This window comes from Diabrotica virgifera, chromosome 7 (assembly GCF_917563875.1).
Source record: "Diabrotica virgifera virgifera chromosome 7, PGI_DIABVI_V3a".
NCBI classification, from domain to species: domain Eukaryota; kingdom Metazoa; phylum Arthropoda; class Insecta; order Coleoptera; family Chrysomelidae; genus Diabrotica; species Diabrotica virgifera.
In genome coordinates, this window is record NC_065449.1 from 234,827,275 (window position 1) to 234,899,363 (window position 72,089).

The 72,089-nt window shown below is 33.1% G+C and overlaps 1 protein-coding gene across 1 annotated transcript; it reads right to left on the reverse strand.

Moving 5' to 3' along the window:
* Positions 1–5,611: 5,611 nt before the first annotated feature.
* Positions 5,612–37,845, reverse strand: LOC114325699 (endocuticle structural glycoprotein ABD-5-like). The gene is made up of 3 exons (XM_028273830.2): positions 37,698–37,845; positions 32,007–32,169; positions 5,612–6,030 (listed from the first exon to the last, which is right to left on the reverse strand). The coding sequence occupies exons 2-3, from the start codon at positions 32,129–32,131 to the stop codon at positions 5,721–5,723; spliced, it is 435 nt and encodes a 144-aa protein (XP_028129631.2). The 5' UTR covers positions 32,132–32,169; positions 37,698–37,845; the 3' UTR covers positions 5,612–5,720.
* Positions 37,846–72,089: the final 34,244 nt, after the last annotated feature.

Consider the following 72,089-nt stretch of genomic DNA (forward strand, 5'->3'; position numbering starts at 1 on the left):
GTATGTCTTTTTATAAATATACCGGGTGTCCTAATAAGAATGGCCCTCTGCCATATCTCAGTAACCGTTTATAGTACAGCTTTGAGAAAATATTTATAATAAAATTTGCTAGAGAGCGCAATTGAATATCAAAAATTAAAAAATGAAAATTTTACAAAATTTTCCTAATGAAAGGGCATTGGATATCCCATCATCATATTCTTCATAAAATTCTGCGTATAATTGACTTTACAAGTTTAAGTCTACCTTTGTAAATAAGAGGTGGGGGTCCGGTTCTGCTAAATCGCATTTTACATTCTTGGTCTTGTTGAAAACCGCCTTTTTTTTTGTCAATGTAAGTGGCTTATTTTCGAAATAGCCTAATAAGTAATATGCCAGCTAGTAGGTGTCATTTAATTATTTTCAGAAATCTAGTTTTATTTGGAGGATATTAAATACAAGTATGCTTTTTTGATCTCGTATTACAAAATTAGACCAAATTAGGAACAGAATACCGAAAACTGCATGTCGATACCTTTTTTCTATCTCGAGATATCTTAAGAAATGTGTTAATTCTAAACATAACTGTTGTTACTCTCATCGGTAAACGAAGTTAAGGAAAAGTAGTGTGCTATGAAAAAAACAAATAAACATTTTCCAGATGTAGTCGTATATAATAATTAATTAAAACAACAATAAGATAAACAACACTATAAATATAAAGGAATAAAAGCAACTACTTACTTAGTGACGGCCTAAATGTTCAAATTGTTGCCCATTATTTTCGATGCAGGTATTTACTGTTTCAAGAGTATATTGAACAGCAACAGATTACTCTGTTTTAGACTTTTATTTATGGAGTCGGATTAAAGACCTTATTTTTGCCGCTAGGCCCGCTGTTCAAAAAACGTGATCTAGAGAATACGAAACGCCATTCAAAGCATTGTGTGTGCAGAAATTGAGACTGCTGTTCAAGTTTTCAATCTACTCTTGAAAGAGTAAATGCTTGCATCGAAAATGATGGGCAACAATTTGAACATTAAGGTCGTCACTAAGTAAGTAGTTGCTTTTATTTCTTTGTTATATTTTATAGTGTTGTTTGTCTTATTGTTGCTTTAATTAATTATATACGTTTACATCTGGCAAATGTTTCTTTGTTTTTTCCATAGCACACTACTTTTTCTTAACTTCGTTTAACGGTGACATTACCAGTTGTTTAAAATTTACACGTTTCTTAAGATATCTCGAGATAGAAAAAAGGCATCGACATGCGTTTTTCGGTATTATGTTGTTAATTTGGTCTAATTTTGTAATACAGGATTAAAAATGCATACTTGTATTTAATACTCTCCAGTGAAAACTAGATTTCCAGAAATAATTAAATAACGCCTAGTAGCTGGCTTATTACTTATTAGGCTATTTCGAAAATAAGACTCTTACATTGACGCAAAAGAGCTGTTTTATACAAGACCAAGTATGCAAAAATCAATTTAGCAGAACCGGACTTACAGCCATTTTTTCATAAGAAGGTTTTCACTCACCCGCACCTCTTATTTGCAAAGGTAGACTTAAACTTGCGAAATCAAATATGCGCAGAATTTTATGAAGAATACGATGATCGGATTTCCAGTGTTATTTCATTAGGTAAATTTTGTAATATTTTGATTTTTTAATTTTTGATATTTAATTACGCCCTCTAGCGGTGGACCTACAATTATGAAAATAATTTCCAGGGTTTTCCCGAGGCAACCTTTGTTATAAATATTTTTTTCTTAAAGCTGTACTATAAACGGTTCCTGAGAAATGGCCGAGAGCCGTTCTTATTGGGACACCCGGTACATACTTTTGATCTGGATCTTCCAAGCCACAGCATATGTGTGGTTAAAAAAAATTGAGGGTGGTGTTATTACCCTACAAATACAACATTCTGAGCAAACGAGCCATGGAACGCACGATGTTAGCCATTTCTCGTAGGGATCTGATTACAAAGAAGGAAATAAGACGGAGGACAGTAGTTAGTCTAGGCGCCAGAGGGATCACCGTGTCCTTTTCAATTCTGATGGACAAACTCAACGGTTTCTCATGGATTTTTGGCTGCTGATTACGAATTTCGAGGGTGGATTTCGATCCGAGCGGTCAAAAAATTGTTATAAACAATTTAATTGTTTATGAGGCTCTGGCTTATAAACTAAAAGAGATAAAAAAATGTTTCAAATAAAATTTGTTCGTTTATAAAAAATGAAGAAAAAAACGTTTACTAAATTTAAATCCAACAATTTGAACTCAAGATATTGTAAAATTAGTGCACAATGCAAAGTAAGTATTTTTCGAAGCTTTATCGATCGTAACTCGGCTTCGACGCGAGCAAATGAGCCTTAGAAGATTTTATTTTAAAAACTAACTAATGGGCTTCCAAACAAAGTTTATTAAAGTTCTTTATTTTTATTTGTTATAAAGTTGTACCCATTTGAAGTTATAATTTTCTTAAAAAAATTGTACATTAATTTGTTATAAGGCTTTTAAGCAAATTTGAGCTATAAACATTTATACTTTAGTTAGAAATAATGATAGAACAACTCAAAAGGAACAATTTGAGCTTATGAAAATGTTCTTAAGTTTATTTTTGGCCAACATATCAATATTTTAATGGCGCGCTATGAGGCGCAAGATCGGCTTACACTCAAGTAAGTGAGGAAATTTGTAGCTAAAATATCGATATCTTGGCAAAAAATAAACTTACGAACATTTTCGTAAGCTTAAAATGTTTCTTTTGAGTTCTTTTATCATTATTGTTAATTAAAGTATAAATTTGCTCGAAATTCTTAAAAACAAATTATTGTACATTTTTTTGAAGAAAATTATAACTTAAACAGGTATAACTTAAAAAAAATAAACACAGTTAAAGTAATTTAACAAACTTTGTTTGGAAGACTATTAATTGAGCTTTAAAATGAGACCTTCTAAGGCACATTTGCATGCGTGGAAGTCGAGTTACTCTGAAAAATACTTATGTTGCAAGTCGCAATTTGCGTTGTGCACTAATTTCAAAATATCTTGCGTTTTAATTGTTAAATTTAAGTTTAGTAAACGTTTTTTTCTGCAAATTGCAACTTGCTAAATAAGTATTTTTCGAAGCTTTATAGAATTTTTGTTAAATTACTTTATCTTCATTTGTTTTAAAGTTAAACCAGTTTGATGTTATAATTTTCTTTAAAAAATTGTACATTATATTGTTTATAAGGGTTTCGAGCTAATTTGAGCTATAAACATTTAATTATCAATAATGATAGAAGAACTCAAAAGGAACATTTTAAACTTTTAAAATTACGAAATGTTTTAACAAAATTTATTAAATTTCAAATGGGTATAACTTTAAACCAAATGAAAATAAATTACTATAACAAAATGTGTTTCGAATCCTCTTAGATACTCTAAGTCTCATTTGCATGCGTCAAAGCCGAGTTAGGATCGATAAAGCTTCGAAAATTTCTTATTTTGCCAGTTGAAATTTGCATTGTCCACTATTTTTACAAGATCTTGAGTTCTAATTGCTGGATTTAAGTTTAGTAAACGTTTTTTCCTTTATTTTTTATAAAGGAACATATTTTATTGGAAACATTTTTTTATCTCTTTTAGTTTATGAGCCAGAGCCTTATAAACAATTAAATTTTTTGTAACAATTTTTTGACCACTCCGATCGAAATCCACCCTAGATATTCGTATTCAGCAGCCAAAAATCCATAAGAAACAGAATTGAAAATAACACGGTGACCTCTATTTGGCGCCTAGACTAAGTACAATAGAAATAATTATGACCCGAAAGTGGAACTGGAGGGGGCACATAGCTAGAATGTCGAATAAGCGGAATGTGATTGCATATTTTAGAATCCTTCTGGCTTATAAATTGTAAAAGGCAGAGATTTAGGATGTTAACAGAAAGGGGTTATAATAAGGAAAGTTTCAGATTTAAATCAATATCTATTATTATTTCTAAAACCTAATGGATTTGTATCTGGGAGTTTTCTATTTTCTTTAAGAGATGTCGCGGCAGCGTTCTGATGATGGATTTTAATACATATTTTTGAAATTCCCCTTAAAAGACAAATCCGTTTCGTTTTGATTCATAGCCGGGCACGCAGCTAAACTGATGACGTTGTAAACAGAAACAGCTGTCTGTAGATTGTTCATCGCCTCTGAATCGAAATGAAACATAAATTGTCTTTGACTTTAATAAAAATATAAAATTACGACGCTTATGTTTCATCGTGCTAAGAGTTGAAATCTTCCATTACATCAGCACATTTTATTTTAATAAATTTCTGGTAATCACTGTCTGTAATTGGTTATAAGGACTATTAAGCCGTGACGTTGATTTTTGATGTTAACCGCCATTCTTATCATCTAATATGCACACAATTATGAATCTCAATACTTTAAGGGGGTAGGCACAAAATCTTGGTCTAATGTATTTTAAATACATTCATATTTTTCGAATCCTAAGAAAACTAATAAGTATTTTTGAATGAAAGGTTACATTATTATCGAGGGCCGAAAGTCCCTTAGAAAAAAACATAGAAAGTCCCTTAGAATGAAATATTTGAAATTAAATATACTAAATTTTACGTAATCTTTCATTCTGCGTTTAAATACTTATTAGTTTTCTCAGGATTCGAACAAAAAATTAATGCATTTAAATAGCATTAGATCAAGATTTAGCGCCTACCTCCTTAAGTCGTGATCTTCGTTTTTATGTTAATCCACCATTCTTGTCATCTAATTTCATCTAATTAATATGTATAAAATTATAAATCTCAATGCCTTAAGGTTTAATTTACAATTTGATTAAATTAACGTAAATATTTATTAAGCTATTATTTAAATAAATAAAGTAAAAGTCTTTTTATTATAAAACATCCTTTTAGTTACTATCGAGATGATAAATAGACCTGGAGCCCGCGTACCAAAAAAAAGTTTATAATATCAAGCTGAAAATTTGGTGTCTATTAGGACAAACTAAGATATATGGCAACACTGGAACAGGGGAAGTTTTAATAATTGTGGAACGTGCTTTTAATTCTGGAAGGTGTCAACTGACATGTTTATGATTGTGAAAACTAGCAGGTTGTTTTTAAGTTTATTTAATAGGAAACTTTATATAATATATGAAAAAATGTTTGTCCGAAAAATATGTTAGGTATTTTAATAAGTCTGACACGTAGAACATGTCAAATGATAGGAATTATGTTGGTGGTAAACAGCAGTCTGATTTTTGGCATAAGAGTTTCATGAAAAGGTAACAAATCAATTGGATGTTCTGTCCGACAAAATACATGGGACGTTTTCGTTAACCTGTCCCACAATTAAAACTTCCCCTATTCCAGTATTCCCCTACATCAAAGTTTGTCCGACTAGAAACCGTTAAGCTATTAACAAATTTTCAGCTTGCTACTAATAAACTTTTTTCGGTACGCGGGATCCAGGCCTTATATTTTATTTTAATAAATTGCTGGTAATTGCTATCTAATAATAATTTGTTTTGAAAAGTACTAAGTCGTGATCTTGGTTTTTATGCTAATCCGCAATTTTTTACTTGTAATAAATATGCATAAAATTATTAATCTCAAAAGAACAATTTAATTAAATTAAGGTAAATTTTTATTAAGCTATTATTTACTTAATAAAGTAAAAGTCATTTTATTATAAAACATACTTCTAGATATTATCGACATGATAAATTAAAATTATTTCCCCAACCCTCCACCGGCCAAAGACGCGATAGCTGAAGAGGATATTGACTTTTCTCCAGGGTTGATTCTGTTGTCGAATACTATGAAAGCACCTTCAGGTATTCCACCTAGCAAAGGAGGGCCGCTGGAAAATGAAACTTTGGGACGATAACCTTTTTCATCTGAGACGAAAACTACAGACACCTTGTATCCGTCTGGTGATGGGTATTCAAACTGTCCATTTACTTTTAGTATGCCGTCTTCTTTGTTGATAGGTTGGTATGATCCAGTTTCTTGGCGCTTAATTCCATCACTAGTTTCATACCTAAAATAAAAAAGTCTATTACTTTCTACATTAAGAAAAATACGAATATAAGTCGTTCTGAAGCTATTTTGTTGTGAAAACTTATTTCCTCTTAAAATAGTTAATTACAAATATTATAATTTAAAACGACAAAATTACAATTTGGAATAGTCACAAAAGATATTCTGATTTGTTTTTGTAACCATACTAAAATCTAGTAACCAGCTGTAGAAACGCAGATTTGTTACACCTGAGAGAGACATTTAGGGCCTGATGATCTGTTTTGGCTGGTCAAAAAAAACAATCGCGGAAACTGCCAAATGACGCTCCTACACGCAATCCGTGAAAATATGGAAAGAGGGGCTAGGATGTAAACTTGCCAAGGTAACACTAAGGGACGTTGGAAAATCAGCATCAGAAAAGTACTTGGAAATAACCAGGAAAAATCTACGCTTAACAGTTGATTTTTTAACTGGACATTCAACTATTTACGCAGATGATTGCAATAGTTTTGTGAGCAGCACGACTGTCATACAGATATATAGTGCATTCACTGAAGGTTATCATCTCCGATTTCTTTGAACCTCCATCGATTTTCATGAAAATTGGTGAGTAGTTAGAGGATACCTCAAGGAACAAAGGTGACATGATGCCAACTTGCGCTTTTACTCTGGGGGTGGATGCCACCCCTTTTCTGGGGTGAAAATTATTGCATTAAAAATAATACCATAAATCGATAGAGGGACAAATTATAAGCAAAATTTGTTATATTAAAATAAAAAGGAAAAGATTCCTCTCATTGGCTGTATACCATAATAAAAAACTTACTAATGAAGTAAAAACCTCACGTGTAGGTAGATGGTATATAATTTATTAAAAATTTTTTTCTAAAATGATCCAAAATGGATAAAATCACACAAACGTTTTCGGACCAATCAGTCCATCATCAGGTGGTAGAAACTTTAGATCCAAAGTAGTTGGAACTAGCTACATATTTAGGTCAAAAGACCTTAATATTATAATAATTATGCCATTTCAAATTTCAAATAATTATGCAGAGTGGAAGATGAAGACCACTCTTCATGGTTATGGGTAATTGAATGTATATTTTTTTTCGATGAGTACTCAAATCTAAGTATTCAAGCTTAAATAACGGGAAAACGATACATTTTATAAAATATACCTGCTAAACACTTATCAAAGTACTTTAGAATACCTAACAAAATTAGCTCCAGAAGTAGTTAATAGCATCAAAATTAAGCAAGTTACGATGAAATTAAGAGAACCCTTTCGAACTTTTTAGGAAAAAGTGAAAAATGAAACATACGCCATTTCAACACAAATTAAAATTTATATTAATCCTTACAAATATTTCTTTGTATTAGCATAGTTAATGATTTTAACAATTTTCACAGGTTTTGAATGCGTATTTTTGAAAAAAAGATATTTTTAAAAAAATCAGAAGTTTTAAAATTATCGTCATTTTCATTTTCTTTTGATAATAACTATAAAAATACTCAATATACGTAAAAAATGGTAAATAACCAAATTTTAGTTATTTCTATATCCAATATTATACCTTTTTACCATTTCTGTAGGGTGAAAAATAACCGAGATAGAAACGTGTAAAGCTAAAATTTGGCTGCGAGAACCACTTAACCGTGGCCATTTAATTTTTGATTTTTTAAAAAGTAAGGGGTTTAAAAGATTATATTTACCGGGCTTCATACCCTTTCTAATTACCTTTCAAACCGATTTAAGGTGAACCTGATATCTTAAAAATTAACGGAGGTATTAAAAAAAAACGATAACATTTTTTGGAAAAAATTTTAAAAGATAAAGTTTGAAACATTTTTGGGGCATAAATTTTAATGCTATTAACTTTTTCGGTATCTCATTTGATAGATATTCCAAGTACTTTCACAAATATTTAATAAGTTTATGTTATAAAATGCATCATTTTCCCGTAATTTAAGCTTGAATACTTCAATTTGGGAACTCGCCCAGAAAAATATGCATTCAATTATCTATAACTCACTTTTAGTCAATACTAAAACGTCTTTTTAGTAAGAAGTTTATTTAGTTTTTTATTACCTTTAATGTTGGTAATAATAACTTTTTTGTAACAACTTATAGTTTTATGTATGAAAAATCGGTTAAAAACGTGCATTTTTCTTACGAAAAATTAAAATTTTTGATCTTTAATAACTCAAAAAGTTTTGATTTATTTTAATAACTTTATATAAAAAATTTTTCTTAGAATTTGTCCCACTATATAATTATGGGGTTATTTTTTATATAATAATTTTCACTCCGAGAAGGGGTGGCATCTACCTTCAGTGTAAAAGCGCAAGTTTTCACCATGTCACCTTTGTTTCTTGAGATATCCTCTAACCACTCACCAATTTTCATGCAAATCGATGGAGGTTGAACGAAATCGGAGTTAATAGCTAATATCCACCTTCAGTGACTCCACTAATATGCGAAGCAATAAAGCACTAAAATCGGTCTTACCTCCGAAAAAAGAAAGACGGATCTGAATAATTCTTGTTGCATTCCATTCATGAATGCACCAGGAAACTTTGTGATCCCGAGCCATGATAATATTGAAAAACTGCATACAAAAAATGCATTCGTAAAGTGCATCTCAAACAGACAATAAAAAAAAATCAGAACTCGCCAACTATCGGCGGAAATGAGTTCAATTTTGTTATTCGGGAGTCTCTGTGGTCGCTGAAAACGAATATGATGTCGTAAGAGATCTCCGGAGTACCTGGTGCCCAGGGTACTTACTGTTTACCTCGTCTTGTGGAGTTTTCGGCAAATTCATTCAAAAATTAGTCAAAAATTATTATTCGGTGATTTTTGGGGTCGATAGCGACAAATATGATATCGGAAGTGATCTCCGGAGTACCTAGTACCCAGGGTACCTACTGTTTACTTCGTCTTGTAGAGTTTTCGGCAAAAAATTTAATAAAGCATTAGTCAAAAATTATTACTCGGGGGGTTTTGTGTCGCTGACGACAAATATGACATCGGAAGTGATCTACGGAGTACCTGGTACTCAGGGTACCTACTGTTTACCTCGTTTTCTAGAGTTTTCGGCAAATTCATTAAAACATTAGTTAACATTCATTACTTGGGGGTTTTTGGTGTCTCTGACGACGAACATGACATCGGAGTTTTTGGCAAATTCATTAAAAAATTAGTCAAAAATCATTAGTCACGAGATAAACAGTAGGTACCCTGGGCACCAGGTACTCCGGAGATCACTTCGGATGTCATGTTCGTCGTCAGCGACACAAAAACCCCCGAGTAATGATTTTTGGCTAATTTTTTAATGAATTTGCCGAAAACTCCAGAACAGGTAGGTACCCTGGGCACTAGGTATTCCGGAGATCACTTCCGATGTCATATTTATCGTTAGCGACCCCAAAAACACCCGAGTAATTATTTGTATCTAATTTTTTAATAATTTTTTTTCGAAAACTCGACATGGCGGGGTAAATAGTAGGTACCCTGGGCACTAGGTACTCCTAAAATCACTTCCAATGTCATATTCGTCGTTTGCGGTCAAAAAAGCCCCGAGTAATGATTTCTGACTAATTTTTTAATGAATTTGCCGAAAACTCCACAAGACAATTCAAGCAATAGGTACCTTGGGCCAGTGGCGGATCCAGGGGAGGGCGATGGGGACGACCGGCCCCCTTTCAAACCAACTTTTATATAAACATTATAAAAACATTCATTTATTCATTTGTTTTTCATAGAAATTTAGCAAATCGGCCCCCCTCCTTGACGATGCTGGAGCCTGCTGGATCCCCCACTGCCTTGGGCACCAGGTACTCCGGAGATCACTTTTGACGTCATATTCGTTTTTAGCGACCCCAAAAACCACAGTGTAACAAAATTGAACTCATTTCTGCCGATAATTGACGAGTTCTGAATTTTCCTTTATTGTCTGTTTGAGATGAATTTTAACCCGGGAGTAGTCGCGCTCACTTCTGTAACGTGAAAAGTCGCGTGTTAATTTCATCTCACAATACTAGTTTAAGTACAAATTTACAACAAATTTTTATTTTATAGTATTTTTGTTTACTTGCTATATTAGAAATATTATTTCTAACAATTATTAAAGCTAATTGGCTCTCCCCAAAGCCATAAATTCCACAAAAAGAAGAAGAAGAAAAAAATACCTACGCATTACTACACTCTTTCTCGAGGCACTTACGAAATTTTTTCAAAATTGCAAAAGTTTTCATCAAGTTATCGCGAAAAAGGATAAAATGTGAGATTCTATCTAAGAGCGCGACTACTCGCGGGTTAAGAATACATTTTTTGTATGCAGTTTTTCAATATTATATCATGACTCGAGGTAGCAAAGTTTCCTGGCGTATTTACGAATCGAATGCAAAAAAGAATTATTAAAATCCGTCTTGTGGTTTTTTTTTCGGAGGTTCGGTGCTTTATTGCTGCGACTAATACCATCATTTTTATAAAATAAATCCACATGCGAGCGCTTTTATATTTTTGTTAATAAATTGTTTCTTACTTTGTCTTTTAGAACTTTTCCAATAGAGAAATTTACTCTGGAGCACCTTCTACAGATCAAGATGCTGGGCAGAAGGACCATAGGAAGGCGAAGTATAACCTGGTTAAATAATAATATAAGAAATTATATACCTAACTGTTATTTCTTAAAGAGCCGACACGCAAAGAAAAAGAAGAAACTTAGTTTTGGCATTATAATGTTTTTAAAATAATCTTCTTCTTCTTCTTCTTCTTCTTTTCTTGTCTTCTTCTTCCTGCTTCCTTAATAGGCTCGCGCCTGTTCTATCTTCGGATACCTCATTAGATATCCAGGTTGTCACTCCACCTCTTCTTTGGCCTTCCTATACTCCATCGGCCTTTTGGTGATCTGTCTTGTGCTATATTTACCAGTCTTCTTTCTCCCATTCTGCTTATATATATGGCTATACCATTCTTTTTTCTTTTCAGTGTCCAGTCGTTTATGTTCTCTATAGTACATCCTTGCATGAGGTCTGTGCTACGGTGTCTGTCCCATAATGATTTTCCTGTGATACCTCGGATTATTTTCATTTCACAGGTTTCCATCAGTCTTCTTGTCCTTGTGGTGTCAGGTCCGTTTTCATTATAAGGCAGTTGATGGAAAAATAGAGGAGTAAAGAAACAAACGCTCATATGGTATCCATTGATCTTGAGAAAGCATATGATAGAGTCCCTCGAGAGATTCTGTGGTGGGCACTCAATAAGAAAGAAGTCCCTGGTGAATATGTAAAGATTGTAAGGGATATGTATGAGGGAGTAACGACTAGTGTTAGGACAGGTGTGGGAGAGATTGATAAATTTAATGTGAAAGTAGGATTGCACCAAGGCTTCTTCTTCTTTTGCCCTTTAATTCGTCCAATTTTGAACATAGGCTTCCCCCAGTTTCCTCCATTCGCTTCTGTTTAGTGCTTTCTGTTTCCAGTGCGTTCCCCCTATCTTTTTAATGTCGTCTCCCCATCTCATCTGGGGTCGTCCTCTTGCTCTCTTTCCTGTCCATGGTCTCCATTGTTGTATCGCACTTTTCCAGCTATTGTCCGTTTGTCTAGCGTTGTGACCTGCGAAGCTCCATTTTAGCCTGGCTATATGTTGGCCTGCGTCTTTGACTTTTGTTCTATTTCTGACCCAGTTGTTTTGCTTTTTGTCTGTCAATTTTACTCCTAACATTGCTCTCTCCATGGCTCTTTGTGTCTTCATTATTTTATCCATGTTTGCCTTTGTCAAGGTCCATAGCTCTGTGCTTAGTCCGTATTTATTCTCATTAGTTTTGGACCAGATAACAGCGAAACTACAGGGTAACATTCCATGGTGCTTAATGTATGCTGATGATGTCGTGTTAGTAGGAAATAGTGAAAGAGACTTAGTACAAAAACTGGAACAGTGGAGACAAGCTCTGGAGGAAAGAGGTTTAAAACTTAGTAGTACAAAAACAGAGTATTTGGAATGTTCATTTAAAGATGGAGCTACTACAAATAAAATGGCATTTTTGGATGGTGAAATTATTGTGAAAAGCAATATTTTAAGTACCTAGGATCGGTATTACCGACTAATGGAAAAATATATGGAGATGAATGCAGTAGAATTATTGCTGGATGGATGAAGTGGAAAGAAGCGAGTGGTGTGTTGTGTGACAGAAAAATCCTAATGAAGCCGAAGGGAAAATTCTATAAAACAGCCATAAGACCGGCTATGATGTACGGAACTTAATGTTGGACAGTGAAAAAGAAAGAGGAAGAACGAATGCATGTGGCGGAAATGAGAATGCTTAGATGGATGAGTGGAATGACAAAGGAGGATAAAATTTGGAAATGAGAATATTAGGGGAAGTTTAGGTGTGGCACCAATTGATGCCAAAATGAGAGAGCATAGGTTAAGATGGTTTGGTCATGTTCAACGTCGAGACGTTAATCACCCAATACGAAGAATAGCTGAAGTGCAGATTCCTAGGAGTAGGAGAGGAAGACCAAAAAAGACCTGGGGGGAGGCGATAAGGCAGAACATGTTGGTAAATTGGATTAACATTGATATGACCCAAGAGAGAATTGTGTGGAGAAATGCAATTAGGGAAGCCGACCCCGCATAGGGATAAGGCAAAGAGAATGATGATGGTGTCAGGTCTTGTTTCCGCAGTGTAAGTCATAATTGGACTAACTACTGTCCTATAAATCTTGGCCTTTGTTTCTGTCCGTAGATGTGTGTGGCGCCATATAGTGTGTATTTTCATTATGGGCCAAAATGTTTTTGGGCGAATGGGTTCAAATAGTTATGTACTAGAATAACATTTTTTATATGAATTTCTAGTTACATAGAATTTATATTTTCATGTCTAAGGCCAAACCCAGTTATACCAGGAAATTGGCTCAGGCCATAACATTATCCTCTACATATAAAAACTTAAGAAAATGTGTACATTTAGCAGACACAACATATCCAATACAACGAGCCATGTGTATCTTTTTTGGTACACAGCGTTGAGGACAGTGTGTATCTAAAAGGATACACTGGCGCTGAGGGAGTTAAGACATCCTGCTATTCTGTTGGCTTTTTTTATTTGTTGGGCAACTTCCGTTTCTGTATCTCTATAACCGTGCATTAGTACTCCCAGGTAGCTAATACAATTCTTTCTTACTGAATTATTTTGATGTCCACTTTCAGCTTGCACCTTATTGGATCATTAGAGATTACCACACTTTTTGTTTTATTTGGTGATATTTTCATGTTTAAAATATTCGGTTCATTTAATTCATTTTTTGCAAAAAGCACTTTGTATTAACGTGTCTTAATCATATACCCAGTAATCCAAATTATAGAGGGTGGTTTTTTCAAATTGACACACTGTATATTACAAAATACCAAATGGTTGACGTTTACTGCGTATCTTCATTTAATTTTTGCATCTCACACGGATTTAACGCTAATCTTTATTTTTACAACAACTATGAATGCAATTATGAAAATGTCTTGCCTTTTTGAAAAGGTCACAAATACACGACTTCACCAGGAACTATCATTATTACCTAGAATAAAATGCTTTTAATTTTAAAAGATTCCTGCAAATACCGCTAGAGACTTCAAATTAACCAAATCCAATTATTTGTTTATTTAGAAGACAGCTGAAGATTAAGATAATAGATTATTGCATCAGCATTTTGGCGAAGTGATGTTAATAATAATTGGTTTAATTTGTATTTTATGAAATCGAATTAGATCCATGCATCATAGCAAAAACATACACAAAAATTATTTTAATATCAATAAATCGATATTTGCGGTTTTGCAATTTGGCCATCTAATTTAGATAATGAGTTTTTAATTTACGATTTTAGGTCGAAAAATCTATCAAAACATTCAAGGTTTTTTTATGAAGATAAATAATAGCTACTAACCTTTTTAACATATTTCTTAATTTTCTCTTCTTCGGATTTTTCTATTTTGAGTTCACCGTCTTCGTTCTCCAAAGCACTCTATTATCTCAACCACCTTCTAAGAGCTCTCTATCTATCATAGCATTTCCTTTGTACGATTTCCATCTCATGGCAAGTCTTCATCTCTGTTTTCTTCCCGGTGGGTCCCAGTCAATATTCTTTTCGGCCACATGTGCTCTTAAATTGTTTGTACGTGCCCGTACTACAGCAGGGCTCTGTGTTTCAATTTTTTTGTTATTGAGCATTCTACTTTCATTCTATTCCATATTTCCTCTGTTCTTATTCTATCTTTTCACAAAATCCAATTCAACTGTTTGTGTTTTATTTCTATTGTTGTTGTCATTGCCAATTGACCATACTTCCCCTCCATATAGGGTAATATTCAGCACTATGCTCTAAAAGATCCTTATTTGAAGTTATACTTCTTTACGCGCGATATGAGGGTGAATTTTAATAGGATTAAAACCTTTGATCCCGGCGCAGTCGCATTACAACTTTGTTCTGATTGGATGTTCAAATGACATGACAAAAATTATTCAATATGGCAGCTGTGGGACTGTGGTTTTGATATGTATGGTTGTTGCGTTTTAAAATTTGTAGGAAGAGAAACAACAAACAAAAAGTTAGTTAATGGTTATACTGCCTTTTTAAATAGTCTTCATATTATATTTTTGGACTTATTAACATAGAAGAGATGATTGTTGCATGCCAATGTGAAAGCCCATCAAACTGTGACTAGTATGAGTGCCGCAAAATTACTGATAAAAAACCTATTAGCTCGTAGGCGTAGAGAACTGTGGATAACAACAATCAACCGGGACGACCTACGATCTCGCTTATTCAAAGCTAAATAATCTTACACTGGTAAGGGTAAGTGTTTTAAAAATAGTTGCTCAAATTTTGTTATGATATTTGAACATAGCCACTTTGCACGATGCAAGTGATTGCGAAATTTATTAGTCGTTATACGGGCTCTGATTGGATGTTGAAATGATCTGTCAATAATAAATAATTGTTCAATATGAAGGTAAACAAATGTATGTATAATATATTAGTTTTATTGTTGTGAGGACAGAAACAAAAAAGTTTATAATTGTAGTGATTTTTAAATAGTTTTTAAAGCAACAGGTACGTAATAATTGTAAATGTATTATCATAGGTACCTACATAATTTCATTACCATCAAAATTTCTATCAATATTCACCTAATATATTGTTTTCTTACTCTATGTTTTGTTGTATTTTTTCAATTCTAAATCATTTCAATTCAAAATCAAAATTATTTGATTTACATAATTCAAAAATGTCAAACGTTTAATCCGTTTATTTGGTCAATCTTCGCACATAATGACACACTGTCTCCGTGGCGAAGCGTTTAATGCGAGTGAACCCCAATACAACGCCAATACCAGCCGCGCTGGTAAGTTGGTTCAAATCCCAATAGAAACTTTTATTTTTTTATTTTTTTTTATACATTTTATGATTGTAAGTATATTTATTATATAATTTTGTTTTCAGAAAATACGTATTTAGTTAAAACATTTTCCGACAATTAATGTTCAGAAATCATTTGTGGCATTTTTAATGTGTTTGTGTGTGTTTTATTCTTTTATTATTTTAATTTTTGGCACTGTTTTAATAAAAAGGTTTGAGAAGTAGCAAGTATAAATTAGTTTTTTATTTAAATAAAATATAAATAAAAAGTATATTAATTTCGTTTATAATCATATAATCATATATTAGAAGTATAACTTCTTACGTGCGTACAAAGTACACACACATTCTTTTTTTTCTTTTTTTTTTTTTGTTAGAGTGTTGTTACATATCACTCCAGAAGTGATTTGCGGCTTTTTTTTCCGATGCCATTTTCATTTATTTATTGTATTTCATACAAGTACCCCCTCGGCTTATCATTATACTTAAATACTTACAACTTTTATTAGTATCTTCTAAATTTAAGTTAAAATCAGCAACGTCAGATCCAATAAGTGTTCGCTCTTAAAATATGTATCTTAAGTCCTCATAGCTTATACTGTTTCTTTAATTATTTTCATATCATACATTACATGTCTTCTCTGTCTTATGAAGAAATTATATAATATATTCTAATAACAAGTATTCCGTCTTACACATATTTATCTTGAGTGTTCATAGCTCATACTCTTTTTTTAACTTCCTTATCACAAATTCCATATTTTCTCTGTCTTATGCAAAAATGACTTGAACTGGTCATCAGACGAAAGTAAGGCATATAATATACAAAATCCAGGAGGAAAATAAACTTCCTGTAGCTGGCTGTATACCATAAATCACAAAAATACCAAGTTTCTTGTAAAAGGTATATATTAAAATACCCTAAATAAGGGTCACAATACAAAACGTTTTCGGATTAAGGAATCCATCATCAGTGTTTAAAAGCCCTAAAATTAAGTATAACCTAATTAAATGAGATAAAAGTTAAAATTGACAGAGGTTTTCAAGAACAAGAGGTCATACTTACAAAATTTGCATGCCTGAGCCACCAAAATGTATCGGGTAAAAACCCTTTAAATGTAAATAATAAGGATGTTTTACATATTTATATAAAATTCATTGGATGGTATAGATAAACCTGGATGTTACCCAGGGCAACACAGGACTCTCTCCACGTGGTTGGAACTTTTTTTGGAGAAAACCTCACATATTGGATTTCAATGGCCAACTGACAAATGAATTCAAGAGAAACCCAAAATGACATCAAGAACTGTCAATGTAACCTAGTTGTAATGTTACTTCAGCCACAACATTAAAGATTAATTTAAATGTTTTAAGATAAAAAAACAGTATCAAATTTACAAATAGTAAAAATAAAAGATGTTCACAAAATATGAAAGATTTTATTCTAAAAATAATGCATTAATTAAGTATTCAAAATAGGGAAATGAAATGTTTACGTTACAGGAAGTTATGCAGTCAACAATACCAATAGGTGTTGTATTGGTGGTATAAAATTGTCAATACGATTAGACAAATAATGGTAAAGGTCTTATACTAGGAACACAAAATAGTATGTAATGTGTACATATGTGTACGATTTTAAAAGTATTGATGAAATGATAATTGTTTAATGACTGATAACTTTCTTGGTAGTCGACCCCACATAAATTGTATAATGATAGAAAAAGTGATATGATAATTGTAAAAATACTGTTTTGTTTTTATCTGATTTTTATCTGAAAATGAGACTAAAGTAACTTGATGAAACTGAGTCCTCCAGAGACCTGACATCAAATTGGTTAAAAATGAAATGGTTGTAAAGTACGGGGGGGAGTAGGACGGTATGAGAAGTCTGACAGAGTATGTTGTGATATTGGACCATGGAAGATGTGTAGTGTATTGTTATGAAATAATAGTTATCTAATCTATAAGCTATGAGATGAGGCTAAGAAGACAGGTGGCTGGAATGAGACTCAATTCTGATGGATGTGGTTGTATATGTGATGTAGGAGCTAAATTTTGGAAAATTAAGCTGGTGTGAAATAATGAGGATGTAAGAGGATGAGGTACAAATGAATATTAAAGAGTTAAAGTAAGATGTTGTTTATCGACAATTGGGAGTGAAATAGATGTATGTGGTCGTCATGAATGGTGTAGCGGAGAAGAGGAAATTGTATCTGATGTGGTTTATGAAAAAAGTTGACGGTGTAGGGGTTGAAAATCTCGGTTAAATGACACATGGCGATTGACACAGTTAGGACTTCTCTGCTTCTCTTTAACTATTTCTAAGTCTTCATACAGGTCCAATTTTAGGAAGTTTTTTTGTGAAATATTATGTAATAACGAGACATCTTCTGGGATATTAAGGGTATGTTTGTTTTTTACAAGATGTTGAGAGAAAGTAGAAGTGTTTTCCCTTTTGGTGTGCTCTAAGGAGCGTGAAGATAAGGATCTACAGGTCCTACCTATATATGTAGCGTCACAATCAGAACATTGTAATCTATACACACCACTACGATCCATGTAGTTGATATGGTCTTTGGAATTGATAAGACACTGTCCCAGATTGTTGGGCACTTTGAAAGAAAAATGAGTATTATCAACTGCTCTTTTAAGAATATATCTAATGTCTCCAGAAAGACGTTCATGAAGATATGGTAAGGAAGCATATGAGGGTTTGAAGGTCAAGTCTCTAGGGAAAGCAGTCTCTCTCAAGACTCTAAGGTGTCTCTTTTGAATAAGTTTGTAGACAATATTAGGATCGTAACCGTTGTTGAACGCTATTTGACGAAGAATATTAAGTTCTTTATCATAGTTTGATGGTGATAAAGGAATAGTTTCAAGTCTATGGATGTAACTATGGAAAGCTGCATATTTATGTGACCTAGGGTGGTTAGAAGATAAAGGTATGACATGATCAGCCTGTGTTGGTTTCCTATAGATACTGAAATCGAAATGGTCATCTAATCTGGTAATAGTGAGATCAAGAAAGTTAATTGATTGGAAAGATTCTAGTTCCATAGTGAACTTGATGTTAGGGTGGATTTGATTGACTTTAGAAAGCAACAGGTCAGCTGAATTAGAATTACCGGAAATGAAAAGCAACATATCATCTACATATCTAAACCAATGGAGTATTTCCGGATTTTTTCATGATATGAGTGGATTCTAAATGATCCATGAAAATATCAGCTAGGAGAGGGGATAAACAACTACCCATGGCTAGGCCATCAGGTTGTCTATAAAATTTATTATTAAATACAAAGAAGTCTTGAGCTAGACAAAATTGTAGTAATTGGATGATGGAATTAGTGGTAGACGTAGTAATAGAGTTGGCTCTTAGAAGAGAATGTACCAGATTAATAGTTTCAAGTTTAGGGACAGAAGTGAAAAGGTTGCTAACATCAAGTGAAAGCATAGTAATGTTGGGACGAAGGTTTATTTGTTGGAGATTGTTGACTAGTTGAATGGTGTTTTTGACTGAGAAGCGAGGGGTGAAATTCGTCAAGTTGTTAATGATGCTTTTCATTTCCGGTAATTCTAATTCAGCTGACCTGTTGCTTTCTAAAGTCAATCAAATCCACCCTAACATCAAGTTCACTATGGAACTAGAATCTTCCCAATCAATTAACTTTCTTGATCTCACTATTACCAGATTAGATGACCATTTCGATTTCAGTATCTATAGGAAACCAACACAGACTGATCATGTCATACCTTTATCTTCTAACCACCCTATGTCACATAAATATGCAGCTTTCCATAGTTACATCCATAGACTTGAAACTATTCCTTTATCACCATCAAACTATGATAAAGAACTTAATATTCTTCGTCAAATAGCGTTCAACAACGGTTACGATCCTAATATTGTCTACAAACTTATTCAAAAGAGATACCTTAGAGTCTTGAGAGAGACTGCTTTCCCTAGAGACTTGACCTTCAAACCCTCATATGCTTCCTTACCATATCTTCATGAACGTCTTTCTGGAGACATTAGATATATTCTTAAAAGAGCAGTTGATAATACTCATTTTTCTTTCAAAGTGCCCAACAATCTGGGACAGTGTCTTACCAATTCCAAAGACCATATCAACTACATGGATCGTAGTGGTGTGTATAGATTACAATGTTCTGATTGTGACGCTACATATATAGGTAGGACCTGTAGATCCTTATCTTCACGCTCCTTAGAGCACACCAAAAGAGAAAACACTTCTACTTTCTCTCAACATCTTTTAAAAAACAAACATACCCTTAATATCCCAGAAGATGTCTCGTTATTACATAATATTTCACAAAAAAACTTCCTAAAATTGGACCTGTATGAAGACTTAGAAATAGTTAAAGAGAAGCAGAGAAGTCCTAACTGTGTCAATCGCCATGTGTCATTTAACCGAGATTTTCAACCCCTACACCGTCAACTTTTTTCATAAACCACATCAGATACAATTTCCTCTTCTCTGCTACACCATTCATGACGACCACATACATCTATTTCACTCCCAATTGTCGATAAGCAACATCTTACTTTAACTCTTTAATATTCATTTGTACCTCATCCTCTTACATCCTCATTATTTCACACCAGCTTAATTTTCCAAAATTTAGCTCCTACATCACATATACAACCACATCCATCAGAATTGAGTCTCATTCCAGCCACCTGTCTTCTTAGCCTCATCTCATAGCTTATAGATTAGATAACTATTATTTCATAACAACACACTACACATCTTACATGGTCCAATATCACAACATACTCTGTCAGACTTCTCATACCGTCCTACTCCCCCCGTACTTTACAACCATTTCATTTTTAACCAATTTGATGTCAGGTCTCTGGAGGACTCAGTTTCATCAAGTTACTTTAGTCTCATTTTCAGATAAAAATCAGATAAAAACAAAACAGTATTTTTACAATTATCATATCACTTTTTCTATCATTATACAATTTATGTGGGGTCGACTACCAAGAAAGTTATCAGTCATTAAACAATTATCATTTCATCAATACTTTTAAAATCGTACACATATGTACACATTACATACTATTTTGTGTTCCTAGTATAAGACCTTTACCATTATTTGTGTAATCGTATTGACAATTTTATACCACCAATACAACACCTATTGGTATTGTTGACTGCATAACTTCCTGTAACGTAAACATTTCATTTCCCTATTTTGAATACTTAATTAATGCATTATTTTTAGAATAAAATCTTTCATATTTTGTGAACATCTTTTATTTTTACTATTTGTAAATTTGATACTGTTTTTTTATCTTAAAACATTTAAATTAATCTTTAATGTTGTGGCTGAAGTAACATTACAACTAGGTTACATTGACAGTTCTTGATGTCATTTTGGGTTGCTCTTGAATTCATTTGTCAGTTGGCCATTGAAATCCAATATGTGAGGTTTTCTCCAAAAAAAGTTCCAACCACGTGGAGAGAGTCCTGTGTTGCCCTGGGTAACATCCAGGCTTATCTATACCATCCAATGAATTTTATATAAATATGTAAAACATCCTTATTATTTACATTTAAAGGGTTTTTACCCGATACATTTTGGTGGCTCAGGCATGCAAATTTTGTAAGTATGACCTCTTGTTCTTGAAAACCTCTGTCAATTTTAACTTTTATCTCATTTAATTAGGTTATACTTAATTTTAGGGCTTTTAAACACTGATGATGGATTCCTTAATCCGAAAACGTTTTGTATTGTGACCCTTATTTAGGGTATTTTAATATATACCTTTTACAAGAAACTTGGTATTTTTGCATATAATATATTATTATCTTGTACTGACATACCCATTGTTCCACATTTTCTATAGCATCTTTTGAAACCTGATGTATTATGTATATTAAAAAGTGTAGATATACCTCATTCTTGTTTGATGCCTTTTGTTGCGATAATTGTTTTTATTATGTCATTACCTAGCTTTATTTGCACTTTTGTTTATTTGTACAGTCTCGGTATTATATTAGCCAATGTCTCTATAATTTATTTAACAAGAGTTATATTCTGTCATATTCTAATGATGAATTTATTTAAGACGAGTTATTGCAAAATATTCGATAGATTCGACATCCATACCACTGCCCAAAAAAGCAGATTTATCTACATTTTAGTTAGGAGTCTCTATAGTTATTAAGATTTAATTAGTATTTAGAAGGAGTATGGGTACAAGAGAGGCATTGTTTGCTATTTTTCTATTGGCGCAAAAGCGTTGGGATATGAATCAGGACCTGTTGTAGGTACACTTTGAAAAGACATTCGATAAAATTTAACAGAAAATCTCATAGAGATACTCGGAGAAATTAATATTGACCGCCGGGATAGAAGAACCATCTATCTGTCTATCTAATCAGCCTTAAATGCCCATTCCTAGGCATAGGCTTCCCCTGTTAATCCTCATTGGTCTCTATTCTGGGCGATCTGCATTCAATCCGTTACTGCAGTTCTCTTAAGGTCGTCCGTCCATCTCATCTTTGGCCTTCCTCTTTTTCTTTTCTGTTTCCCTGGATGCCATGTAGAATTAGTTTATTCCATCTTTCATCTTTTTGCCGCAGGATGTGGCCGGCGAAGTTCCATTTAAGTTTTGCAACCTGTCTTAATACATCGTTCACCTTTGGTTTTTCCCTGATCCGTAAGTTTATTTTCCTGTCTTTTAGACCGATACCCAGCATTTGTCTTTCCATTGTTCTTTGTGTTTTGGATATCCTGTCGATGTTCTACTTTGTGAACGTCCATGTTTGTGAGCCATATGTGATAACTGGTAATATGCACTGGTTGGATAATTTCTTGCGCATATTGAGGGTACTTTTTATTTTTTACAATATATGATAGTTTACCAAATGATGCCCATGCTAATCTAATTCTTCATTTTATCCCTTTTGTTGGATTGTCCTTATTCAGCTTTATTATATCTGTCCTAAAAGAGTCATAGCGAATGTTTATTGCAATCAGACCACACAATGGGATCAACAGCCTTGATGTAAAATGATACCAAACCACAATTGCGGTATATTGTACTATCAAACCACAGGAATTAAAAAATAGTACATTGTTTACCGGGTAGGAAAAGCTTAACATTCCTGGACGACTGTGAAGATTGCTAAGTCGAGGCGCAAGCCGAGACTTAGCAACACAGAGTCCAGGAATGTGGCTTTTCCTACGAGGTAAACATACTATTTTACCGCAAATCGTTTAAAATTCGACAGATATTGATTGATTTAAAAAAAACGCGATAATTTTATTCCCAAATAAATGGTGCTTTGAAATTCCTAATAAAATTACTTGAGTTACTATGGAAACGTATTGAGGTTGAATTGTCAAACTTGACGCTTATAAATTTAACACTAACAACTGTACGGAAATATCATTTCCTTACAGTAAGGAAATGACATTTCCTTACAGTAAGGAAGTCCTGACTTTTTCTTCAAGAAATTTTGACAGGAATGTCAAAATTTCCTGGCGATTTGCGGAAAAATGTTATAAATGTTCGTTTTTAGCAAATAATAGATTGATTTTGCTATCATGTTCGAGGTCATAAAAGAAATTAGTTTTCGTCTGACCCATCTCACCCACACTTTTTACAAGACAAATATCCAAACTAAGCAAGACTATACATATTTAAGTGCTTTTAAATTTAATTTGCCTACGCAATTACCTACAAAGATATAAGCAGATTGTTTATTTCATAAGATTTTCTTCGAAAAAATCGCTACATCTTCCCAAATTACTGAGATATTCATCTTTGTCTTTCGGATAAATTAATGTGTGTTAAAAGCACATAAACAACCTACATCTTGATTGTTATTTACCTTATCTAGCCGATCATTTATGATCGATTAAGAAGTAAACAACTATTATAAATAATAATAATGATGATAAAAATAACTAATATATAGGTACTCAAGGACTACGGGTATTTGTTTACCATATGTGTACTCTACAATTCTAAATAAGAATTATTGATAGTATTTTACTTATTAGAGAGTTATTGCCAACGTCTTTTTAGTCGGCCTGTAATAAAAGATCCTGTATTTTGACATATAAGCATGCGCAGTATTGCGTCTTTTATTTTTGTCCTTTAATAAAATACAGGCCGCCTGTATTTAAGGAAAATTCGAGGACACCCTTCTTTTAATAAAAGTTCCTTTATTTTGACATAACGTGTCAAAAATGTGAAGAAAAGTCTAACTTCACTTGTATTTTGAATTTATCTTGTCCTTTCTTTTGATTGATAATTTTATTGTGGGATTGATATTTGATTAACTTTCATCCTTAAAGTTGTATGTTGGGTTTTATTTATTAAAAAGAACTCTAAGTAATATTCTCAGATATAGATTATTGATGTTTTGACCCAAAGGAATATAAAAAAGAACATTTTATTGAAGCTTGAGTGATTACAAAAAGTTGTAAAAAGGAATATTATGTAAATAAAAAGTGTTATTAATTACAATGCTCAGACATAGATTATCATTAACTCATTTAAACTCAATATAATTTACATTTTTGTATAGAAATAAATATTTATTATAGATGTAAGAGGTAATTTCAATAAATTTTAAAGAAGGTTAGGATTTGTTAAAATTCTAGATTCAAAATAGAGTTCAATTCAACATATATATAACAGGTTAGGTTAACAAAATAAAACAAAGGTTTAAGTACTTATTTATTTTTGAAAATTTGGTATTTTACAGATTAGAATCTATAAAGTTTTTAATCAAAAGTATTAATACACTTTCATTTTCATGCCATCTTCTTCGTTTGGTTCCTATCCGTTTCAAATGTTGGAAATCATATTAGCAATCATAACCTTGCTAGCTGCAATTCGAAACAGTTCCATTGATATTCTCCGTCTACTGGGTCTTCTCTTACCTTTGACTGTACCTTGCAATATGTACTGCAGCAGGGAGTAACGGTGCTGATTTCTCATATGTGTCCCAGATACTGCAGTTTTATGCGTTTAATGGTAAACACAATCTCCAATTCTTTCTTCATTCCTCCTAGAACCTAATTATTCGTGATTCGTGATCCATTTCATGCCATCAGTGTTTGTTTATTTAAACACTGCCAAAAAAATTAAGAAAAAACCACCATAAAGCTTAATTCTTCTATTATATTTTTGTCTATGGGAAGTTTATTTGACAGATTAGATATTAGAGGTCTTTTCATTTCCAGATAACTAATTATTGGGAAGTTTATATAACAGTATCCTTAGTATCTGTCTTTTCGGCTCCGGATAACTAGTTAACGGGAAGTTTTTCTCTGCCAGATATCTATTAGTATCTTGTCAGATAAACTTCCTGATAACTAGTTATCCAGAGGTGAAAAGAGAGGGCCATAATGGATCTTAATGAACAATGAATATATTTTAAACGATAAAAGATCAAACGCCAATAGCATGTATATATTTATAAATTTATTATTTAAAACCTGCTAATGATCATAAAATACTTAAAATCAGTCACCAATATAATATTTATATTTATTTATAAGTTTATTAACAAACTGCAGTCCAATAAAAATAAAATTACATAGTTTAAGACTTTAAATGTCGAACAATATTTTTAAACAAACACACACACACAATTAAGTTGCATTAGATTAGCTCCTGGTTGAAAATGTACTGCCACAGCTTCTATATCAATATCAATAGCACACTCATTTGCCAGTATTTCAACGTTTTCTCTATTATCTACTGCAATATTATGTAAAACTGAACAAGCTGATATTATTCTTTGAAAAAAAGGTAACTTGCATCTCATTACATATGTTAAAATGGGAAATCTCTTCAAAATACCAAATGTTCTTTCAATAACAATTCTTGAAGGGGTTTGTGATTGATTATAAAACACAACTTCTGTCTGAATGTTCTGCAATGGTGTCATAGGTAGTTGTAGTTGAGGACTGGATATCCACTATTCCCTAATAATATATTCTGCAGAAATTCCCCATTTTATATACCCATAATCCAAAAGTATTTAAAAACTCCTAAAATAGTAGGTATTTCCAATTGCACTTCCATATTATTGAACGATGAGTATTATGGGATATAAGTTGCTGTCTAAACATCTTTAAATGACAAAATAATTAAATTTAACGTTTTACTCTTTTCAATTATCTTATTTTAACTTTTATCAACAAATGGAATTTTATAGGTTATTTTTATATTTACAAAAATATTTCATGTCATTTGTCAAAATAAAAGATTCTTTAACTGCGTTTGCAATACCACTCTTTTAGACCCGTCCTGTATTTGTCCTTTATTAAAGTATCCTGTAATAAAGGATCCTTTATTTGCCGGTGGCAATAACTCTCTATTATTTATAACTTTATTTACCGTACAACAGGTGGACTAGAAGATTATTGGAATGATGACCCTCGGGCGGACAAACGAAGCAGAGATCGACCACCAACAACGATGTAAAGAGAACTACCGGGAACTGGATGATGGCAGCTCAAGATAAGGAGACAGTTAGAAACTTCGAGGAGGCCTTGTTTAGCAGTGAAAGATAAGATCTAGATGATGATACAGCAGACGACAATATAAACAGTAGAGAAATTGGATATTGTATTTTAGTTAGACCAATCGTCATCTTTAAAAACGAGACGAACAAACTGAATTTTGCTAACAATGTTAATTTTGGGAGCCCAAAAAATATACAAAAAAGTTCCCCTCCCCCACAATATACTCGTAGAGGCAGAAATAATATTACCCAATTTTACCAAAATTGTACTGACCGCCCACAAATTATAAAATGAGGAGTAGAACACGCTATAAATAATGACAAAATTAGAAATCTTGTGGTTCAGATGATACACCGAATGAGTATCTGAAACTAATTGATAAAAATAACATAAATCTAGTAGTAAAACTTTTTAATGCAATATATAACACTAGAGAGTCATTCCCGCATACTGGCTCAAGTCCATCTGTATCCCAATACCTAAATATCACAATGCTAGAAAATTCTCAGAATATCGATTAATTAACCTAATAAGCCACACTTTTAAGATTTTCATCCCCCATAGAACGGCAGTTCTCGCCAGTGGCGCACAACCTCCCTAAATGCGACAATATATACACACGAAATTTTCGATTTTCTAAATCTGACTGAATTAAAAATTGGGCCTAATCCCACCTTAAAGTTCAGGAAGAGACTCACCCATCAATATGTCTACCATCCATTTTGGTCCAAGGGTGTGGATTTAACGGCCCTTCCTATTTAGGGTCCGTTTTTCGCTCTCGTCCACAAAACTCCCAAAATTTTCAAAAATTTAAGTCTAACCTTTGCGGCTTGTGATAGTACTGATCATTACGTTTCCAACGCATGCCTAATTTTGAAAATCGGTTATACCATTCAAAAGTTACCGAGCTCAGAAATATGACTCAATTTCTATTTAAAAAAGGGTAAATTTTAATGTTTGTGGATATTATGTATGTATGTATGCGGAAAAGTTAAACCGATCTGAATTGTTTTTCTGTGTTTGAAGAGGGGCCAGGGTCGATTCAGAACCAGTGTAGTTTGTGACTTTTGACCACCCAAGATACACCAAATCAATAGTATTGAGTTATGCTTTTAACCTTTAACTACACGCGCTGGCGTATTTTGTACGCCAGATATACGAATTCTACTGCAAATATATTTAAAAGTTTAATTTTTGACCTTGTTTATCTCTCTAACCTATCACTGGAATGTGCTTTACAATTTAGTTTTAGTTTCGTTATAATCGGCGTTCTGGGAAGATCGTAATTTACAGTTTATTATTTGTTGTTTCCGGTGGTGGACAATATACTCCACGATTATATTAATATAAGTAGTAATATAAGTTCATATTTCAATTGTTTTTTAGTCATTATGGCACAAAATATATTTTTCTTTATAAACAATACTTTTTCTCCTGTAAAATCACATTTCAAAAAAGTTTTTATTAGTAATTTTATTTATCATGGAATCCAGTTATTCCATGATTCCAGTTATAAATCCCAATTGGCTTACTGAGAAGGAACTCCAAGTATTCACTGATGCCGAATAAGGTTTATAAAAAACAATTAAGTGTATTTAAAATAAATAAACAAATCCGCTGTTTTTAAGTGTATTTTCTTGTGGCATATAAAGTACGCCACGCGTGTAGTTATGTAATAACTTGATTCGCGGGTAGTTAAAGGTTAAATGGTGTTTAAGCCGTCAGGATCAGACATATACTCCGCTCAGTATAGCCGAAAAACTGAAAAACTAAATTTTAAAAATTTTGTTTTTTCGACAATTACTCAAAATTTCAACATACGAATTTCGCCAATAACTGAGCGTTTGTAGAATGGGTCTAGGCGCATCTAACGGTGTATACCTCATATCCGGGAAAATTCGCCTTTTTAAGTTATAGGCTTCATAAGTATGATCAAATCTATTTCCTATGGGAAAAACAGTTTTTTAAGCTCAATAATTCCTGTAATATCTTCAGTAATCACATTTGACCTTAGGTACATCAGATACTACTTGTCAATACGTTTCAAACTCATGTTTAGTGATCAAAATCGGTTAAGCCGTTTAGAAGGTATTAAGCTACAAAAGTATAATAATCCAATTAACTATTATCCTCGAAATGGTTTATGTAGTTGTAGTGGTTAGGACGCTAAGTTTGGTCGGGCAACGGGCAATCCGAGTTCATTTACCGGTCATCCCATTTTTCAATCTGTTTTGAAAAGAAAAAAATCTAGTGTACATTCGATGTACAGTAGATAATTTTGGGAGATAATGCGACAAAGGCGACCATTTATAAAGCTTAACGTGCAATTGAGAAACATTACATTCAACTTCATATATTTAATTTACAAATATCTTTGAAAAACTCCTGATACAAAAATAAAAAACCGCTGAACGCCGTAAAAATTAGTGGCGCATACAATATTCCAGCTACAAAAGATCTGATATGAATATTACCTGGCGCGAAAATGTATTTTCATTTTAATGCAAAATAAAATTCTACTTTTATTTTAAAAGATTTTTTTATAATATTTGCTAAATTTGAAGTAAACGCGCCACAAAAGAGCTTCAAAATTTAAACTGTATCAAAGTTTCTTTTTCGTGGCGCATTTTACTTCAAATTTAGCAAACACCATGAAAAAATATTTTAAAATAAAACTAGAATTTTATTTTGCATTAAAATGAAAATACATTTTCGCGCCAGGTAATATTCATATCAGATCTTTTGTAGCTGGAATATTGAACAGAATTAGACGCAAATGCGAAGATACCTAATTTACGCTAAGGGATGCATCATTTACGCTAAATATCGTAGTACAAAAATGCCGTGAGAAAACAAAAGATGTATTTTTATGATTCGTGAACTGCGAAAAGGAATTCGATAAACTGCAGCGTTTAAAATTAATGCAGATGCTAAAAAGACAGGAATAGATGACAAATATATTCGTGTCATTAAAAATTTGTACTAAAATCAAACTGCTCTTGTAAAAATTGGAGACAACTACCCAGGCCAAACCTACATATTAACGGGGGTTCAGAAAATGAGGCATTATATCCCCAATACTGTTGAATGTTTACTCGGACCAGTTTGTATGGAACTAAGATTAACGAATCGTTTCTATAATCTAAGGTATGGAATACAAATTGAACGAGGAACTACTTAATGTAATTAGTTACTCAGACGGTACATTAATTATGTCAGAAAATATTGAAGAATTGCAAATTCTGGTTAATCGTTTTCACGATGTAAGAGAGGAAATGGGCATTAAAATAAACTAAACCAAAACCAAATTTTTAGTCTTCGGTAGTAACCCAACTAGTAGTCCAAGTTAAAAAAAGTTCACAAAATAACATATTTGGGAACTGTCATAATGGATCAAATAAATCCAGGCATAGAAATAAGACGAAGAACAGCAATGACGAAATCTATATCTGCAAGTTGTAAAAAAAAAGAATGTGTGTGAACTTTATACGCACGTAAGAAGTTATATTTCTATTATATGATTTCTTAAAAATAAATATACTTTAAACAGTTTGTTTTAATTTTTTTTAAACACCAAATTAATTTTGTGCTTACCTCTTTCAAAAAACTAAAAAAAAGTATAGGATTGCTCCGGATTTGAACTTAAGACCTCTCGATCTCTGGCCGAATGCTATACCAAATACGCTACGAGGACTGTGTATATATCATAATAATATATATATATATATCATAATATAATATATATCATAATATACCTAATAACAATTTACGGTAACAAACAGGCAAGGTGAAGTATAATAAATATACAATAAAATGTTTTAATAATACCCATCTTACTACTGAGGAAGACAAATCCAAAGACACAAAAATTATAATAAATATATTTACTAAAAACACTAATATATTCTTTTCATACCTTTTCTTGCACTGATATATTTATACATAACTTGAAAGATTTAGCAACTAAACGCCATACTGTCCGTGTGCGCATGCGCGCAGTATTATGAAATTTTACTCTCAATCGCGCCCAAAGAAGTATAACTTCAACAATATTTTAGGTTAAGAATTGGAGGGAGTAAGAACCGTAAGAACAGAAGAACAGAATAATGACACATAATGGTCAGAATGTCAAGAAATTCTCAAATATTTTGTGCGCCTGTTCGAACTTAAAATCCGAAACAAAATCCTCGAACGTCGAGAGGGTATCCCGGACACGTTTAGGATCTTTTTTCTGCACTGCGTGAACACCGAATTAAAAATCCGTAGGGTGTTCAGAGGGAAAAATTCGACCTCCGCGAACGCTCAATTTTCTAATGCGCAGGCGTTCTCCGTCTGGGTACATTCAGGATATCCAGCGCGAACAGAGCTATTGAATACTACAACTACAACTGATCCTTAGAGGCAAAATAGAGGGCCGTAGAAGTGTAGCAAGAAACAAATTTCTTGTTTAAAAAAAAATCGTGAATGGACTATCAAATGCAAAACAATTATTCCATGTTGCCAAAGATCGAGAAGCCTTCGCAATGGTGATCGGCAACGTCGGATCGTTCTGATATACCACGTGAAGAAGAATGTATTTTAAATTAGATGCTTTTTATTTCTTTTATTTTTCACACCATCAAATTCAAATTTTCTACTTCGTTATATAGGGTGAGGCAGATAATTGGCCTATTAGAAATATTTAGAGAACTAAAGGCAACAGAATCATGAAAATTGGAATGAAGGGGTTTTGAAGGGTGATCTATTTAATGAAAATATTATCATCAATTTGCCACTTCCGGTTATACCGAAAGTTGCTTAAAACTTCGTTTTTTTAAATGGGACACCTTGTATATTTTTACATTTTTGGATTCTCCTCGATGTCTTCTTTGTTAAAATATGCGGTTTTGTAATTTTATACAGAGTAGTTTAAAAGCTAATTACATTTTTTTATTAATTTCGTAGCAACTTTCACACCCTGTAGAATTGTAGTAGTTGGATATCAAAAACTCTATTTATGTTAAAATGATTTTTAATATAGTCTACTATTATTAAAAATTATTAATATAGCAAAATATTAAATTTTAGTATACAGGGTTGGTCGAAACTCGGACTGAGGATTTTCTGAATTTTCTTAAATGGAACACCCTATATTTTAGTATTGCAATGAAAAGACATTTTATGGTACTTTTTTATTTCTTAAGCATTCCCTATACCTAAATGCTTTAATTTGAGCTTAATTGTTAATCGCGCCAAGAATGTTAACTACGTAGGTATTTTGATAGCTAAACCATTATTGGTAATTTTAAGGATCAGTCTGGATTAATATGTATTTATTTCCGAAAAATTATTTGTGATTGAATATTTTCACGGCCAACCTAATAAAATTTCACGTATTTTTTGTTGAAATTAATGTTTGGCTTGAATCACCAATAACTCACAAATTAAAGTAGTTACGTATAGGGAATGCTAAAGAAATAAAAAAGTAGCATAAAATTTCATTTCATTACAATAATAAAATATAGGATGTTCCATTGAAGAAAACTCAGAAAATACTCTTTTCGAGTTTCGACCAACCCTGTATAGTACAGTTCAACATTTAAGTATAGGTACTAACAATTTTTAACAATAGTAGACTATATTAAAAATCATTTGAACATAAATAAAGTTTTTGATGTCAAACTACTACAATTCTACAGGGTGTGAATATTGCTAGGAAATTAAGAAAAAATACGTAATTATCTTTTATACTACCCTGTATAACATTACAAAGCCTCATATTTTAAAAAAGAAGAAATCGAGGAGAATCCAAAAATGTCAAAATATACAGGGTGTCCCATTTAAAAAAACGAAGTTATAAGCAACTTCCGGTATAACCGGAAGTACCAAGTAGATGAAAATATTTGCATTAAATAGATCAGTCTTCAAAACCCCATTATTCCAATTTTCATAATTCAGTTACTCTTAGTTCTCGAGATATTTCTAATAGGACTTTTATCTGCCTCACCCTGTATATTAGAGTACCTAGTACCTATTATTGCACATCAAAGTTATAGTACTTACTCAAAATTATATCCTTTGTCCGTTAATTCATTCGTATATTTCACAATTCGGGCATCTCCGGTAGGTCGACACTGCACACACAAGAGAACTGAGGCCACAACGATCACCACTACTCTTTCAATCATTCTTCTTTATCTGATTGGCATCGTAGTAGACTAATGACCTAAAAAGTATTGTTTATACCTTTATAATGAGTCACGTCGAAAAAAAAAATACATTGCGTGCGATCTCGAAGGGGAGAGCAACTAAGATGCAAGGATGTTAACTTTTTCCTTGTTTTATGTTTCCTTGAACTTATCACGGGGTCTTACGATAATAAGAGTAATAATTGGTTAATCAAGCTGAGTGTATGTAAGTAGCTAATGAGTACCTTATAGGTAATCAATCGAAGAGAAGCATTCAACAGTATAATATGTACGTGATGGCATGACTAAAGCGTTTGTGAGAATTAAAAAAATATCAACAATTTAGGCATACCAAGGAGATTTTTAAACTAATTAACAAAAATTTTTGTTGCAACCTCTTAAATATCCTAAACTGCTTATAGGCGAGGCAATAAAGCACTAAACCTACCAATTTTCCGCAGTCAGATGAATCACTATTAAGCTTTTTGCATTCGATTCGGAAAATATCAGGAAAGTTTGTGAACAAAATCCATGGTGATAAATTAAAAATTCGGAAAAGTAGGACTTGAGATGAACTTTGAAAAAACGAAAATAATGACGAATACACCGAACATTAGAAAAATGTCATTGAATGACATAAATTTAGAAACAGTAAGCAATTATATCTACCTGGGATAAATAATGAAAGTTAATGACCAGAAGAATAAAGTTTTAGGGCAGGATTTGTTAAACTGATTTGGATCTTAAAAGTCACTAAAATAAAACAATATTTTAAAACCAGAGTTTACGATAAGTCTATCCTCCATATACTCACGTATGGTTTACAGACGTGGACACTCACCAAGTAGCCCAGTAAATGAACGGGAAATGCGGCGATACCGTGTAATTTTCAGGGGCAACTCCGAATTGCATGAAAATTTGGATTTAGGTTCTACTTACCCCCCACTTCAAAGTTGAAATTGTGCCGTTGGTTGCTTTTACTTGGGGGGTGACACTCACCCCTTCTCGGGGGTGAAAAAACATACGTTCAAGATAAGACCGGAAATAGATCAATTGACTGATTTTAAGCAACTTTTGTTCTATAGAGTTTTTTACGTAAGTCAATACTTTTCGAGTTATGTGCCATTGAAAATGTTGATTTTTCGACAAAAAAACTACGTTTTCAGACGGTTTTTCGCAAATAACTCAAAAAGTAAATATTTTATCGAAAAAAATATTCTTAGCAAAGTGTAGCTTATAAAAAACAAAAAACAATGATGTATCAGTAAAGTCTATCAATCAAGTAAAACAAAGTTGTAGCTCATGAAAATACGTTCTTATTCGTTTAATTCCAAATCGAATATTTCAAGGTGAAATCACAGAAAAATTAAGCACTTTTCGGGAAAACCCCATTTAAACTTTTTAAAGTGTTTATAAAAAGATTTATTTTAATTGTTAACAAAAGTTTTTAGTATTAAAAATAAGTGAGTTTCGCTCAAAATAAAGTTGGCTCTCTTTTTTTTGTAAAAATCATGAAAATCTCCCCGTGTTTAGCTCCCCAAATGAAATTAATCGCTACCGATTTACAAACAATTTACTTACCTATCTATTTTTTATATGATCTGTCAGTCTCATCGGTTTAAACTGTTTATTTTTGAAAGGGTTATAGTTGAAAAAGCTTGAATGGATCACTAATCACGAGTGTATGCAAATTTTGAGCAGCCATATCTTAACCAATTTTTGTCTTACTGAGAAACAAAATCAAACTAGCATATTTATAATAGCAAAACCTATATTTTTACTGTTTCAGATTTTTCTCATCGCCAATACTTTTAAGTTATTTTGAAAAAAGGAAATTTTTTTTTTCGATAAAATATGTACTTTTTGAGTTTTTTGCGAAAAACGATCAGAAAACGTAGCTTTTCTGTCGAAAAATCAACATTTTAAATCGCGAATAACTCGAAAAGTATTGACTTACGTAAATAACTTTATAGAACAAAAGGTGCTTATAATAAGTCAATTTATCCATTTCCGGCCTTATCTTGAACGCATGTTTTTCACTCCCGAGAAGGAATGACTGTCACCCCCCAAGTAAAAGCAACCAACGGCACAAATTCAACTTTGAAGTGGAGGGTAGGTAGAACCTAAATCCAAATTTTCATGCAATTCGGAGTTGCCCCTGGAAATTACACTCCACAACGGTTATTTATTGGGCTAAAGGCCAATATGGAAAAAAAGAAAGGCAAAAAGAAAGGCACAAAGAGCGATGGAAAGATTAATGCTCTGGGTGGAACTAATAGACCAAAAACAAACAAACGGATTAGAAGCAAAACCAAAGTAAAAGACGCAGGAGAACATGAAGACCGTGGTTAGGAAAGAGAAGCAGAGGATGGCCACAAAAATGAGATGGGCTGATGACATTAAGAAGATTGGAGGACACAACTGGAAGCGAGTGGCACAAAATAGAAAATACTGGATTGAATTGGCGCTGAAGAAGAAACTAAAAATTTCATATTGTGCACAAGGAAAATGAATTTCCAAAGTGCATAGAAAATGAAAAAAAATTATATCTCAGAAAATATCGACAGAAATGAGCTCAACTTTGTTGCTCGGGGGTTTTCAAGGTCGTTTAACACGAATGTGATAACGGTGACGTTCCTTGAGCTATCAGATACCCAATACCCATGGTGGATTTCGTCTCCTTGAGAGTCATGTTAGTCTTATTTCAAATCAGCCAAGAGTCATTACTTAGCCGTTGTCAAGGTCGCTGAACACAAACATGAAAACTAGAATAGTCTTCAAGCTACCAGGCGCCCTGGGTGGACCTCGTCTAATAGAGTTTTCTATTATTTTAATTTGAAATCAATCAAAAGTCATGACTCGGTGATTTTTGGAGATGCTGAACACCAATATTACATCACCCGTGTTGAGCTGCCCCCCCACTTGCAAAAATTAAAAAACAAATAGCCCTGATTTATGAGCTATTTATGAGCTGTCAAACAGCTGCATGGCGATCCATCTTGCTGTGGAAAACTGGTAGGTTTTTTGAAAATTTTTAGAATATTTTTAGTATATATATTTTTAATATTTTTAGAAAATTTCCCTCGTCTGCGACTCGGGAAATTTTCAAAATATTCATGATCTCAAAAAAATTTCCGGAAATAATTTGACCTCTAGTGGTATTACTAGTGAGAATTTTCCGTAATCTATGTAATTTATGCATTTGGGATTGTCGCTGCATGTTTCAAAACGTCAGAGATATACGACTGATTTATTTTCTGTAAATATGTTAAACGAGTATAGCCACTGTTATTCTGAAACTATTTCCTTGTGGCCTGTTAGTACAGTTTGCTATTTTTACTGAAAATAAGCAACAATTGTACTTTAAAATAAGTTTATTTTGTGTTGTCTTTTTAATTTTCCATACGAAACAGTTTTCTCTTTGCCTCCATTATATTTCTCCTTGCTTGTTTGTGAATTTTTTTAAATGTACTGTTAGTTTTATTTTTGTGTTGTCTTCGCAAATTCATCATTTCTAATACTTTATCAGTCATCCATGTTTTTTTGCCTGTTGGCTTGGGTTTTTCAGATTGTCTTCAGTGCTGTTTTTGTTAATTATCAGAATAATATTTTATCTTCTTCTAGATATCATTTTTCCTGAATGAGGTCATCTGATTCAGCATAAAGTTTCTCTCGTTCACATGACATGTTGGAGTAGCAGGTAATGAAGCAGCAGATAAAACCTGTAAACGGGCAGTGAAATGCAATACATGATGCCGCATTCTGTTGGTATCACTTAGCCTATCTTGCTCAATTCTCTACTTCACCTTCAAGTTGGTACATACCGATAATCTAAGCAACCCCACTGGAGTTTAAGTAAACAACCCTTAGTAGAAATTGGGGTCGGAGTTGACGAAGAAGGGAGTATTGGTCCTCATTCGTTGAGCGAAGGGCTAGCAACCCTCCCTTGTAAAACCCGATTGTTTCAGATACTATGGCTGATAAAATAAGGGGATGGATCACACATCGACGAACTCAGCAAAGAAAATAAACATAAGTGTATGGATTTAAAATTTGGAACTTATAATGTGCAAATTCTTTTGCAGGATCTATGGCAAGTATGGCAGAAAAACTTGGAAAATATGAACTTGAAATATTGGCACTAAGGAAATCAGATAAAAGAGCCAGGAAAAAACACTACTAAAAGGTAGAAAAGGAAAACTAGGCTTAACCAACTTCAAAGAACACAAAAGGTAGCATGGACATTCATAACCAAAAGAACAAAAGCAAGAACATTTATTAGACCCCTACTAACCGATGTATGTGAGACCTATATATTGGCACAAAAACAATGAAGATCAACTAAAAACATTTAAGAGAAAGATACTGAGAAAAGTATACAGCCCGATTCAAGAGGAAGACGACACATGGAGAATCAGGAGTAACGACGATATTCTAAGTTGTGTCAAATGTCAGAGACTGTCATGACTGGGAAATGTCCAGAGACACAAAGATAAAAAATCAGCAAGACAAAAAAAAAGGGAAAACCTAGAACGAGATGGTTGGATGACGTGGAAGTCAATCTGAAAACTATGATTATGAGACAATCTTTTTCTTTGAGTGCCATAACCGCGACGGAGGTCGACAATCATCATAACTATTCGGATTTTAGTGACAGCTGCTCTGAAAATTTAATTTGATCTACATCCCTACTACTCTCTCACATTGCGCAGCCACGATATTGATATGAAACAATGAAGAAGGGAATGAAAGAGGTCTGAATCGAAAGATATAGCCCAGGGTTATGATTTTAAGAGAAGAAGAAGAAGAAGAAGAAGATGACGAAGAGGAAGAAGAAGAAGAAGAAGAAGAAGAAGAAGAAGAAGAAGAAGAAGAAGAAGAAGAAGAAGAAGAAGAAGAAGAAGAAGAAGAAGAAGAATAAGAAATAGAAGAAGTAGAAGTAGAAGAAGTAGAAGTAGAAGCAGCAGAAGAAGAAGAAACAGAAGAAGAAGAAACGATAATACCGGTATCCCCATGTTATCCATTCTGTAATTATGCATCTAAAAAGCTTCTTTATAAATCGTCTGTTCTAGAATTGTATGTAACAATAAATGGAGATCCATACCGTCAAAAGTTTAGGTGATCGAAAACAAAAAATTTGTTAAATTTGACGTGCTTTGCTTATTTTTAGATTTTCTATAGGAACCAAAAATGATAGAGGGTGGTACATTTTTATATTGTACCTTTTCATATGTAAATTATACACACTGTGCAATATCTATTCAACACTTTTTAAGACATTTTAATTTCAAATAATACTATCAATACCTAATTTACTAGGCAAAACTTGTGGTTCTAGTTACAAAGCTGTTACCCTTCCGCCAATAACCTTATTAGGTTAGCTAGTTTTTTGTAAATAAAGAAGATAATTTCAATAATATTATATAAAAATCACACAAAAGAACAAATTATCTTGTTTCATATAAGACATAATATATCTTTAATTTTAACTTTTGCAATGATAATTAGTATCGTTATTGTAATGACCCATTATAGATTATATTTGTATTAAATCCAAAAGACTTACTTATTGCATTAATCTCAAGCACGTCACTGACTTTCTTTCACTAAATTTACATACAATGTATCGCATTTTACACTGGACTGTTTCGAAGTTATCTTCTGAAGACGCAATTTACAACTAACGTTGAATTGCTTGAGGCAGTCCTATATATAAACAGATTAACATAGATTTAAAAATGCGCTTCTTTAGAACCGTCATATTTTTTTTCAAAGCACGTACCTAAAATATTTAAATTTAGAGTACAGTTTTAGGATGTGATGCATATTTGGCATGCAAAATATACTGCTCTAAAAACACGATGATGTTTAAGATTCTGTATTAGTAACAGTTATTTAAATTAACCACCTGAAAGGGGGGCGCTGTTTACTACTATAATCTGATCACAACATCTTTATTTACTACAGTGCAATATACACAAAACCGCACAATTTGCTGTTATTAAAACTGATCACATCACCATCTCAAAAGGCTTCTTCCTCTTGAGTCTTCTTGTATGATTAAAGACATCTTATGTTTCATTTCGGTTAAGAGACGATTGATTAGGGGTCGACAAGACAAGAATTCTTGTCTTAACAACAACGTCTTGTCTTGGGAAAAAATCAAGAAATTTAAAAAAATCTTTTCTTGACGTTTTCTTGAGATCGCATATCTTGTCTTAGCTCAAGAAATTTCAAGATCTTGAAATTTTTTTATTACTCGGTCCGGTGATTCCTTGGCGACCATTTTATTGTGTTTCGTGCTAACACGGCCTCCACTACCACTGGGGGGAGTCCCCGATCTGCATTTGTTTCCTGACGAACCCAAAATTGATTTGTAGTTGCATGCTGAAAATAAGCATTTTGTATGTTTCGAACATATTCTAAACTTAGCTGTCTAAGATTTCATAAAAATTGTTGAGCCATAACGAAACAGTTTAGACATCAAAAAAGATATTGATTATTTGGAGGATGAGATCGAAGTAGAAAATGATATAAGTGATACTTAGATTTCAACTCTCCTGTTAATAAAATGAAATACTTTGTAAAAAAAATCAAAAACTCAGTGCAAATGCAACTTAAACTTAACAGTGCTTGCGAGGTCATAAATTGTAAGATGACTATGCCAGAATTAGATGTGCCTACAAGATAACATTCAACTTTCGAGATGCTAACCTGGGGTTTAAGTGTAAAAAATGCTTTAACTATATTTTGCGACAACTAAATAATTGCATAATATTAGATAAAGAAGGGTTCAAATCAGTAAATTTTGTCAGTATCTGAGAAGATTTAAAACACTTTCTTCAATTCTCGAAGGTGAAAAATATTGCACATTCCCATTTGTAATAATTTGAGTTATTTTACTTTTAGACAAACTGGAAATATGGGCTCATGAACTTAATAATCCAATTGATAGAGACGCTACCTGTGAGCAATTAATTTACTGCATTCAAGCTGCGAGAGATAAAATGCTGAAACACTATAACAAAACTAATTGGATACATAGTCCTGTCGCCAGGGGGGGTACAACGGCCTCCTTAATTCAGATGGACTTACCCAAGTTTTTTTTATATATTTTGACCCGCAGAATACGAATTTTTTGGGTAACAGTTGATCCGGATGTCGATAAGATTGTTATAGACAAAGAACTTGAGGAATTACATAACAGCGATTTCTCGCAAAACAAAACATATTTTTGTATTTTTTGGGTCATTTTAAGCAAAAAATATTCCTACAAGTTTTTTCGTAGAATGCATAGTTTTCGAGATAACCGCGGTTAAACTTCCAAAAAATCGAAAAATTGTAATTTTTACAAAATATGAGGGATCTAGAATGATATTAAAACCAAATAAAAAAATAATGAGTTTAAAATTGAAAATATTTCTGAATTTATTAAATAAAAACATGCATTGGGATCAAAATTTACCCACCTTGGTCATCCGAAGGTTAAAATGACGTATTACAAAGTTTGATATACTCATTTATTGTTAATATAATTGCGGAAAAAGGTCGGAATTGCAAAAAAAAATATTTTCGCAATAACTGTTATAAAAATTACTGTACATCGTTGAAATTTTTGTAAAATAAGGGTTCTTTGGTGCTTAATATGTGATAAAAATTTGAAAGCGATTCATTCAATTGTTTAAATTTTTTTCAAATTTTTTTTCCCAGAGTGCATTTTTTTGCAATAACATAAGTCAGAAGAAAATGACGTTAGAACTATTCCACAAGTGTCAAATGAAAGAGAATCAGCTATATTTTCAACTTGGTTTAAGAAAAGTGAATAAAAAATGCATTTATTAGTAATAAATAATTATGCAAAAGTATAGTAAATCTTTCCTTATACACTTTTTATTTTGTTATATAAGAAATTATACATATTTATTACAATTTTTTATCAATTATGATATAGATAACATTACTTGGTAGTTGTGCACTTAAAAGAGGGTAAAAAAGTTAATTTTTTTTGGAAAAAGTTATTCAAAAATTTTATAAAGGAAAAATGACGATACTTTGGCATAATTATTTATTACTAATAAATGCATTATTTATTCGCTTTTTTAAACCATGTTGAAAATGTAGCTCATGCTCTTTCATTTGACACCTGTTGAATGGTTCACATTTTTCTGACTTAAGTTATTGCAAAAAAATGCTCTCTGGGAAAATCAATTTGAATAAAATTTAAAAAATTTGATGAATCGCCTTGAAATTTTTATCACATACTAAGCACCAAAGAAGCCTCATTTGACAAAAATTTTAAAGCTCTACACTAATTTTTACAACAGTTATTGAAAAAATATTTTTTTTGCAATTCCGACCTTTTTTCGCAATTATATTAACAATAAATGAGTATATCAAACTTTGTAATACGTCACTTTAAAGCTTTTTCCATAATCTCGAAGATATTTGTACTAAAAAAATCATAAGTTTCACTGTTTTCCGTTGATTTGGAAAAAAAGGGGAAACTGCCATTTTTTGACAGTTACTTGTTTATAAATAAAAATGGCCGCCAGATCGTACGCAGGAAATAGTTATAATTTGTTCCTATAGCTATTACCTGTCGAAAAAATGCTTCAGTACCCTGGCTACTGAAGTGTCACGAACAGGGTATATTTTTGTCTTATTACCCTGGCCTAAAACAACTATTTTACAAATTATAGAGTTATCTGGCAACGTTACAAACCTACTAAAATTTGTTTTCAGTGGTAAGTAAATGGATGTGTAGGCTTCCGTTTCTAATTAGCCTTCTTCGCTCTATCTTTGGACACAGGCCTCCCCAATCCTTTTCCTTCTTCCCTGTCTGTCGCCACAGTCATCCGCCTAGAGCCCATGTGCTTCTTGATATCATCTGGCCATCTCATTTGGGACCCTCCTCTGTCTCGTTTATATTCCCACGGTTTCCAATTTATAAGAATTTTGTTCCATCGGTCTTCTTTTTGTCTTATATTGTATCTGGAAAATCTCCATTTCAATTTTACAACTTCTTGTCTAACATCCCTAACTTTTGCTTTCTCTCTTATCCACTTGTTTCTCCTTTTATCCATTAGTTTCATATGCAACATTTGTCTTTTCATTGCTCTTTGCGTTTTTATTATTTTGTTTGCTGTTGTAAATGTCCCCGTTTTCGGAACCATAAGAGAGAACGGGGAGTACGCATTGATGGTATACCTTGGTCTTAAGGTGTTGTGGATATCTTTTGTTTTTAATGATGTAGCTTAGTTTGCCAAATACCGCCCATGTCTGTCTAACTCGTCTTTTGATCTGTGCTGGTTGGTTTTCCTTGTTAAGTTTTATAATTTGACCCAGATATACATATATAATCGTTAACTTGTTCTGTTTCATATTGTCCGGTTCTCATCGTTATGTCCTCATCTGTATTTGTTATTATTGTGGTATTGGTGTAATATTTCATACTATGGCCTATCTTTCCAGCTTCTATGTCCAGTTCTTTCATCATTTTAACCAATTCATTTTTTTTATTGGTTATCAATACGTCACCTTCACAATAACTCCTCGATTTAGGGATGGAATGACCTTAAATATTTCAACTGTTTGTGTCAAACGATATAGTTCTTCCATTCAAACTTTTCCCATGCGTCACGAGTCATTTTCAAACCAGTTATCTTAAAAAATAAAGTGAAACGTACGTCGAAGTGTAGTACGTACTGTTAGGCCTATTTCATACTTTACGACTTTGGTCGTCACGACAAACGGTCGTACGACCGTTTGTCGTGCTCATCGGACTTTCACATTTTACGACAGTATTCATCTTATTCTCGTAGAAAGCACAGGGCGTAGAATGAATCGGGCAAAAATTTACGCTTTATGGTTAATTTATCGCCGTAACAAAAAAAAAAACAGAGACGTAATCGCCTATATTGGGTGCATCCAATCAATGGAAGAAGAGAAGTAGATTTATGTCATACACTTTTTGGAGATCTAAGAAATGAACAAAATAAATTTTTTAATTATTTCCGCATGTCAGTGACATAGAGTTTCCTCGCCTTTTCGGGCGTTTTGGATCTTTTGGGATCTTTTTCTCCTTCCATGCATCTTTGCATATTGTCCACAGCCAGACTTTCCCTTTCTCTCCTAAAGATTTGATCATTTCTGGTGGAATTTCATCCTCCCCTGGAGCCTGGAGCTTTACCTATCTTTAATTTTCGTATCGCTTCTACCAGTTCCTCTCTTGAAATCTCTCTTAATTGTTCCCCCATGTGATTTGTTTCTCTCAGCCTTTCTTGCGGCGTACTTCCAAATGTTTCTTCATACAAGTTATCAAAATACAAAACATTAAATTACATAAATGTTGTTTTTGTTCGCCCTGATCATTTTTGGTAATCCCAGCTTATTAAATTAAATGCTTGTTGAAGTTATACTTCTTTAGGCGCGATTGAGAGTAAAATTTCATAATACTGCGCGCATGCGCACACAGACAATATGGCGTTTAGTTGCTAAATCTTTCAAGTTATGTATAAATATATCGGTGCAAGAAAAGGTGTTAAAAGAATATATTAGTGTTTTTAGTAAATATATTTATTATAATTTTTCTGTCTTTGGATTTGTCTTCCTCAGGAGTAAAATGAGTATTATTAAAATATTTTATTGCATATTTACTTCACCTTGTCTGTTTGTTACCGTGAATTGTCATTAGGTACGTTCGAACCGATACAGACACAGTCCTCATAGCGTATTTGGTATAGCATTCGGCCAGAGATCGAGAGGTCTTGAGTTCGAATCCGGAGCAATCCTATATTTTTTTTATCTTTTTGAAAGCGGTAAGCACAAAATTAGTTTGGTGTTTAAAAAAAATTAAAACAAACTGTTTAAAGTATATTTATTTTTAAGAAATCATATAATAGAAGTATAACTTCTTACGTGCGTACAAAGTACACACACATTCTTTTTTTAACGATTGTTGTACCATTTTTGTTGTCCCAGTCCAGTAGTAATATATGTTGTATAAAAAATATATAGAGTCCTTTTCATAGGCATTTTTCAGTGCGTCACAAATGATAGAAAAAAAAGGTAAGTCCATGATAATAAACATTTATAACATTTATTCTAACATGACATTTTAGTTAAATCTGACAGTTGTCACATTTTATTTGCAATTTGGCATGAAAACAAATCAATTGTGTTTATTGCATTTCTTCTTCTTCTTTAAGTACCGTGCCCAAATTTTTAGGCGTGGTAGCTTCCATAACAATTTGCCGATATCGTTCTCGATCTTGTGCGGCATGTAACAATTGATCTGCCGATAAGCCAGTCCATTGACGAAGGTTTCGGAGCCATTGTATTTTCCGGAGTTATTGCATTTATAAAATGGTATTTTCTTTGATTTGTATAGTCTTATAAATTGTACAGATTATATTCGTAGACATATAATTCATAAATAATTTTCTTTTTAGATTATAGCGCCATCTATCGACAACTAGAATAAATGTTATACATGTCTGTAATCACCGACGTGCCTTTTTTCTGTCACATACAATTTAATGCGTTAGAAAGAAATCAAAAAACTGTGACGCACTGAAAGATGCCCATGAGAAAAAGATTACCTATTTTGTTAATAAATAGGTACAATTTAATTAGTGAACAATAATTATTATTGTTATTGGGCTCAATTTTCATCTTTCAATATTTAAAAGATCCTTTTAAAAAATTGATTTTATTTAATTTAATATACCGATTATATTAATATCTATACATATTTAAATAATCATTAATAAAACATGAATACAGTTGAATCCGCGAATCTTTACCCGTGCGTCATCATTTAAAGCATACGAAATAAGTCGATGATAAGTCAAAAATTGAAATTTACTAAACGCAAGAGCAACTGACAGTAAATGACTTGCTGATGGGTTTAGTAAATTTCAATTTCCGACTTATCATCGACTTATTTCGTATGCTTTAAATGATGACGCACGGGTAAAGATTCGCGGACTCAACTGGTATATATCTACGTTTATGTCCATGGGCACTAAATTGTGCAATAAAAGAATCTTTAAATTATTAACAACAAACTTTAGATATTCTCGATGAAACATTTATGATTTAATTTTTATAATAGGGTACATTGATAATAATGCATTTTATAATAGGGTCTATTCCTCGGCACTTTGACAAAGTCCTCACAAAGTCTCTTACAATTTTTGTCCTAACAATAAAATAATACCAACCAGATGCTTACCTATGTATTGTATCTATGTAGGTAAAAATTCCTCATCTAATATATTGTTTACCGCTATGTACGTGCCACTGGATTCACTGGCTCTACACGACAAACTGTCGTTAGGTATGGAAGCATTAATTTATGCCCGTGGTTCACTGATACCACGGCACGACACAAGCCGAAGAGCAACGGCACGACAGTTAGTCGTGGTCGTCCTATGTGAAAGGCTCCGTATATCTCCAAACTCCAAGCTTCAAACTGTCGTTACGACCGTTTGTCGTGACGACCGAAGTCGTAAAGTATGAAATAGGCCTTAGAGTGTCAGTGGTAATAATTAGGGGATGGCTGTTATCCCGTGAACATATTTTATAGTTATTGTTATTGACGTGTTTAATATTTTTCCACCATTGAGGAGATTGATGGACTCAATATTAAACTTAGAGATTCGACCTATAAAGCTCAATATAAAACGGTAATAAATAAATTAAAAAAAGGCAAAACGAAAAAGTTAATATTGTTAAAAAAATTTAATATTACCTAAGGTTGAGAAATACAAAATTATCAGTAGTAATTGCACGAGAGCTCTGAAATTATTGAATTTTTCCCGAGTGACACTTTGACAGTTTTAATTTCACGAGCCGAAGGCGAGTGAAATTATGTCAAAGTGTCACGAGAACAAAAATTCTATATTAATTTCAGTGCAATTTGTTGCGATTATTTCATGAATAAAACTGTTCAAAACCAAAATTTTATTGTAATTTATTTATGTAAGTACCATTAAACACACAGTTTTCATAAATATTTGACGATTGAAAGCCATCACTTATAATTTTTAAAACATTAATTATCATTAATGTCACTGAATGTATTTTTTCGTAGCAACGAAGGGCATCTGACGTAATATACTTAACGACGGCAGATTATCAAAATTATCGATTTAATTAAGATTTCTGTAGCTTTCTGTTGGTCAGAATCTCCTATGAATGAAATAATCGAGTAAATTAGATCAATTAATTATTATTATTCTTATCGTATCTTTGGGGAAACAGTGAATCAAGTGCAAATTTTTCACAAGTTGAGTTATCAACACTACGATATTACTAATACTCGTCTTTGTCTGGGGGCCCAAAAGTCAGTATTGCAACTATTCCTTTATTTAAGGGGAAAGGAACAAAATGAAAATTTTTGACGTCTGTCGTCTATTTTAAATTTGATAAATAAGATCACGATATAAATCTAAAAACCACAGAGAAGATAAATCACATATTTAAATTTATTATGAGATTGTTAAATTTTGTCAAATGTTTTATGAGTTGTTACTTTTTAGTCTTTAAAAAATGGTTGCTTCTGGGCTTAATTAGGAACACCATGTTCTTGATAAGGCCAACTTCATGTTCTTAATAAGGCCCACTTTTTAAATGTGACAATTATGCCTGGTTGCACCAACAGATCTTCAGCTCCAGTTTAGCCCAGTTCAGCTTATGTCGCATTGACGTTCCACGTCTTAAGCTTAAGGTCTATTGGTGCAACTATACATTAATCATATTAAACAAAGGTGACATGTAGGACATTTATTTTGTAAAAAATAATAGGTACTTAAAATAATCATTGCAAACAGTCTGGACATATGAAAACTAAGTCTTTACCATCTGCTGAAAGTCCTACACACTCTTCATGAATATATCGTTTGCAGCTGTCACAAAGTCTCATATCCTTAACGACATCCTCATTGCAGACGAAACAATACCAACTATCTTTTCGTTCTTCTTTGTTTTTTGAGGTTTCAAGTGAGCAGTGTTTATTTTTCTCTTCTCCTTTTTTTAGTTGTTTTTTGACTATTTTTCCGTTTGCCAAGTTTTTTCCTTTTCTTGATTGGTTTTTAGGGTCATTTAAACCAGCTTCATCAAACAAAGATTTTATGACTTCCTGTGCTCGATAGTTCAGGGATTTCTTTCTAGCACCTTTGCGTTTTCCAGTTTCCAATTCTGGTGTTATTAACACTGCGTTGAAACTTACTGATATTTCGTTTTCTTCTTCTGAACTGTCATGTACTGAAAATTCATTGTCAGAACCGTCAGAACTCTCAGAGCTATCTTGCGTATTTTTCTCCTTTAGAGCTTTTATTTTCTTTTTTCTGTCTGGAGTGGAGCTGCCAATAGGATTATTTGTTGCGGAAGTCGAAGCTGATGGAATAGCAGAATCTTCTGAGTCTAATTTATTTTCTGTTATTTCTGATGGGCAAAAATCTATGTCAGGAATGACACTCGGATCATACGGGTATATTCCCGTAGCACGAAAACCTGAAATAACATTTGATGCTGCGGTTGCTTTTAGCCATACTTTTGAGAAAATTGTGCGAAACGAAAATTTATTGATCGTTCGATCTGGTTTATTTGTCTAGTAGGTGATAACTTCGTCGTCCCAGTAAGATTCGAAGGCTTTAAATACCGCCTTGTCCACAGGTTGCAGTTTATGTGTGCAATTACTTGGCAGGCAAAAAAGCGTAATTTCATGCGACTCGGCTTCATCAATAATACCTGCATCCAAATGGGACGATGCTCCATCAAAAATAAGCAGTACTCTTCCTATTGGCTTGTACTTAGCAAAATGTGGTACCCAATTAATGAAAACTGGCGTAGTCATACTTCCTTTCTCGGTCATTTCAATAACTGTTCCAGCAGGAAGATTGTCATACCATTCATTCTTCTTTCTTTTTACTTTGAACAAGATCATAGGTGGAATTATTTGTCCTATAGCATTTCCACAACCGACGATTGACACATTCTCAGCGTGCTCTTGCGAAATCAAATGAACTCGTTTGACACCTTTACGAGCATATACCTGTTGTGATTTGTGAAGGTTTAGGCGGCAACCTTTCTCATCAATATTAAAAATGCGTTGAGGGCTTTGCAGGATATTAAGCTTCAACATAACTTCGCGTAGCTTTTCAAAATAATCATTGACTACGAATCTATTTATTTTGGCGGCTCTAGCTGGATTCATGAATTGACATTTTCTTTTAACTACTTCGGGATGTCGATTTAAAAAAAGTTTGAGCCATTTTCGACCAGCTAAGTTTTTATCGATAAAAGGTGCAGATATGCCATTTCTTTGGCAATATTCATGGACAGAACGTTTTATCACTGTTGATGCCAGAGGCATTCCAACGTCAGCTAGCCTAAAAATTCTTCCACACAACTCAGGTTCTTGTTGAGGGGTTAAACATGAAGGGCGCCCAAGTTTCTTTTCAGCTTTTCCACTTTCCACTAAGCAAATGATTCCTAAGTGTTCGACGGGCAATATTAAATTCTTTGGGGGCTGTTCTTACTGACATCCCATTTTTAACTGCTTGCGAGGTCAAAGCCATTTGTTCTTCAGTCCATAAAGCTCTAGGCATCTTAAGCTTTTTAGTATTCTTTTTGAAACAAAGTTAAAAACTTATAAAACGTGTTATTGTAGTGGTCTTAACAAGGCCACCCGTAGTCTTAATAAGGCCCACCCGGGCCTTATTAGGAATACTGTAGGTGATCAATATTTTTTAGACATTACCATTATTTACGTTTTAATAAACATAAGGTAATTCAGGTACTATGAAAGTAGAACTAATAACTACACAAATGTCATCCAGAATAAAAAAAATCGCACTCATAATCGTATTAAATTACAAAAGCATACTAACCTCAATAATAGATTGGATATTTACCCATTGACCACTGTAAACGAATGATCATATAAAAGCGACAGTTCGCGTCGCTGCTCAACTTAGTGTAACAATTTGCACCTAGATGGCTCTACTGCGTCTGTACATTGCAGCATACTGCCATTATTTGTCCATCCTGAGGAATAAGGGCGAGTGGGCTTTATTAGGAACCGGGCTTTATTTGGCGAACCTACCTTATTACTAATAATACTTTAGAGTTTAGACAATCTTAAAATTACTAAAAAGGCGCCATAAAGTACGGATAGCCCGCCCGCCGGAGGGTTATGATGAAATTTGTAAAACAATTAAATTAAAATTGGGTACGAAATAAACAGTTTCTTTAGCAGGAAAATAGATGGTAAATTCCTTGATTTCACCAAAAACTTCCTGGAGAAGAGAAGTATAAAAGTTAAAACAAATGGTGTCATATCAACTACAAAATCATTAGAAAATGGCATTCCTCAAGGATCTGTATTAAGATCGCTGCTGTTCTTAATAGCCATAAACAACGTATCTAACAATGTTTCACTTCCAGTAAAAGCAAATCTTTATGCGGATGATCTTGCAATATATATGAAGAGTCAAAACCTAAAACCAGTTGCATCAATATTACAAAACACATTAAATAAATTAGAAGGCTGGTCATTAGATATAGGTTTAAAATTTTCAACAGAATAAAAAAAATTGAAAAAATCTAACACATTCGTCAAAGAAAAGCGTGGCGCCTCTTCATCGAATAAACGGTTTTCGCCCCACGCTTTTCTTTACCGAATGTGTTAGATTTTTTCATTTTTTTTTTATTTTTTGCTTTTTAGTTGATTTATTTATAATATTTATAATTTTAGTCACTCGTAACTAAAGAAAAGCGTTTCTTAAAATTTTTTTTTTCATAATTTTTTATTTTTTATTTTTAGTCTTACACTTTTCAAACATTACAATATATCGTCATGTTTATTAAAATATGTAATAAACTATGATGTACAAACATGAAAGATAGTCGGAATCGGCAAAAAATTTGAAACTTTATTGTTTATTTATGAAGCATAACGTAAACAATTAACGTAAAAATTGAAATTGTGTATAGTTCATATAACTAGCTACAAAACTACAAAAACAAAAGAATTTAAGCATTTTCCATTAAAATCGTTTAGACAATTAATAAACATAAAAAAAAATTATTGACTATTCGTATATTGTTCCCGCAAATGCATATATCTGCAAATTTTTAATGCAATTTTTCCCGTTGCATTGAAGAAAAGGCAGTCAAATTAATATCCAAAGATTTGATCCAAACGATTGAACTAAAGAAAAGCGTTTAATTAACTAATACAACAAAACGAATTCTAATGTCGCCAAAACGAATTTTAATGTTAATTGTAGCACAAAACGTCTCTACCGGCGGTTTTTCTAAGACTACGGTAAAAGCACGAATTTTTTTAATTCGAGTTTTGGTTGACGTTTTGTTTCGTATCGTATTTGAAATTTGACACGAATAAGTGCCGTTTTTACCTAAAAAAATATATGAGCTTTCAAAATTTGAAACTTTATTGTTTATTTTTGAAGCATTACGTAAACAATTAACGTAAAAAGTGAAATTATGAATAGTTCATATCATTAGCTACAATCCGTAAAAAAGTTTCAATTTTCTACTTTGTAAAAAACAAGAGAGTTTAAGCATTTTTCGTTAAAACCGTTTTTTTTTTTTATTTAAACAATTAACAAACATAAAACAAATTTTTTGTTGACTATTCGTTTATTGTTCCCGAGAATGCATAAGTCTGCAAGTTTTCATTCATTTGCATTGAAGAAAAGGCAGTCAAATTAACGTCTAAAAATTTGACGCAAGTTATTGAACTAAAGAAAAGCGTTTAAAAAACTAAAGTAATAATATTTGATAAAGGGAAAACACAATACAACTTAAATTTAAAACTAAACGGACACACTCTTACAACAACTAATGAAATCAAATTCTTGGGAATGATATTCGACTCACAACCCAAATGGACATCGCATATAAATGAATTAATTAAATCATGCCAACAGAGAATAAACCTTCCAAAAGTTCTTTCTAATCACAAATGGGGTGCGGATACAACTATTCTTCTACGATTGTATCAAGCTCTAATTAGAAGCAAACTAGATTACGGATTTGCGAGGTCTGGCCGTCTGGCTATTAAATAGCGAGACTGCGCGCGCAGAAGGCGTCCTAGAGGGGAAGAGTGGGAAACGAATGCAGCATTGGATAGCTGGAAGTGTCTACTCTTCTAGTACGAAAACACGTTTTTGTCGCTGTAGTTTAGTAGTATTTTTTCTGTAGAGGTTAGAAAAAACGTGTTTTTTTCTCGTTCCGATAACAATGTGTGACGAAAAACATGAGCAACGGATTAATGTGAAATTTCTCGCTAAATTAAAAAAAACTGCGACTAAGTGCTCTAATTTGTTGAAGGACGTCTATGGTGAGAATTCTCTATCTCGTGCGCGTGTTTTCGAATGATATAATAAACGGTTTTCTGAAGGCCGAGAGAGCGCCGAAGATGACCAACGTCCAGGTCGACATGTCTCTGTTTCAACTCTGCAAACAGTGACCAAAATAAATGAAATTGTGCACAGAGATCCTCGTATGAGCATTCGGATGGTTGCTGAGACTGTGAACGCCGATAAAGAAACTGTCAGGAAAATTTTACATGACGAATTGAACATGAAGAGAGTCTATGCGAAGTTGGTCCCAAAAAATTTGACCCCTGACCAAAAGCTCGTCCGTCAACAGATCTGCTCAGATTTTCTTGAGAGATTTCATAAAGAGCCTGAATTAATGGGAAACATTATCACTTGCGATGAAACCTGGATATTCAAATACGATGTTGAAACTAAGCGACAATCCATGCACTGGAAAACTCCTGCATCGCCAAGAATGAAAAAAGCAAGGATGTCGAAATCAAAATTTAAATCCATGCTAATCGTTTTTTTTACAACATTAACGGCATCCTGATGACTGAATGGGTTCCAGAGGGTCAAACTGTAAACCAAACTTACTATTTGAAAGTTTTAGCAGCGCTGCGAGAGCTAGTTCGTAAGAAACAACCGGAGTTGTAGAAAACAAGTCGAGGATGTTGCACCAGGACAACGCACCTGCCCATAACGCGCTGTCTGTGAAGCGTTATTTAGCTGCTAGAGGCATTCCAGTGCTCGAACACCCGCCGTACTCGCCTGATGTAGCACCCTGTGACTTTTTCCTGTTTCCGAAGATCAAGTCTGCTTTAAAAAGAATCCGGTTCGAGTCGATGGAAGAGTTGAAGTGAAAAACGGCGGAGCTCCTAAAAGCTCTAACAAAAGAAGACTTCCAGCATTACTTTGACCGATGGAAAAAACGAATGGAACGATGTGTGGCGAGGGAAGGGGAATATATTGAAGGAGAGCATTCGACTGTAGAATAACTTTTAAAATAAAACTCTTTTTCATAAGCAGTCTCGTTATTTGATAGCCAGACCTCGTTCGTATATGCTACGAAACTGCTACTAAACATCAATTGAACAAACCGGACATCATCCAACCCACAGAATTACGCATAGTTTTCGGAGCTTTCAGAACCACACCAGTTAGCAGCCTTCAGGTTCTTGCAGGAGAACCACCACTATTTCTTAGAAGGCAATATTTTTCAATGTGTTGTGCTAGTAGATATCTCAGTGTAAATGAAAATGAAAATCCCTTCATAACAAGCTTAGTGAAGAAAAACTCTCCAAATCTCTACTCAAGTTCTACCCTTAGAAACTTTCCATTCAACGAACGCATTAATCGATTTGGATATTATATATTATATCAGTTGAGAGCCTCGTCTACAAACAGATGTCAGTCTCCTTCCTGGAGTGTTCAAATACCAAAAGTAGATTTTACCTTACTCAGCTCTCCCAAGCATTCACACAATCCTTCTGAAATAAAACAACAAGTCCACTCTACCATCTCCAGATATCCTGATTTCGGACTCATTTTGACTGACGCCACCAAAAGCAACAATGGTATTGCTGCTGCAGCTATTTTCGAAGACAGTACCTCTGTCACTCGTCTAGCCAATTAGTGTAGCATATACCGGGTAGTGAATCGAAAAACGGGCCATAGGAAACTCAATGTAAAATTCTAAACTGTTGAATTCCTGTTTCCCTAATTATTTTACATCAAAAGTCAGAGAGATTATTTGTAGAGGATTGAGATCTGTATTAAAATCAAAAGTTAAAATTATTCTACGATTTAAGCGCATTCCAAAATTTGAAAAATATAATACATTTGCCACAGTAGGTATATGTGTAAAAGTTAGGCCACACGTTACTATTTAACTGCCAGTGCTCACACCATTGACTGAATAAAAAATCTTTATTTTTAATACTTTCTCCGCAACTGAGGGTACCTTATCAACTGTATTGCTTTTAAACAATAAATGATAAAATAATCATATTGACAGTTCAAAGGTGTGAAAATAATAACTTCATTGTGACACATTATTGCACTGTGTGTAGCCTAATTTTGGGCTGAAAAACTGAAAAATGTATTACATTTTTACAAAATTTTGGAATATATTTAATTCGTAGAACAATTTTAACAGTAATTTTCAATACAGATTTCAATCCTCTACAAATAGTTTCTGTCTTTTGAGGTAAAATAATTAGCGAAGCAGGAATTCAACAGTTTAGAATTTTACATTGAGTTTCCTATGGCCCGTTTTCCAAGTCACCATCCGGTATACTGAAGAACTGCAAGCAATCTGCAATGCAATAATCCTGTGTACCACAACAGATATAAATTTTCTCATCATATCAGATTTTATGAGTGCCTTAATGGGTATCAAACAGATGTATCCTACTCATGCCAACTTAACACAAATAAAAGACATGCTTTACAATACTCAAACACGCAGCAAAAACATAAGATTCTCATGGGTGCCATCCCATGTTGGGATAATGGGCAATGAAGCAGCTGATAGAGCAGCAACAGAAACAATCAATAACACAAAAATTACTATGATGAAAAACATACCACTTTCAGACCAGAAATCATTAATAAAAACCGACCTTCACACAACCTGGTAGGAAAGATGGAGCCAAACAGAAGCAAAACTAAAAATTATCAAACCAGAAGTTGCTTCTGCTTTACTACCACTCCCAGCTCAAAGATATGACCAAGTAGTCTTGAACAGATTGCGGCTAGGTCATACAAAATTTACACATGGATACATCATTTCCAAGGACCCTCAGCCAATGCGCCACTACTGCCAAATACCTTCTTCAGTACAACATAAAATGATAGACTGTTCAGTGTATTCAACAGCAAGATCCACAGCGAAAATGCAACTCAACCTGAAAGAAGCTTTAACAGAAGACATTTGTGAAACAATAAACTATCTTAAAAATTGTAAACTTTATAACAAACTGTAAGATTTCACAACATGTATTTTTCAAAATTGCTATGTAAATATGTCATGTATAAAAACTATTTCTAAAATAAAATAAACCACCCCGCTAATAACCCTAAGGGTTGATGCGGTTAAAACAACAGAATTTTTATTGATAGATATCCTTTATTTTGAATAATTATTAAACTTCATATTTTATAAATGATCCTGTTAATTGTTACCAGCAAAACAAACTATTTACGACCAAAGCCAGGTGGTAATATTCTTTTCTGGACAAGCGAAGCCAAAGACTCTATAATGTCAGCATGTCCATGTCTAAAAAAAAAATTAAAATAAATTGTTATAGTTGATATTTTTATTAACCCGGGAGTAGTCGCGCTCACTTTTGTAACGTCGATAGTCGCGTGTGAGATTCTATCTCAAAATACGAATTTAAAACAAATTTTTATTTTGTACTATTTTTATCTACTTTTTATATTGAAAATATATATTTCTAACAATTTTATTAAAAATACCTGTGTTAACGGCCACCTGCCAACATCGGCCATCTGTCCTAACGGCCAGTTTAAAAATTTCCCAAACCAATTATATATGTAGACTACAAGAACTAGCAATACGGTCCACCTTTCTATATCGGCCAATAGTTCTTTCATTTTTAGTGGCCGTTACTGACAAATTTTACTGTACATATTACGAAAAAGGATGAAATGTGAGATTCTATCCAACGGCACGACTACTCGCGGGTTAAAGCTAATTGGCTCTCCCCAAAGCCATAAATTCCACAAAAAGAAGAAGAAAAAAAATTCCTACGTATTACTAAACCCTTCCTCGAGGCACTTACGAAATTTTTTCAAAATTGCAAAATTTTTCATCAAGTTATCGCGAAAAAGGATAAGAATTGAGATTCTATCTCACCGCGCGACTACTCGCGGGTTAAGTACAAAAAAAAATATTATGCCACACAGTGATACATATTTGAAACGATTAGAGAACAACATTATTTTAATTTCCAATCGTGTTGTAAAATTCTTCATCACGTGTTTAATTTTGTCCAATCAGATTATTATTATACCGGGAAATTTCTACCTAGAGTAATAAACTGGATATATTTTTAAGTAGATTGTTTATTTGCAACGAGGTTCATAATTTTGACAACTGTCACATTTAAGAAAATGAACCATAATAAACATTGAAGAATAAAAATGGTGAGTAGTTGTCAGTTTTTGATTTTTTCTGAAAAAACCTTATCAAACCTAATTTAATTTGAAAACAGTTGTTAATTTTTGTTAATTTTTTGTTTATCGCTGATAGGAAGTCGAGGTCCGCTGGGATGAACAGCCTCGGCTTCTTTTCGCAGTGAATTCTCTTGTGATTTTTGTTGTGTTTGACGTTTGATTTTTTGGAAGAAAATTTGAAATAGACAAATCTGTGACTATCGTTCGCGGGGATAAGACTTTTCGCCGCGAGTTGCTCCAAAATTAACAAAACTTGTTGCGCACGTGCCTCTGGTAAGTTGAGCATTGTTTACAACTATTGTTTTTGCTTTTGATCGATTTTGTATTTGCTTTTGATTGATTCAGATTTTGACTTAAGTTTAATTTTATTGAATTTTTGCTACTGTTAGACTTGTAGTTTCTTATTATGGGTGACACCGGGGGGACCTCCCCCCCTGACATTCCACCTGATAAAGGCGGTACAACGACATTAAATGACAACATGATAAAAACACCAACAATTAAATACTCGCAATATGATAATGGTCCATTTTTTGTGTACTTGCGGTCCACTGAAAAAGTGGGATTCAACATTGGTAAAGTCAACAACATAAAAATAGCTAGGGATATCTTTAACTTGAGCTTAACAGATCTAAAAGGGATTAAAAATAAAGGTCTAAATAGGGTATGTATTGAATTCATAAGTGCCACATCTGCTAACAGATTGGTAGATAATAAGACACTTATAGAAAAGGGCTATAAAATTTTCATACCATACAACTTTGTTACGTGTAAAGGCATTGTACGACAGATAGATATAGACATTAAAGAAGATGAGCTACTGAAATGCTGCAAAGCATATCAGGGTGTAGAAATACTAAATGCTAGACGTCTCACCAGAAAGGCTATTCAGAAAGACTATGTATCATATGAACCGACAGCTACAGTGCTCCTTACCTTTAGAGGGGTCAGATTACCGCTATCCATACAATTTTATGGACTAGAAAGACTAGTTATTGTATATGTGCCCCCAGTAACACAATGTTACAAGTGCCTTCGCTTTGGCCATACGAGAAATAATTGCAAAAGTATAGAAAAATGCTTTAACTGTGGAGAGGAAAAGCACTCGGAAGAAAAACAAAATTTTACATGCATTACAAAGTGTTTTTACTGTAAACAAGAACATAGGTCTACGTCAAAATTGTGTCCGGAATATAATAGACAAAAAAATATCAAATAAATTATGTCACTTGAAAACAAAACATATTATGAATCAAACGAAATAGTGAAAAAGAAATATGAAATAAAAGGAGAGTACTATATTAATAAAGCTGAATTTCCACTTGTACGGGGAACAAAACACTGGCAGATAATCCAGAGGTATATACTGAACCCTCAGAAAGAAGAACCCAACATTTTACAGCCAATACAACTTACAGAACTTACCAACAAGCCTTGACTAATAACCCAAATAAAAAAAGAATAATCCAAAAGGGTTATGACAAAAAAGCTCATGAAGAATGTCTAAACTTCCCCAATGGACAGCCAATAAGCCAGAAATCTTCACAGTCTATAACTTTTATTCCACATTATGAATCTAACACACATCAGCCTATTAGTGCACTTAAAAATTGTAACAAAATTTCACTAACTCAATAGGAGGAAATGGAACAAATTATCAATTATCTTTCAAACATTTCTGAAAATACTAGAAATACAATAAGAAATTCCCTTTGGCAAAACACCAGACCAGGACCATCTTCAATGGACCTGGCTGACTTATCTGACAACTAAAAACACAATAATGTACAAATTTAAAATAATACAATGAAATCTACGAAGCATCAATTTTAATAGAACAAATTTAATGAACTTAGTAGCACAGGAAAATCCAGATGTACTTTTACTAAATGAGACTTGGTTAAAAAACACTAAACAGTTTACACTTAAATCTTATAAAATTATTCGAGCTGATAGGGACGACGGCTATGGAGGAGTGGCAATAGCCATTAGAAATAATATTTTACATGATAAAGTCAAAAAGTCGATAAAGTCAAAATTGTTAGTACACAAAATATCCAATACATAATTGTTAAAATAGGTGAAGTATATATAACAACAGCGTACAGCAATTCTGATATTCATGTAAATCATTAACTGCTGTCTGACATATATAATAACTCACCATCAAATACAACCATTACAATGGGAGATCTTAATGCACACCATCCTATTTGGGACAAATGCCCAACCAACAGAGGTGGGAAAATTATTTCTGAATTCATAATGGACAATGACATGGTGATAATTAGAGATCGGAATATATGCAAAGTGCATATAGAAGCATATATTGCATATTTTCAGACAACAAACACAACATTGCATATTTAAGCTAAACACGATTTATTTTGCATATTTTAAAAATAAATTATATAAAAGTTTAAAATTTTCCTCTCTTAGTTAGAATTTTATAACTTCGATATGAACGAGTTCGTTATTTATCTATCTATCGCTCATCTGGACTTTCCCATTACTACCTGAATTTAACAATTATGGTTGTTCCCAGAAAAATATTATTTTATTAGCGTAGCAAGTCGTAGGTACCTACCTGCTTTTAAGGGTCTAATAATTATTTTGTCAGTTTCCGGCCAACATTTGTTTAAAGTAAACGTTGTATCGTATTTAGTGTTTTTGAAGTGATTGATATATATTAAATTTAAATATGTCTACCATTCAAAAAGGTTCTTGGATAAAGTGTTTTCCCGAGTTAAAGCTAAGTGAAGACAAAGTATTTTGCAAGGCCTGTTCCAAAATCGTAAGTTACATTCATTTTCACATTTCATTTTGTAAATGAGAAACTGACAAACAAAAGCATCATGTCCCACAAAAGAAATTTTTCTGGAAAGAGTGTTTTTATTCGACAAATTCCTTTTACTTCTATAAAGACGGACATAGAGAGAATCATCAAAATACAAAAATCCATCAAATAGTAGACAATTCCGCTTTTGTTCTTCAGCTTAAGTAACGTACTTTGTTCTTTAAGTAACGTACAAATTGCTAAAGAACTTATGTTCATAAAAGTTAATTTTAGTTTTTTACCAGATCTTATAAAGTCATTAGAACAAAGGAATTTACAATTAAGTGATTCGGTTAATCTTGTTAACACTTTTTCTGCTCATTGTCAAAAAATTCCCGGAAATACAGGGATTACAATTAGAAATAAATTAAAAAATGTTTTAGAAAAAAATGAGGGCTTCGATTGTTTGAGGAAAGTTGTACGTATTTTTGAAGGCAACTTTTCTGAAGATCTTACGACTTAATATATTGTTTTATTTTTGAGTATTTTTAATATGCATTTGCATATTTAGACAAATTTAGAAAAAATACCTGCATATTTGTAGTAAAAGTAATGCATATATATGCGCATATTTTGGTAATGTTGTGTTGCATATATTCCGCTCTCTAGTGAAAATGAACGACGGATCCCCAACTCTCCTTCAAAATCCCAATAATCACTTGAGTGCAGTAGACTTAACAATAGTAAATAGTGATCTAGCCTTAAAAACAACATGGTACACCCGTTCACACTGCGGTAATAGCAATAACTTTCTTACAGTCCTAGAAGTGAACATGGAAAAAAACAATAGCTTTACAAAGATCCATCTCGGCACTTACAAAACAAGAAATTTTAATAAAGTAAACTGGGAACTATTTTACAACAACATAGCAAAGCAACTTGAGGCGCAGGACGTAGTCACCTACAATGTTTGGAGTAATATTATCAACAAGGCAGCTGAAAATGCTACACCATATAAAAATTTTGGGACAACTCAGAAGACAGGAAATCCATGGTGGGCCGAGGAATGTGCAGAATGGATAAGAGAAAGAAAAGCCTCTATAGAAAAATTCAACAATGCCCCAACCCTAGAAAACTACATTAATGTAAAAAGAATAACAGCACAAACAAGGAAGAGGCTTAACAACAAGAAAAACAAAAATTCAAAACTATTTTGCATCACTAAATAGAGAAACCAACAATAGTTACGTCTGGCAAAAAATTAAAACATTCTCAAATACAAATAATAAAACAAAATGTCAAAATTATGCAGACCATCTCAAGCAAGACATTTTAAATAAAATGTCTTCAGTGGACATTGACCCAAACTTCGAAATATTGGAAATAAATGAAGATAACACTAGTCCCCCTTTCAACATTCATGAATTTAATTGGGCCATAAACAATAAAAAATCATCAGCCCCAGGTATGGATGACATATCATATCTAATGATTAAAAACCTTCCTTTTAGAATGAAGCATTTACTAATAAACATAATTAATAATATATTAAAAGGTGGACAGCTGCCACAGGATTGGAAAAACTTCAACACCATACCAATCTTAAAGCCACATAAACAACCCACATCACCTGAGAGTTTTAGACAAATTATACTCTCCTCATGCGTAGCTAAAACTATGGAAATCATCATCAAAAATCGTTTGGACCACACTATTGAAAACAAAAACCTTTTCAGCAAAAGCCAAACAGGTTTTCGTAAAGGGAAAGGAATAAATGATAACATTGCATACTTGTCAACTTATGTATATAATGCATTTACACTATCAGAATCAGTAACAGCAGTTTTCCTGGATATAAAATCAGCATACGATAATGTCAATATTTACAAATTATATCAGAAAATGAACAACATTCAAATTCCTATATACCTGAACAATGTAATTCACAAATTAATTCAAAATAGACTGATATATACCAGAGGCAATGATGGATCTTTCATTGGACCTATAACTGCAACCAAGGGCCTTCCACAAGGTTCACCCTTAATCACAATTCTATTTAATATATTGATGTGATCTTGATTATTGATATGAGATAATATTCTTATATGTCACTTAATTTAATCAATGTATTAATACTAATCTAATTAATTAACCAGATCACATATCAATATGTTTTCAATCTCAGGGCGAATTATAAATTAATTACTTACTTTCGTGGCTTCTAAATATTTCTTAATGGTTCCTAATCGGGATAGAAAAGAAAAGAGTAAAAAAAATACACATATGGGTTACAATTATAATTAAAATATTTTTTATTTTATTTAAAAGGCAATCAATGCTTAATATTTGCTATTTCTTATTATTCTTAAACATAACATTTACAAATGGGAATCTTATTTCCTTTTGGTTTTCAATTGAAAGTTTTTATTAACATTTAACTATTAGGAGTTATTAGGAACAACTCTATTTAAGTTTGATGAAGCTTTTCTGATATTATTGATTATGTTATTCAATTTTTTATGTGGAATTTAATACGAAAAACCCATACATTCATGTCCAAACAAATGAGACTGACCTTTTCCTGGTGAACTGAAAATGTCCTCACACAAGACCCGTTTCCTGCTATCCTTGGCTGCGATCAAACCTCGTCCTGGCTTCCAGTAATGTTCTCCTTTGAAAAACTAGCTCGAATAGCTCTCGTTCCTGTTTCTGTCGTGATGCTGTGTTCTACCTTTTTCGAAACTGCTATCAGCTACCGGGACACTCTTGGCTCAAGGAGGTTCTTTTACTCTCGACCTGGCCTACTTCTCGTTCCACGATAGATACTCCACACTCACGGAACTACACCGGCTTTCTCACTCTCCGTACACTACCGTCTACTACTCGACTTCACTTGTCCACAGCTCAAAACATTCTGCTCTCACTTTGTCATCCATTCCCCTACTTTCTAAATATCCCTTCCAGATTCACAAATCAATCTTCCACCACCAACTCTCATTCGTAATATTCCTCAAAACCAATTTTTAATCTTTCTAAATATGCTTAATGGATTTCAAAAGAAAATATTTAATTCCCATTTTAAAATACTTTCTAACTATTTACAAATTTTAATGACCTATTCTCTCTTTCAAATGAGTCTTATTTAGCATAGGCTAATGATCGAAACCTTCCGCGAAAAACGATAATGAACTATCATCTATTTCACTGAGTTTTATTTAGCATAGGCTAATGATCGACCTTCCGAGAAGAACGATAATGGTACGCGTCATTCACTTTGTTTATCTAAGCACATTGTTCCGAGTTTCGTACGCTTATTCTAATCACTTCTTAAAATTAAATATAACAATTTGTTGTATACAGGTTGTTCTAAATTTATATGCCCGAGGTTGAGAAAATTAAAAATATTTTATATTAAAGTGAATTTTGTTTATAATTATCAAATTTTAATTTTTATATCAAATAGAAATATAACAAATCCCCGCCTTGTATTCGATAAAATTTATCTGCATTTTTAAATAAATTTTCTCGAGGCAAAACCAACTCCCTGTATATTTCCTTACTTTAATCTACGTCTTATACCCCTTCTTCTTGTATTACTCTAATTAGTCCCACCTGTAGAGTAATTGTTTCCTTATTTTCAGTGTCCTCATCCTGTGTTAGAGTGTCGGCTATTATGTTGTCTTTCCCTTTTTCCCATATTAATCTTCTGTCTTTTTCCTCAGATTTTTCACATACTTTTATCGTGTATTCTGCATCCTCGTTTTCATATGCCTCCTCTTCAAATGCCACTGTTTCGATCATATCTTTTTCGCTTTCATTTTTTTGCTTTATTTCTTCTTCTCCTGAGCTCGTCTCTTCTTTTGAGGAATCCCAGGTTTCCTTTGTTTCTGATACTCTCAAATTTTCTTCTTCTGGGCTCAACTCTTCTTTTGAGGAGCCACAGGTTTCATTTTCTTTTGTCTTTTTCTGACTTTTTCTCCCTTTTCTTCTTTGTCCTTGCTTCGTTGCCAAATTCATTTCCACTGTTTGTTCTTTACCTGATTCGTCCGTATTTTGTTTCTCCTGTTCCTTGTCCTGTTCTTTTTCTTTTTCTTCTGTTAGATTCATCGTATTATTTTTAAAATCTATCACTACATGTTTTTCTGCCAATTCGTCAACTCCTACTATCATGTCATGTGACATGTTTGGCATTATTACACATTGTAGTGCATACATCTTCTTACCCAGTCGTACCATTACTCGTATGCCTTCATTTATAGTTGCCAATGTCCGTTTGTTTGCGCCCACTAAATTTACCCTAGGTATTTTGTAAATTAAATTTGTTAAGTTAACTTCTTCTATTAGTTTTCTGTTGACCAATGTTATTTCAGATCCAGTGTCTATCATAATTTTAATTGGTTTCTCGTTGATAAATCCATCCACAAATTTTAAATTAACTCCATTTTTCTTTTCGTTGTTTCTTGCCAATTTAATAAACTCCTTGGGGTTACAAAAGATTCCTGTTTGATTTTTGGTTTTTAGTGAGCGCCGTCGTGAAAAAACGCCGGTTGCTCATCGTTGTTTATATTTTCGTCATAATGTCTCTCTCCGTCATATCCATCTGTCTGGGTATTATTTACTTCTCTTCTATTTTCTCTTGGTCTGTCGGATCTGTTTCGGTTTTCTCGATATCCCTGTTCATTTTGTCTACCATTATTTCTGTTTTCTTGATGTGAGCGTGTGGTGTTTCTATTCTGGTATTCTCGATTTCTGTCCTCATTCCATTGCCTATTTCTTTGTTCATAATTTCCTCTTCCGTTGTCTCTATTTTCGTTTTCCCTTCTGGGATTAAAATCTCGTCTTGTATAGTCCCTCCTATTTTGATTTCTATCTCTGTAATCTTGTGTTTCTCGGGGCCTGTAATCTTCTCGCGACCTTCTTGATTTTCTTTCTCTTAGACGTGATTCTCTTATTTGTAGGAATTGGCATAAACTATCTATGTCTTTGTAATTTTGCAATGTGATATGGTCTTCCAGCGTTTCCTCGAAATGTCTTGCAATCAGTTCGACTAATTGTTCCGATGAGTAATTATATTGTAAATGTTTTGCATTATTGTAAATTTGCAAAGCATATGTCCTTTCTGATACACCCATTCTATCATTGTATTTCCCATTTTGCAATTCCTTGTTAATTTCCAATTGTTGGACTTTTCCCCAGAAATAATTCAAAAATTTTTGTTCAAATTGTTGCCAATTGCCGAATTCTTCTTCTTTACTATCGAACCATAGGCTTGCTTCATATTTGAGATGGTTTCTGATAGTTTCTTTTGCTGTTTCGAAATTTCCGATGCGCTGTATTTTCTTTTTCAGGCTATTTATGAACGGCACTGGGTGTAATCTTCTTACGTCCCCGCCAAACCTTATCTTCACGTCATCTGTGCTATGTATAACCATTTCTCTTCTTTCTCCGACATTTTGTTGAGTATTGATTTCCGCAATCTTTCTTTCCACTTCTTCTATGTCTGCTTGAATAGCGTTTTGCAACTTGTTTTCCAAACTTTCCATTTCTTTTTTCTGGCAATTCGTTATCTCCTTTATTTTATTTTGAATTTTCATTTCTTGTTCTTTCATCTCGTTTTTCATTGTTGTCAAACATCCTTTTACTTCCTTTTCATACTTTCCTATGCGTTCCTCCATTTTCTTGTTGTTCTCTTCTATTGCTTGTTTTGTTTCCTTCTGATTTTCTTGCATTATTCTTTTTGTTTCATCTATTGCTTGTTTTGTTTCTCTTTGATTGTCATCCAGTTTTTGTTGTGTTTCATCCATTTTTCGTTGTGTTTCCTCCATTTTCTTTGATGTTTCTTCCTGATTTTTATCCATTGTTCGTTTTGCTTCATCCATTTTTTGTGACTGGAGTTGCATAAGTTGTAATAGTTTATCTATTCCTGATAATTCTTGCTGTTCTGATGCCATGATTGTCGTGTCTAAAATATCTTCTTGGTCTGAATATTCTTTTTGTTTTTTGTTGTCCTTGCTTTGGCTTCTTGTCACAGACATTTGTTTTCAAGAAGTACTGTCCCCGCCAAATATGAAATTTTACTAGTATGTTACCAAGACGACTTTTTCTCACCCAAATATTATAAATTGTCAATAAATATATCAAATGTAAATATCGTAAAAATAAAATATTAAATCAGTTATGCAAAATTTGTACCTAAAGAGATCTAAAATTTTATGTTATCAAATGTAAGTATCTCACTTTTTACCACAGGCATATAAATTTTCAAATACCGGCTTTACTCTTTCTATCCTTCAAATTTGCCACTAGAAATACTTTACAATGCTTTCCACGTTGGACGACAGTTGATGTGATCTTGATTATTGATATGAGATAATATTCTTATATGTCACTTAATTTAATCAATGTATTAATACTAATCTAATTAATTAACCAGATCACATATCAATATGTTTTCAATCTCAGGGCGAATTATAAATTAATTACTTACTTTCGTGGCTTCTAAATATTTCTTAATGGTTCCTAATCGGGATAGAAAAGAAAAGAGTAAAAAAAATACACATATGGGTTACAATTATAATTAAAATATTTTTTATTTTATTTAAAAGGCAATCAATGCTTAATATTTGCTATTTCTTATTATTCTTAAACATAACATTTACAAATGGGAATCTTATTTCCTTTTGGTTTTCAATTGAAAGTTTTTATTAACATTTAACTATTAGGAGTTATTAGGAACAACTCTATTTAAGTTTGATGAAGCTTTTCTGATATTATTGATTATGTTATTCAATTTTTTATGTGGAATTTAATACGAAAAACCCATACATTCATGTCCAAACAAATGAGACTGACCTTTTCCTGGTGAACTGAAAATGTCCTCACACAAGACCCGTTTCCTGCTATCCTTGGCTGCGATCAAACCTCGTCCTGGCTTCCAGTAATGTTCTCCTTTGAAAAACTAGCTCGAATAGCTCTCGTTCCTGTTTCTGTCGTGATGCTGTGTTCTACCTTTTTCGAAACTGCTATCAGCTACCGGGACACTCTTGGCTCAAGGAGGTTCTTTTACTCTCGACCTGGCCTACTTCTCGTTCCACGATAGATACTCCACACTCACGGAACTACACCGGCTTTCTCACTCTCCGTACACTACCGTCTACTACTCGACTTCACTTGTCCACAGCTCAAAACATTCTGCTCTCACTTTGTCATCCATTCCCCTACTTTCTAAATATCCCTTCCAGATTCACAAATAAATCTTCCACCACCAACTCTCATTCGTAATATTCCTCAAAACCAATTTTTAATCTTTCTAAATATGCTTAATGGATTTCAAAAGAAAATATTTAATTCCCATTCTAAAATACTTTCTAACTATTTACAAATTTTAATGACCTATTCTCTCTTTCAAATGAGTCTTATTTAGCATAGGCTAATGATCGAAACCTTCCGCGAAAAACGATAATGAACTATCATCTATTTCACTGAGTTTTATTTAGCATAGGCTAATGATCGACCTTCCGAGAAGAACGATAATGGTACGCGTCATTCACTTTGTTTATCTAACCACATTGTTCCGAGTTTCGTACGCTTATTCTAATCACTTCTTAAAATTAAATATAACAATTTGTTGTATACAGGTTGTTCTAAATTTATATGCCCGAGGTTGAGAAAATTAAAAATATTTTATATTAAAGTGAATTTTGTTTATAATTATCAAATTTTAATTTTTATATCAAATAGAAATATAACAATATATATATATATATATATATATATATATATATATATATAGCTGATTTGTTTAATACTCCTTTGGGGAGATGTAAAATAATGGGATATGCAGATGACCTAGTTGTATTCATAAAAGGCGTAAATGTAGAATATATGGGACAAACCATCAACATGGCACTTAATAATATACCAGAATTCCTAATAGGTCATGGATTACCCCTTCCATTGGAAAAGTGTGAGGCAATATGGTTCACAAAGGGATACAGGAAAAACACCCCACCTCTTATCCAAATTAATGGACATCGAATTAATTATAAACCACAAGTGAAATACCTTGGGATAACATTCCAGCAACACCTCAAATGGGATACACACATAACAAATAATATCATAAAAGCAAAAAAATTTCTCAATATACTAAGAGCTATAAGCAGAGTATGGTGGGGAGCTGACCCATGTACTCTTTTGATGGCATTTCAGGGACTTGTGAGATCCCACTTAGACTTCGGTGGAGTCTTTATAAAACCAGCCAATAAATCAATCCTAAATAAACTGGATTCAATCTTTTTTGAAGGTGTTAGAATAGCTCTTGGTTGTATGAAGTCAACTCCACATGCAGCACTATTAGCAGAGGCAAACTTAATAGAACCAGAACAAAGAAGGGAACTATTAACCATAGGGTTCTTGAAGAAAATTATATGTATTAGAAACCACCCTCTAACCAAATTAATCTCAAATACAAGAAGAATATTAATAAATAGACCAGCCTTTTGGAGAGATGACAATACGCCCTATTTGATAGCAGGTTTGGCCGAATTCATGCCATATCTCAAGGACATTTTTATAAGTCAAACAACTTCCCTTGTTATGAAGTCCCTTATAATACACTGTGTAGTATAGTGAAGACAGTCCCATTGAGTCTAAAAAAAATGATCCCATGATCAAAGAACAATTTTTAATAAACACAGAAAAATATAAAGCAACCCATACCTTAATATTCACTGATGCATCAAAGAAAGATCTTACAACAGGGTTTGGAACCAGTATACCAGATATCAACATCAAATACAGCTCAAAGTTACCAAATCACCTCTTCATATGTAAGGCGGAGATTATAGGAATCTATGAGGCAATTAAATTAGCACTTAGAAAAAACTTATTCAGAATTATAATTTTTTCGGATTCCAGCAGTGCAACTGAAAAAATCAGCAGTTGGTCAGTCAAAAATATATCAGAGTTTTGGCCTATTGAAACAAAAAGAGAAAATATCCCTTAAAATGAGAATATCCACCAATACCCTACACCTTGTCCAGGTATACGCTCCTACAACAGCTGCACAAGAAGAAGACATCAACAGGTTCTATGGTTGTTTAGAAGAAACTGTTCGCGCTACTCCGAATCGTGAACTCGTCATAATTTTAGGAGATTTTAACGCCAAAGTGGGGTCATCTAATGAAAATATTGAAGGAGTGCTGGGCAAAAATGGACTAGGACAGAGAAATGAGAATGGTGACCGTCTAGTGGAGTTCTGTGTAGAACAACATCTTACAATTACAAACACATTATATCAACATCATCCACGGAGATTATACACATGGCGCAGCCCAGATGGACGAACAAGGAATCAAATAGACTACATCCTAATAAGATCAAGATGGAAATCGTCGTCCATCAACTGTAAAACATATCCTTTCGCAGACTGTGGAAGCGATCATCAACTCTTGGTATTGAACGTTCGACTTCGTTTTAAAGTCCCCAAAAGAAGACCCCAGAGAAAAGTCATGTTTCTAAGTTCATCAAAAATCAATGACTTCCGACAAAACCTAGAAGATGCTCTTTCTTTAGACCAAGTAGATAATGACCCTGAGAGCACTTGGATCTATCTCAAAGATAAGGTAATCGAGGCTGCAAAAGACTGTGAGGCAGCGGTTTCCACTGGCCGTAAGCCATGGATATCCGATAATACGTGGACTGTGATTCAACGCAGAAAAGCACATAAAACTAGATACGGAACAAACGATGAATACAGAGCGTTATCGAGAGAAATCAGAAAACAGTGCCGCAAAGATAAAGCTGATTACATCTCTCAAATATGCAGAGAGATAGAGGAACATGGCTGTCGAAATGAACCGAGTGACTTATTCCAGAAGATCAAACTCCTTACCAGAGAGTTTAAACCTCAAACGTGGTCTGTAATAGATAAGGAAGGTAATTTAAAGACCGATACTGATGAAATATTGGAAACATGGCGAAACTACTGTGGCGAGCTATATAAAAATAACGAGGTATCAGCAGAAAATCAGTGGCCTTCTGACTACCCTAGAGAACCTACTGTCTTACTCGCTGAAGTCAAAGATGCAATTAAATCACTAAAGGGAAATAAATCCCCAGGCATTGATTCAATACCATGTGAAATACTACAGTTACTAGGTGACAAAGGATTACATATCATCCATTCTATCTGTGTCGCTGTTTGGAATTCAGGAAAATGGCCATCTGATTGGTGTACCTCAATTTATATCCCACTACACAAAAAGGAACTACTACCAGATGTGAAAACTATCGCACACTGTCACTAATAACACATGCTAGTAAAATCTTGTTGCATATCATCAAAAACAGATTAAAAACCTATCTACATTACCAAATACCTCAGGAACAAGCGGGGTTTGTAAAGGGTAAAGGTACAAGGGAACAAATCCTGAACCTGAGACAACTCATTGAAAAGTCTAGAGAATTTCAAGTACCTATGATTATATGCTTCGTTGACTACCAAAAGGCATTTGATTGTGTAAGCTAGATAAATCTGTGGTCAATTTTAATAGAAATGGGCGCACCAATGCACCTGGTGACACTTATTAAAAATCTATACCAGTCTAATATAGCGACAGTACGACTAGATCAGAAGTTCTCAAACCAATTCAAGACCGAGAGAGGTGTTAGACAAGGATGCGTGTTGTCACCTGACTTATTTAACATTTATGGTGAACATGTCATGAGGATGGTTTTAGAAGGATGGGCCGGTGGAGTAACAGTAGGTGGTAAGAAAATCTCCAATTTAAGATTTGCTGATGACACTACACTTATAGCAGCAAATGAGCAAGAAATGTTTGATCTTCTGCGAAGAGTTGAGTACGAAAGCAATAGAGTTGGTCTGAAAATCAATAAAGCTAAGACAAAAATAATGGTGGTCGACAGATTTGACACTATTCAACTGACTAACATATTACAGGAATACCAGATAGTAAACACCTTTGTCTATCTCGGGTCTAGTATAACTAACGATGGTAACTGTGAAGCAGAAGTTCGGAGACGTATTGGTATGGCAAAAAATGCGATGAGTCGCCTAACTAAAGTTTGGAAAGACAGATCTATCTCTCAAAATATCAAGATGAGACTGGTGAATGCCCTTGTATTCTCAATATTTCTATACGGAGCAGAGACTTGGACTCTTCGCGCATGCGAGCGCCAAAAAATTGATGCCTTTGAGATGTGGTGCTGGAGAAGAATGCTGCGCATACCTTGGACAGCTCATAGGACAAACGTTTCCATTCTAAACCAACTCAATATTAAAAAAAGGCTGTCCACAATATGACTGCAACGAATTCTGCAATTCTTTGGTCACGTAGTTCGCAGAGGTGACGACAGTTCGGAGAGATTAATTGTTTCTGGAAACGTTCCGGGGAGAAGATCAAGAGGACGATCACCAACTAGATGGTCTGACCAAATAAAGCATTCAGCTGGAAACTCATTCTGCGCAGCTCTTAGAGCAGCTGAAGATAGAGACCAATGGAGAAACATTGTTAGGAATATTGGAAGAAATCACGATCCTCAGTAATGGGGAAACGACAGGAGAGAGAGAGAAACAAAAAGACTTATAGTTCATGCAACTGAAAATGGCTTTGATATCAGATTAGCATGGATACCAGGACATTCAAATATCCCGGTAACGAAGAAGCTGACACCCTAGCTAAGATAGGAAGAAATTTGAACATACCAATGGTCATGCCCCTCGATGTCCAAGACATATATACTGACATTAAATCTAAAGTGTATGATGATTTCAGAAATAAATTGAACAACCTAATCAGCATCAAAGACCATCAATACCGAAAAGTACAACCTACGTTTCCTAAAAATAAATGGTTTGCTATTCTTCCATTCATAGATCGAAGACACATCACTTGACATCACTACAATTATTAGGTTACGTAGAGGGCACTGTCTAACAAAAGAAAACTTGCATAGGATGAACCTGACAGACAATCCCTATTGCGAATGTGGGAAAATAGAAAATCCTAATCACATATTTTTTGAATGCCCTCTTTACTCCATTCCAAACTGGGATATCTACAATTTTCGCCAATAAAGGACTTCCCACCCCGATAACAATATATTCAATTTTACATAATGTAGATGAAGAATTAATCAGAGCAATTATGAGGTTTCTTAGCATAAACAGAATAAAATTATAATGCTCAACTAGTTACAACTTATTTATAATTCTTGCTTATTACTAATAGGGGGGAGTGCATTTAGATTTTCACTTCGGAAAAAATCAAACAAGATAAAACTTTTGGTAATTTCATTAAGAAATGTTTAATAAACAACATATCAAAAAGTTCTACTCGAGAAGAGGGTGCTTCATTTTTTATTAAACAAATGAACAGCGAAATTAGATGTTTTTTTAAATAACTCCGAAAATATAATCTTTAGAAAAAAATTGATTTGACCATTGAAAAATTCATAAAATTTTACAAAAAACCCTTATATAAAGATTTTTCTAAAATTAAATCTCTAGCTTCTGTAATTTTTTATTTATAACGCTAAAGTCACCCTTCTCACAAACATTGGCGCACTGTAAACTAGCGTTGGAAGAATTGCACGGTTGAGTTTTTTTAATGCAATTCTTTAACCAATGGACCAAAAGAAATTTTACAAACTGGACATGAAAGAAGATGAAACAAGCTATCTTATGGTTGTAATATAAAGAAATAAAATATATGGACATAAGTACGGTGTGGGCGGAAATTGAGCCTTACATGAATTTTGTTTAACAATGATTTAAAAATGTGTAACTAATACAATTTTACTTATGGTAGGGGAGCAAAGTATGCTAAATGTGCAGCCACTCGAGCGCTTTAGGGACCTATTGGGTTGTGAAGAGTAGGTCCTAAAACCAAAAAAAGTTAAGTAAAGTTTTCCATTTTAGTGGGCGCTTGCCATTTTTTAATTTAATTCTTCATTTCCAACAATCGTTTTTTCCGATTATAACGCCATCTATCCATATTTCGGAAAAATGTTTCGAATAAAAGTTACTTATTTTTACGTAAGGAATCCAAACCTGCAATAAAAAATGGGGCTCCTATTTAAAGTTTTAAAGTAACCCCCCACCCCACTCCCGTGGGTTGTTGTGTTTGGTACCATCCGATAGATTTTTTAAAAACATTGAATAAGTCTATTTTACAGTTTTTCGATCTGATGTTCATTTCGCGAAATATCGCGGGATTCGTATTTAAAATATTAAATTTACCCCCCACCCCTCTCCGTGTGAAGTCGTGTTTGGTATCATTCGATAGATTTTTAAAAAATATTGAGCAAATATTTTTTAGTTTTTCGATCTGTCATTAATTTGGTGAAATATTCGCTTTTTTCTTGTGAAAGTTTGGGGCTCACCCATTTCCTTATGCCCGGCTCAAATCGTCAGATTTTTGAAATATACACTCTTTTGCATGTACTTAACTTACCTTATCTTAATCTGACAATTTCGAGTTTTTTTAAGGATAGATTTTTTTTTTCGGGCCCCCCTTAACGAACTCCCCTGTGTTAAGAGCCAATATATGGTAGAGGTACATCTGCAGTGTACCAGGTTTCTCCCCATATGATAATCTGACGCGCTCGAGTAACTGCAAAAATCCCCGCTTGGGCTCCCCTACCAAATTTGCACAACTTACCTCTCAATCATCTTACTAAACGATATTTCATTAAAAAAAAATCTTAAAAATTTAATTCAAATAATACGATGCCTCAAAAAATGTAATTTTTGAAAACTTCGTAGTTTTACAGAATTCCCACCAATTTAAGACGGTATTACTCAAGTTTGAATAAATCTAATACAATTTTTTTGCTATTTTTTTTTAAGATTGGGATATAATCTTTAAAAATCACTGAATTGTTTTAGTTTAAAAATGAAATAAACAGTTTCTTTTTGAGAAAACTAAGAAAGATAACAAAAATGGAATACAAAAACCGAAAATTACCAGCTGAAAAAATGTATATACAGAGTGATCAAAACTTTGTTCTGTAAAACTTACCTAAAATACATTTAATAATAAGCTTTAACAATAATAAATGTTCAACAAAAAAAATTTTTTTAGCTCTTATAGAGTATGTCTGCGTAACTTGAAACCTACTGATAACTTTTTTAATATCAGTTTTACGAAAAAAAGTTATTCTCTATAAAATACTCTGCATCGTATATACATAAGATGCAATCATCAAATATCAATTTTGTTAATTTTGTACGAGGTATGTCAAAAAATATGAATTTCACTTAAGAGTAAAGTACCTTTATATTTCACAATATCGAAAATGTTTATAAAGGAAAGTTGTTTGAAATTAAAAACTATGTTCCAATATGTAACTATATCCTTCTAATCGAAAATTTGTTTTTTTTTTAAATATTCTTTCTAATACATTTTAATTTTTAATATTATTGTGAAAATTATTTGTTTATTTTTTTTAAGAATAAAATTCCATATTTGTTCGATTGGATTCTACTCGTTTTTCATTTAAATATCCGCCATTTTGGATCCGCCATTTTGAAATTTAAATTTTTAATCTTTAATTCAGATTCAACAACCTGTTAAAAATAAAGACAATAAATATTTTAGAA

Excerpts from the sequence above, each read along its gene's own strand:
- LOC114325699 (XM_028273830.2), bottom strand. The coding sequence starts at position 32,131 with ATGATTGAAAGAGTAGTGGTGATCGTTGTGGCCTCAGTTCTCTTGTGT. Across the intron at positions 6,031-32,006 it reads GACAAAGGATATAATTTTGA|GTATGAAACTAGTGATGGAA; the intron begins GTAAGTACTATA and ends TTTTTATTTTAG.